At 38.2% G+C, this 72089-nt stretch overlaps 2 protein-coding genes across 2 annotated transcripts; one reads left to right on the top strand and one right to left on the bottom strand.

The window, feature by feature from the left end:
• Positions 1-18537: 18537 nt before the first annotated feature.
• On the top strand, positions 18538-43303 carry pou1f1 (POU class 1 homeobox 1). Its single transcript, XM_088352541.1, has 8 exons — positions 18538-18614; positions 18733-18893; positions 22332-22496; positions 23753-23851; positions 37842-38105; positions 39918-40082; positions 40156-40216; positions 40286-43303. Exons 2-8 carry the CDS (start codon positions 18758-18760, stop codon positions 40518-40520), a joined length of 1125 nt encoding a protein of 374 aa, XP_088208667.1. The 5' UTR covers positions 18538-18614; positions 18733-18757; the 3' UTR covers positions 40521-43303.
• A 1209-nt stretch (positions 43304-44512) lies between these two features.
• On the bottom strand, positions 44513-54345 carry LOC148352664 (charged multivesicular body protein 2b-B-like). The gene is made up of 6 exons (XM_088353232.1): positions 54120-54345; positions 50362-50453; positions 47755-47949; positions 46832-46934; positions 46644-46750; positions 44513-45470 (listed from the first exon to the last, which is right to left on the bottom strand). Exons 1-6 carry the CDS (start codon positions 54151-54153, stop codon positions 45354-45356), a joined length of 648 nt encoding a protein of 215 aa, XP_088209358.1. The 5' UTR covers positions 54154-54345; the 3' UTR covers positions 44513-45353.
• Positions 54346-72089: the final 17744 nt, after the last annotated feature.

Genomic DNA, 72089 nt, shown 5'->3' with positions numbered 1-72089 from the left:
TCAGATCACGATCCGTTTCTGTGAGCGGCTTGCTTACCGCGTCCAGCAAGCACCGGATCGCGGTGCTGCCCTTCCTCTTTATCTCAATAAACTTGTGGTTAACGTTACGCATCTGGGTCCTGATTCCGTTCTGGTCATGACACTGGGGCTGCTTTGTTGCCTCGAGACCAGGACAACTCGCAGTTGTTAAGGAATAATAATTTCGGATTAATATAAAGGCATTGGTTAGTGTGTTGAATGCAAAGCCAAGTTTTTCTGTAAAATAATAAATGGTTTGCATCAGAGGTTCGGGCCAAAGATCTTACCTCTAATTTGGAATAAAGCTAATAGTTTGGTAAGCATGTTCTTTTTGCTGAGTTATTTTACGTCGTTACTGAAATTGGCAGGCACGTCAATCAGGTAACATGTGCCAACAGTACGAACCTATTCAGCCTGCTGCTCTCTTTTGTTTTAAATTGCCTTTCAGAATTTTTGATGATGATAGAGTGGAGAGGTGTTGTAAAAGGATAGTTGGATGTTCGGACGCGTTCCAAGGGATGGGCAGGGCACCTGTATGATGCGGCAGGGGTAAACCAGTGAAAGCTGTCGGGCCCTGCTGTTGAACAGAAGAGTGTGTTGTGTCACCCTGACCCGAGTGTCATGGCTGCTTTCTTGTGTCCCATTTCATCTTGTAGGACGAAAGTTTTACCATCTTAGGTGCCCTAACTTGTTTAGGCATTTGGGTTGGCCATGGTCCAAAAATGTTTGTGTGTGTTTTTTGCTATTTTTTTCCCTTTTTTATTTTCTTTGTTATTGTATGTGTTTGTCTTGCTGGCGGTCACCCCAATTGAGGGATATGACCAAGGTAGATGGATAGATAGCCTTTCAGAATGACATGTATGTTTTTGGTGTTGGGTTTATCAAATGAATTTCCCCCCAAAATTTCCCTTATACTCAACTGTGACTTATATATATTTTTTCCCCTCCTTAATTATGCATTTTAGGGCTGGGGCGACTTATAGTCCCGAGCGACCTATAGTCTGGAAAATATGGTATTTGTTTTGAATTTTGTGACCTACATTTTTGGCAACGGGATTTCTTTGTTTTGCTAGCCTGACAGCAAAAAATCATACTGTAAAATTCTGTTAGGTGCCATCTGCACCGATGCATTTAATTTTTTCCTCTTCAAAGTTGGGAGTACGGCTGCCCCCAGAGATTGTCGACAGGATGCATGGCAGCATCAGAAAAATTGTTTCAAACTTGAGCAAAGTTGGAGAGTGTGAGCGTGGGCGGACTCTAGAGCAGAAAATGGAAAATATATTGGCTAATACCACAAATAGTGTGAAGATCACCTTAAACGTATTATGCATTTGCAACAAAATTAAACACTAATCATTGAATGACCATGAGAGTTGATTGAGTACTGACCCTTTGTATGTGACGACAAATCCCTGGAAGTATGAGCGCCATGACGGAGGGCAGAGGCACCTGAGCAGACAGTTGAATGAGCAGTTGAGGTAAAACAAATATCAATAACTACGACAGAAGGATTGATAGATAGATAGATAGATAGTTAGATACAGTAATCCCTCGGTTATCACGGTTAATGGGGACCAAAACCACACGCAAAAAGTGAAAATCCACAAAGTAGCGACGCCCCTTAAAAAATGCTTAAAAATCAAATTTCTTTATTTATTTATTTTTTGAATTATTTTATTTTATTATTATTATTTTTTTAGACCCGGTTAATAGGGACCAAAACCACCCGCAAAAAGTGAAAATCCGCGAAGTAGCGACGCCCCTTCAAAAATGCTTGAAAAAAATAATTTTAAAAAAAATTATATATATATATCTATATAGATATATAGATATATATATATATATAATTTTATTTTATTAAATTATTATTTCTTAGACCCGCGAACGTGAAATCGCGAAGTAGCGAGGTCCCACTGTAGATAGATAGATAGATAGATACTTTATTCATCCCCGTAGGGAAATTCACACTTCCAGCAGTATCCTTGTGTTGAAAAATAAAATACCGGTAATAAAATAAAGATATAGAATACAAAAATACCCAATATAACGTTTTGCTATTGAGTATTTAGATAGTGCTATGGAAAATACACACTGTAATAAAAATAGGGTGATATGCAAATGTGGGGGTCGGGTTTAATGTGGGCTTTTACTCCCCCGGGTGGAGTTAGAGAGCCTCATGGCATGAGGAAGAAATGATCTCCCCAGTCTGTCCGTGGAACAAGACTATGACCGCAGTCTGTCGCTGAAGCTGCTCTTCTGTTTGGATGATGCTGTGTACTGGATGTAATGAATTGTCCATGATTGACCGCAGCTTTTCCAGTGCCCGCCTCTCAGCTACTGTTGTCAGGCTGTCCATCTCTGTGTCCACAACAAAGCCCGCCTTCCTCAACAGTTTATTAAAACGAGAGGCATCCTTCTTCTTAGCGCTGCCTCCCCAACATACTGCCGTATAGAAGAGGTCGCTTGCCACAGCAGTCTCATAGAACATTTGCAAGAGCTTTTTGCAGATGTTGAAGGACACCAGCCTTCTGAGGAAGTACAGTCGGCTTTGTCCTTTACTGCACAGAATATAGCTTTTTATGATGGTTAGTCCAGTCAATTTGCATTTATTTGTATACCCCTTAATCACAAAATGTCTCAAGGTACTGTACAAGCCTCAATTACATCATCCCTAATCTGAAAACCACAATCGGGCAAGGAAAACCTCAACGGAACAAAAAAACTGCACAAAGACCCTTGCTGGGAAAGTACTGATATGAAAGGATACATTAAGTAAATACTTCATTCAAATATGTGGATGAACATAAGTGAATTTATAACTACTAATTGAGTATGTGTCACGGTTGCCACGGCGCCCAATCGGCCCCGCCCGTGTGGCGCCAGCTGCGACTCGTTGACAGATTGGCTTCCCTTCTTTTTAAGGTCAGTGCTCTCAATCTCCCTTTGTCAGTCCGTCAACGAACATATGCCCCGCAAGTTTTGACTCGGTCCTGTTTCCTGTTGGTATTTCCTGTCCGGTATTGTTCCCGTCTATTTTGTCCTGTTTAATATCGGTTTCCAGTTTCGTTCCAGTCTAGTTTGTCCTGTTTAATTTCGATATCCTGTTTTGATATCAATCCTGTCTGTCCCGTCCTGTCCGGTATTGACCCCATCTGTCCGATATCAATCTCGTCGGCCTCTGGCTTCCTGTCATTCCACGCCTAATGTGCATGACTCCCCTTTTCCCGTAAAATAAAAGGCTTGTGTGAGAAACGTCACGCATTTGGGTCCTGATCCTGTTCCGGTTTATGAAAGTATGTTATTGTTGAAGTAATGCTGTGAACATTAGATGATAAACTGGAAAACTCATGTTACGGTGACAACATACTCAGTGACCTATTTTATTAATCTAACAGTATTATAGAAGTACAGTAGTCCAAATTTGCAAATGGAATTGAGTTATAGACATATGAATGTTTATATCATCGAAACAATGTATAAAGTCTATGGGGACTTACAAAATGAGGCGTTTCAGCGTACAAAAATAGGCCGCCAGAGGGATGATCTTTGACTGGAGTGGGTGTAGTATGGCTGAAGAAAAATAAGACTGGGACGCACTTCAAGTCTCCATCTTTGTATCAAGCCATCATTTTCCCTCTCTATGCAATTATGGCAAACAAAAACCGGAACTTACACTGAGCTTTAAAGTCCATGTTTCACACTTCAAGGACGAATGATGTGTTTTTCATGAATAGAAAGGAGCTGGTTCAACATATCATCACTCTGAATACATACTTAAAACAGAAAGCCAGATAATTTTACTCATTTTTATCATATTTTTCCATATTTCATCATGTATTTTTTACTTGTGTTAATGTCGAAAGGAAAATAATAATTAAAGTGAGCAAAAAAATTCATCGCTCATGTAGTTGACCAGGGTTTAGAGAGGGTTATTTTTAAAAAAAGTAATCTGATATAGTTACTAGTTACCTGTTGAAAAATGTAATCAGTAACGTAATCTCAATTCCATAATATTGCAATAATGTAACTTGATTACTTGTGATTAATTTTGGATTACTCAAATACCAAATATGCTAATAAAAGACCACAAAAGATACATGTATAAATAAAATTACTCAATTTTGTTTAAGATGCAAATGGTCTGCATTTACATCTTTTCAAGTCAATGGATACCTCCCAAAGCACTTTACAATGTGCTCCACACTTACTTATTCTCACACTCTCACATATAACACGGAGGAGCTGGGAATCAATCCTAGGACCTCTTGATCCCAAGACAAGTGCTCTACCTCGAGAGCTACTGCCGCCCTAAAGATAAATGAACAGTGTAACTTGACAAAGAAATAGAGGAGACCAATATCAGGTAGAGACACTTCCCGTCTTACGACCATTCGACTTACGAAAAACGGTAGATACGAGCATTTTTTTCGTAATGTTGAAGAATATCCGGACATTGCTGTAAGTTAGATTTAGTATTGTGTGCACCTTTTTCCGAGTACAGGACATTACTGTTGTCATGATTACTGATGTGACTCACCTGTGCGCGCTCAGGGTTCTGATTGGTGCCCTGTCACTATTTAAACCCAGTCCTGTCAACCCCCTGTTTTCAGTCCGTCTGCGAACCTCAGTGTATACTAGGCAAGCCTTTTTCGACCCTGACCACCACCTGTCCCGTTTTTTCTCCCGTCTGTCTCCGGCTATGACCTGTTTTGATCCTGACCACGTCTACTCTCCCGTTCTGGCTTACGACTCGTTTCCGACCCCGACCACGCTTTGCTCTCCCAGTCTCGGCTACCGACCAGTTTTTCCATCCCTGACACCGCCATCGCACGCAACAGAAGATTCACTTCCGTGTTTGGATCACCGATCCGAGAGCGACTTGCTTCCCGTGTCCAGCGAACACCGGATTGTGAGCGCAGCCCTTCCTCTTTCTTTCAATAAAACTTGTGGTAAACATCACGCAATTGGGTCCTGTTCCCGTTCTGGTCCTGACAACCATAGTGCTTCTTTCCACCGCTACTGGCTTGTGGCGCTGTGAAAGGTCACGCAGCATCCACCTGGAAGAAAAAAAAAATCTGCTTCCTCTTCCTAGTTCGTGTGAAAACATTCTATACTGTCTATAATATGTCTATAATATCTTGTGCATCCATTCAATTTGGATGGTGTAAAGTGTAAAGAAGAGGCAAGCCGTTTCTTTTGAAATTAAAGTGGAATAAGAAAGCTTGATGTAGTTGAGAAAATGGTTGGATCGCTTTTTTTCGGGCAATCTCTAACACAGAGGAGGACCTTCTGAAGCTAGTCTTCCAAAAGTAAGTTAAACTTAACTTTATTTATCTTCACAGAACATATTATTTTATGATATGTTTATTTTTACAGGTTACTATTTGTATATTTTCATGCTTTTTATTATCTTTTCATTAGTTTCAATAATCTTCAATGTTTTCATTCTTTTTTCATAATTGTCAGTATTTTTTCATACATTTTAGTACTTTTTTGTACATTTTAGTACTATTTGTGTATTCTTATGCTATTCTGTATCTACCAGCTCAGTAGCCTAGATGGTAAGGCGCCCGCTTTGAGACTGGGAGGTCGGTGGTTCGCGCCCCGGCCGAGTCATTCCTAAGACTTAAAAAGTGGTCGGCGGCGCCCTCTGTTGGCTGCGGCTGCATCGGCTCGCTACAACGGGTCAGGTGCAATCGACATTTCGTTCTGTGTACATTGTTACACAGAATGACAATACAAGGAAATTATTATTATTATTATTATTATTATTATTATTATTATATTATTATTTGGTTATACTGATTAGTACTTTTCAGTATGTTTTAATACTTTTAGAATGTTTTGAAACTTTTGAGTACTTTTCCTATATCTGTATATTGTCATGCTTTTTAGTACTTTAAAATACATTTGTTTTTGTTTTCATACTTTTAGAACTTTTTCATAATTGTCAGTATTTTTTCATACATACCTCGGACTCTGATTGGTTCCCTGTCACTATTTAAACCCACATCTATCTGTCACCGGTTGTCAGTCCGTCTGTGAACCTCAGTGTACTCTAGGCAAGCTCTTTCGACCCTGACTCCCACCTGCTTTTGCTCCCGTCTGTTTCCCGGCTTCAACCCGTTTTTTATCCCGACCACGTCTACTCTCCTCTCCTGGCTTTCGTCTTGTTTCTTATCCCGACCACGTTTTTTTTGCTCTCCTGCCCCGGTTACTGACCCGTTTTTTCCCATTCCCAACACCGCCATTGCTCGCTACGGAAGTCCCACTTGCGCGTTCAGAGCGACCTGCTTCCCGCGTCCAGCGATCACCGGATCGTGGGTGCAACCCTTTCCATTCTTCTAATAAAAATGAGACAACTTGTCCTGACAACTTGTGTAATTACATGCTAATAAAAGACAAAATAAACTATATAGAAATAAAATCATTGAATTTGGTTCAAGGTAAATGATCAATGTAACCTTGACAGATGAATTGAGGTAACCAAGATCTGGTGGTTGCTTGTACTCCAATGTAAAGTGCTCATATTTTAACTACGTAGTATAGTGTGTTGAGCAATAAGAAAACTTTTTCTTTCATATGGCGGATACGATATACTTTGTTACAGTTCACAATAAAAGAACATCAAGAAACCAATCTTCATTTTCTAAATATCAAACACATTTTAGGACCTCTTATATCTGTTTCTCTGGTGTCAGTAACTTAAATTATAATGAGTGGATTGCGTATGTAAATGTGAAAGAGTGAATGTGAATGAGTGCATGGAGTGAATAAATGGTTGCTGGAAAGGATGCTGTGGAAGAGGGCACATGCTCCCTGGCATTAAATTGCAATCATTTCATTTCATGTTATTTCATTTCTTCATGCTTTTTTTCTTGATGTTGTCTCGTTGGTTGCATTTTAATTACATGGCTGGATACCAGAAGACCCAAACGAGAAAAAGATAAAGTAACTGAGGCCGCAGCAATGGGATGGCTGGCGGTCCTTGCTGGAACACAGAGCCGAAGCAGCCCGGGGGTTCTCCTAGCAGGTTGGGCAGGGAGCCGTAGCGGACGGGGCTCTTCTTGCCGCCGGGGAGGGAGCCGAAGCTGTCGGGGACTCTCCTTGCAGCTGGGTTAGGAAGCCGACGTGGCAGAGGGAGAGGGCCCGAGTGACTCGGGACTCTCCTCAGAGAGGTAGGAATCCAAAGCGGTTGGGGACTGTCTTTGCACCCGGGGCAGGAAACCAAAGCGGCCGGGGACTCTCTTCGCAGCCGGGGCAGGAATGATTCCCGCTGGGTTCTTTCATGGTCGGGTCATTATGTTATGGATTTAGGGGTGAACTCAAACACAGGATGCAGGAAGCAAAGTACTCAAAAACAATGTTATTAAATCAGAAAACAATCAACAAAGTCCTTACTGTCATGTACTTTCTGGACAAATTTCAACAAACTATTGTTTTCTTTTATTGATGTTCTCTATGTTTTGTGTACTGTTATCCATTGCTAAATCTATTGCACCCTGGTCAGCTGGGAAGGGGGTTACCACTTGTAAGGCACCTTCTCAAAGTTTCTTAATCTCCTTTTGCTGAGGTTTTGAGTTTTTCCTTGCTCACATGTTGGTTTAAGATCAGGGGATGGTGTCATTGTAACCTGTGCAGTCCTTTGAGATATTTTGTGATTAAGGGCTATACAAATAAATGTGACTCGACTTGACAACTTAACTATCCAAACCAGAAAACAAAAAACAAACTTCAGACACAAGGATAAAATTGGGAAATATTTTTTCTGTCATGTGTTCTGACGTGTTTTAAATTGGGTAGAATATCATTCAGTACTTCAGTTATACTGGCCAATCCATGACAAATGTGTGTGATACACATAAATATAGTCATCAGCGAAGTAAGCTGCTGCTTAGGGCCCCGCAAGAGTTGCTAACTTATTGGGTGCCAACTTTGACCCCATTGTCACTTTCTTGGGTCTGCAACAAAGATTTTCTACATAAACACAGCAATATTGATTTCTGGGAAAAATAAAACAAGGAATAGCATATGAATAACCTATATTTGTCATGATTACCGATTAGTATCACCTGTGCCCGCTCATTGGCGCCAGCCACTGCGGGCTACCTGATTGGTTCCCTGTACTTTTTTAAGCCCAGTCTTGTCACTCTCCGGTTGTCAGTCCGTCAGCGAACATCTGTTTCTAAAAGGGAAGCATTTTGACTCTGACTCCCGTCGGTCTCGCTTTTTGCACCAGTTTTTCCACCTGTCCGTTCCTGATCTCCCCGTTTGTTTCCTGTTTTTAACCCCGACCACGTTGGCTCTCCCGTCTTGGCCTACGACCCGTTTTTGATCCTGACTGCGTTTTTGCCCTCCTGTCCCGGCTATTGACCTGTTTTTTCCGTCCTTGACACCGCCATCTCCCGCTCGGGACTGATCGTGTGAGCGGCTGGCTTCCCGCGTCCAGTGAGCACCAGATCGCGGGCGCTGCCCTTCCTCTTTCTATCAATAAACTACAAATTTGGGTCCTGATTCAGTTCTGGAGTTGACAATATTTTATGCTGACAATATCTGTGTATTATTTGTTACTGCAACATCCATTGCAGCCGGGTCATCCTGGAAGGGGTATTACCTCATGTGAGGTCCCTTTTCAAGGTTTCTTCATTTTCCTCATGTTGAGGTTTTTGAGTTTTTCCTTGCCCTCATGTAGGTTTTAGATCAGGGAATGGATGGTGTAATAATAATCTGTGGTCTTTTCAGCCCTTTGAGACTGTGATTAAGGGCGTCACAAATAAACACGACTTGACTAGAAAATGAAATAAGTTCTAGTCGATATGCAAACGATCAAGCAATAGGGGGCCCCTCAAATGTCATTTTCCTGAATATAGTGCATACCTGTCAACCTGTACGGTTTTGTCGTACAAAGTAGGTTTATTATGCATTTTAAGACGTGTACGACGTTCGAGAAAATCTGTACGGAAAAACGCAAATTTGTCAATTATGGGTACCATCCGGTATAGACCGACTATCACGAAACGGCAAATCAATCAAGTCAAACGAGTTCGTCGCGGTAGCCTCTATCTTGGTATGTTTTTTTTTCGTTGCAAACGAAGCCAGTGGTTTGATGCTAAGGGGATTTCCCATCATGCATCATTCCGATCACACGCGAACAAAGCGAAAGCAGAGCAGTAGGCCTACATTACAACATAGTTTTGAATTTTCCTTGGATACAATTATCAAGTCGCAATGGCCGAACCTGAATTAAAATGCCATAAGTCATTCTGATCTGAAAACAACAGGCGGGGTTGTGGTCATTGTGTAATGAAAGGAAGTCCGTCTCTTTTTAGATAACCGGCTTTTTCGGCTCAACTCATTAAAGAGAGCCGGCTCTCAAACGGCTCACTTGCTTTGATGCATTATGTTACGAATCATTATTGTTGTATAAAGAAGTCAAGAAAAAAAGGAAGTGTAAAAGGAGAAAATGAAAAAAGACAGGTTTGTGGTTATCCCTTTAATCAGAATATATTACCAACAACAATTTAATGCAGAAAATGAATTCATAATTTGAATAAAAAAATGTATTATCCTACTTAATTATATTTGCATGTATTTTTCCTTCTACAGTGAACGTCCAAGCTACTTAATTTTTGAACTTTTTTTTATAAAAAACGTCATTCATGTCAAGTAACTCAGGATCTCTCAACAAATATATGATATAACGAAACACATGTACAATATAACATGTTAAACTACATAAATAAACACGTTTGAAAAAAAATATGGTGTATGATTATTTTGTATTTTGTAAGTGAAAATATGACAATTTGTTAGGGCATGGAGCCCTGGAGGTTGACAGGTATGATAATGGTTGTTCACTGTGTAACGGGTGTAATAATAACTTCTGTTTTATTGAAATTCCTGCTGAAATATGTGTATAGTTTTTGGGAAGTGTCCTGCAATAAAGAGTCCAACAGTGCCACCTGCTGGTATGGGGTAGGGTTTGTTTTGGCTTTTGACATGTGACCGGAAGGCGGGGTTTTGTTGGCAGTCTACAGAGTGAGCTGCCAACGGTAAGACACATCTTTTGGTGCTCCACAAAAAAAGTTAATTTTAAACACTATAACCACAGCTGACAAATCTCTCAACATGCACAGTAATGTGATTGATGTTTTCAAGCTGTTTGGATTTATTTTCGTTTTTTTTCTGTTGTGCTAAAATGTTAATTCCCCTTATAGAGATGATGATCTGCATTTATATATGAAATGATCCGCATTTATATAGCGCTTTTCAAGTCAATGACTTCCCGAAGCGCTTTACAGTGTGCTTCACATTTCCCAATAGCGGCCTTGTATTGCAGCCATGTAAGACGCTAACCTGCTTATTGGGGGTTTTAGGGGTTCAGTGTCTTACCCAAGGACACTTAGACATGTAACACAGACAAGCCGGGATTCGAACTGGGATCCCAAGACGAGCACTCTACCTCCTGAGCTACTTCCGCCCAAATGATCAAAGAGATCAAAGCCAGCAGAGAAGCTAATGCTGTGACTCATTTCATCTGCAGGTAAATTGTATCCGTTTTTGTACTCATTATTGTTATTATTTCTATTTTCTCATATACTGTATATATAAAAAGGATGATGTTGGTTAGAATTCAGACTAAAGAAAAATATGTTGAATTCATTGTAAACGTTAAAAAACCGCTATACGATCTCTTGTTAAAAGTATCTTGTTAAAATGGATGTAAAAATGTATTGTGATATTCTAAAATGTCTCATCTCATCTCATTAGCTGCACCGCTTATCCTCAGTAGGGTCGCGGGGGTGCTGGAGCCCATCCCAGCAATCATCGGGCAGTGGGCAGGGGACACCCTCAACTGGTTGCCAGCCAATCGCAGGGCACACAGGGACAGACAACTCGCCCGCTCATTCACACCTAGGGACAATTTGGACCGGCCAATCCACCTGAAATGCATGTCTTTGGAATGTGGGAGGAAACCGGAGTGCCTGGAGGAAACCCACGCAAGCACGGGGAGAACATACAAACTCCGCACAGGAAGTCCGGTAGCTGGATTTGAACCCACAAAGGGAGGTTCCCAAGACCTTAGAACTGTGCCTGCACACGCGCTAACCACTGCGCCACCGTGCTGCCTATTCTAAAATGTATTTTATGTAAATTGAAAAGAAGAGATCAAAGCCAGCAGAGAAGCTAATGTTGTGACTCATTTCATCTGCAAAAACTGTAATAAAAACCTCATCATCCAGTCCAGCGTAAATGTGGAACTTTGGTGGGACAGGTACACCGCGGTTACAACTGTGCAACATTCCCAGTCGCCAAAATGAGCGCAGCGCTCTCCAGCAAGTTGAATCATGCCCGCCACCCACAAGCTATGCGTTTTCCACCTGCCGCCTTCTGCCCACCTTCGTCCTCCGTCAACAAAAAGTAAGATCAACGTAAATACAGACACGCTCCTCGGCTTAACCTTTGTCCCCGACGATGGAGTCGCGCTCTTTGAGCCCCGACGTTTTTACGCCACTCCAACAATGGTCACTTCCTCTTCCGCTCACTCCGAAATAATTAGCTCGCTCCAGATCGAGTTGGCTTTTTGTCCGAGCCGCCGTGAAGTCGTGCAAATGGGGGTAAGGAGTAAGTCCCCCGGAGATGAAGACGCTCGCTTAAAAAACCCTACAGCTGCTGAGTACCAGCTGCTTGGCCGATTCACCAGCATACGGGCCGCGGGCTGTATCGGGTCTCCTGAGTGATTGAATCCGGCCCGCGAGAGAAGGCTGAGAGAAGTGTAAAAGAAAACAAGTCGCGGGTTGAAATATGTCCACTTAAGTTTGTCAAAGCCAGGTGTCATCACAAAGGTGCTAGTTGTATTTCTCTCTCTCTCTTTTTGTCTTTTATATCTCTCTTTATCTCTCTTTATCCCTCTGTTTTTCTTTTGTTCTTCTATTTTCTCTCTCTGTCTTTTTTTTCTCTCTCTCCCTTGTTTCTATTTATTTCACTACCTCTCTCTCTCTTTGTTTCTTTGTTTGTTTGTTTGTTTCTTTCTTTCTTCCGTCTTTCTTTTTTACTTTTTCTCTCCTTTTCTCTCCCTCTCTCTCTTTCTCTCTCTCTCTCTCTCTCTCAAACTCTCTCTCTCAGTCGCTCTCTCTCAAACTCTCTCTCCATCCTTCTCTCTCTCTCTCTCTCTCTGTCCCTCTTAGTGTCTCTCTCTCCACCTTTCTCTCATTTCCATCCCTCTCTCTATATCTCCCTCTCTATTTTACTCTCTCACTTTCTTTCTCTGTCACCCTCTCTTTCCCTCTATTTCTTTCTTTCTTTCCTTCTTTCTCCCTTTCTCTCTCTTTCTCTCTCTCTCAATCTTCCTATCTCTCTCAGTCTCTCTCTCTTTCTCTCTCTGCCTCTCTCTCCATCTTTCTCTCTTTCTCTCTCTCTCTCATTTATATCCCTCTCTCTATATCTCAGCATTAGATTTTTGTAGTATTTCTGTAGCATTTCCATAGTAGTATTTTAGAGTATTTTTGTAGAATTTCTGTAGTAGACGTTTGGTAGTATATCAGTAGTATTTTTGTAATATTACTTTAGGTTTCTTTTTGAAGTATTTCTGTCGTAACATTTTTGTAGCAGTATTTTTGTAGAATTTATGTTGTAATATTTATGTTGTGGTTTGTTTGTTTTTTGTATGACTGCAGTGGTATTTTTGAAGTATTTCTGTAGAAGTACTTTTAAAATATTTCCGTAGCGAGTAGTATTTTTGTAATATTTCTCTATTATATTTTGTAGTATTTCCATGGTAATATTTTTGTAGTATTTCTTTCATATTTGTGCCATGTATCTATAGTTGTATTTCTGTTATAATATATTTGTTGTAGTATTTTTGTATTATAGTATTACTGTAGTAGTATTTTTGGAGTTTATCTGTCCCAATATTTCTCTTGTAGTATTTTTAAAAGTATTTCTTGTAGTATTTGAGTAGTATTTCTGGAATGTTTGGTAGTATTTCCATGGTAGTATTTTTGTGGTATTTCTTTCATATTTGTGTAATGTTACTGTAGTTGTATTTTTGTAGTATAGCAGTTGTCATATTTCTGTAATAGTATTTTTGTATTTTAGTACATCTGTAGTCGTATTTTCTGTAGTATTTGAGTAGTATTTGTGGAACGCTTAGTAGTATTTCTTTCATATACGTGAAATGTTACTGTAGTTGTTTTTTTGTTTTTTGTTTTTCTGTCGTAATATTTCTGTAGTAGTATTTTTGTATTCTAGTATTATTGTAGTAGTACAGCTCCTGAGCAATGCCTGAATCACTGATAGACTTTTCCTCATTCGCTGCAGCTAATTAAGCTCTGGCGGCATAATATCCTCCTTGCTGCCAGGAAGAGTTGCTCTAACAAGGATTTTCATGCAATGCAGCATGCACGTTTTTATTTTATTGCATGTACGCTAATAACACAGATTGGTGAGATTGCATCAAACTGAATTATTTTTTGCAGAATTCTTTTGTGTTTTTGTGGAAAAAGACAATCTGAGTGAAGATATAACGGGAGAAAAAGCCGAGCAAGATTTTGGTAAAAAGCATTGATGAAAGTGAGGCGGGGTCGCCATGGCAATGAGAGGCATACTCTATATACTCTATATATTGGAAGTCTTTGGGAGGTTAACACTTTCCAAAAGCTTTTAGCAGGCGAAAGCTGTTATCATTCACACAGTTATCATTGACACAAGGTCAAGATTATGGTTATAATTTATTTGTAACTTAACCACAAGATGGCTCTGTATTGTAGTGCGAACAAACCAGTGCCACAGAGCACAGCATAGCAGCAAGATGCCAGACAAACACAATGGTGACTTCTAGGTAGAGATTCCCCGATGTAAAATGAATAGAAAATTATCAACCTATGTTTTTTTTTAATATAAAAATTAACATTGGTATGATAGGACATGGATATTCGCCTTGTATTAAAATCAATGTTTCTTTTTTGTGCCAGTAGGAGGGACTAAATATTACACACTGTCCTTTTAAAGACGGAAATACATCTTTCAAGAGTTTTCCAATATGAATCTTGGCTTTGAAGCGATTTGGGAGGGGATTTATTTGTGATTTTCTGTTGCCTTTTTGACTGAAATCTAATAAAAATAAAAATGAAAATAAATTTGGGAACACGGCCACTCCTTTTAATACTCACATTGAACCCAATGGCTTCAGCCTCAGTATTTTTATTTAAAAAAGTTTATTTTTCTAACTGAAGTAGTAAAGATTTTTGGCATGTTGTGAGAAAATTGGGAAAAAAAAATATATAAGGGCTATACAAATAAACATGACTCCACTATATACAGAAGTTTTTTAATTTTTTTACAAAACTCCATTAAATTGAGGAAAACGTGTAAAATAATACAAATACTTTCAAATACAGTAAATAGAAAGTATAAAACTATGTATTTAAAATATTTTCCTCATTTTTAAATACTGTATTATTTTTAGGGCTTCTATATTTAAGAAACAAATGGAGAAAATATTTTAATTATTTATTTTTCTTTTTTTTCAAGAAAAACTCAATATAATCATTTTATTATTGTTTTTTGTATTTTTGCTAAAAAAATAAATAAAAAAAAATTAGCTGCCAGTGGAATAAGAAAATTTAGTGTAACAATAAATGTTAAGTAACTTAAAAAAAGTTTTATTATGGCTGTAGAAACCTTTTTTTTGTACTCCAACACTTGCACGAATATTTTAGTTTAAATTAAGAAGAAAAAGAAACAACTAAAATGTTCGTTAGCTTTGAGAAAAACAATGAAAAAAAGGACAACTAGTAACGCAAAAAATAAAATGTAAAAGTATGCTGTAGTAGTTTGTTCGTTTTTTAGGAAAAAATTAAGGGGAAATGAATTCTTATTTCTCTATTTGTTGTTTCATTTACTTATTTATTTAATTCTATACTATTATTTAAATAATTCTGCTACGTGGGTTTTTGACTTTGATAAAAATATAGTAAAAACATTAAGATACTAATTTAGTGCCGTAATGTATAAATAGCAATTATCTTCCACAGTCCTTTGAGACTTTTTGTGATTAAGGGCTATATGAATAAACATGATTTGACTTAATTTGGCAGCATTGCACTGCTGATCAATAAGTATCAAGCCTCTAGGAAGGATTTCAGGATGATAAATCACCACTAAATAGCAAGAATCGCTCTGATCTTTGTCCACACATTCATGTCAAGAACCAGAACAGGATCAGGACCCAATCGCGTGACAGTCTCACATAAGTCTTTATTTTACAGGAAATGGGGAGTCATGCACGTTAGGCAGCCGGTCTGGCGTGGAAAGACAGGAACCCAGAGACCGACGAGATCGATTCCAATTGCCCGAGTTGATACCGGACAGATGGGGTCAATACCGGACAGGACGGGACAGACAAGATAGATAATGAATCAGGATATCGAAAATAAACAGGAGAAACTAGACGGAACAAAAACTGGAGAAAATAACAAACAGGAACAAAAACAGCTGGAAACAAAACTGGAACCTGAAATTAAACAGGACAAAAATAAACGGGAACAATACCGGACTGGAAATACCAACAGGAAAACAGGACCGAGTCAGAACCCACGTCTTGTTGGGCGGAAGTTCGTTGACGGGCTGACAAAGGAAGCAAGAGAGCGCTGTGCTTAATATAGACAGAAAACCAATCTCTCAACGAGCCGCAGCTGGCGCCACACGGGCGGGGCCAATTGGCCACCATGGCAACCATGACAATCGGCCCCCCCACTTACTCGTGTTGCTTTGCATCCTCTATCCAGCAATTGAGAGTGTATGGGCGGCTTCTGAGTGACTTAAATCGTGTGATCACTTCACTGGAAACATCAGGCACTGAAAGGTTCATGCATTGTTCATGCATACATTTAATATTTTTGCAATCAAATGTTAATTTGCAGACAACGTTTCTTTGTGTTTGTGGAGAGCATCATTTAAAAAACTCTGAAAATTTGCTTGAAATACATCTTTTCACAAAAAGCTGTTTTTTTGGAAACGAGTACTTTCAAGAAACTTAGCAATGTTTAACTGTTGTTACTACATTTTTTTCCAAATGGGTTTTAGGTTTCTTTGGATATGTGCTATGCCTATATAGCTACAGAACTAAATTTCCCGTAGGCCTTCAACAATGATTGAAAATGGCAAAAGCTGGCTGCATTTGAGAGAAACGTCTGGGATTAAATGAGTTTAAAACCAGGGTGGATTAATGCATCGAATCATAGCCACTTTTCGTCTTCTTAAATCAATATTCGCTGTGGTGGTCATCATTTCCTTGATCCTCAACCCGACTTGACTCCATTATCACTATTTTTCATGCCTCAAATTCTCATCTCAGCTTTTACAAAGACGTCTGTGTCACAAGGTCAGTTTTGCTCTGCTTAACGCCATGACGCGTCCAGAAGACCTTGTCAGGAGGACGTCTCACGCTGAGAAAACAGCAGAGATTTACAAACGGGCACAAAGTGGCATTTTTTTCCCCACTCGCCCGCTGTCAAGATTTTGGTTCCCCTGGGTTGGGATGAAGATGCAGAGTTGTGCCTGAGCAGATCTCTACTGGGTGGCTTTGCAGTGTGGGGAATCTAAACATGAAATTGAACTCAGGAAAATAAAACATTTTTAGTATTTACGGATTTGCTTTTGGTTCATTTTGTTCCAATTTTCTTCAGTTGTTTATTCAAATGTATCTTTTTTCATTGCTTGTACTGTTGGGCATAGTCTAGTCTAGTCTAGTCTAGTATAGTATAGTCAGGGTTGGGTAGGGTTACTTTAACTTGATTACTTTCAATTACTTTTGGATTACTCCAATAACAAATATGCTAATAAAAGACAAAAGAAACTAAATATGAATAAAATTATGACTCACAACACGTGGTAAGCTTTCTCTCCTGGCTTTGATCTCTTTGATCTCCGGTAAAACTAACATAAAATGCGACAGAAACAAAATGAAAATAAATCCAAACAGCTTGCCAACATCATTTTTGCCGTTCCATGTATTCCGTTACTCCCCAAGCCTGCACAAAATGTAGTCATTTTATACGTTTTTGCTCTCCTGTCCCGGCCCATTTTTCAGTTTACGACACCGCCATCGCTCGTCACGGAAGAACCACTTCCGCGTTCAGAGCGACTTACTTCCCGCGGCCAGGAACCACCGGATCGTGGGTGGAACCCTTTCTCTTTCTTCCGATAAAACTTGTGAGAAACGCAACACAAGTGGGTCCTGTCTCCGTTCTGGTCCTGACACCGGTAATAAAAATTTAAATAATGTGTTAATAATTTTACATATAAGTCACACCCAAATTATGAAAAAATTAGGGCACTCTGAAAAATATGTTAGAAAATTGTAATGAAGGATTTTACACATTTGACAATAAAGGATTTTATACGATTGAATACAAGTTATATTTATTGAGTGCAATGAAGATTTTCACCGAGTAGGCTTAAGTAAAATGAGCAGTGAAAGTTCAGGGCACCCTGGTAGAAAATATTGTTTACAGGAATGGTGGGAACGGGACGTGAGGCTGACAAGAGAGTCGCCACATCCGATGACGCAGAAAGGCCCTGATGACGGAGGACGGCAGGCGTTGTTTGAGAAATGCTCTCCGCTGTTTTGGTTGGTCCAGACATCGCGGCGCTCTTCTCCGAGATGGTGGAGCCCAGGGGGTTTCGTTGGCGCTCCCATGGGAGGAGCGGGGACACCATCTTGCGGAAAGACGTGGGCTGAGAGGAGAAGGCTAGAGAACTTGAAGAGAGGGTTTCACAGAGACTCCAACGACACTAATTTGGCTGCATTCGATGGAGTTCACCTATTTCAATTCTTAATGAAATTAAATCTGCCCCTGAGTGAAAATGTCGGCTTTTCTTGTCCATCTTTTCCATCAAGAGACGAGCGCGCATTGTTGGGTTGTGTTTGGTCAATGGAGTCAGATAACTAATTCGAACAATTTGGTAAACGATACATTTTAATATTAATTCCCAACAGTAACTTTGCAAAACATAATAAGAATAAAACAAGAAAAAAAATCTTTAAAATGAGTAAAATGATCTGCCATAATAGCATTTTATAACAACATGAATGTATCTATTTAATCATTTCAACATTTACTATTGCTACAAAAGCCCAGATCCCCGTTTCAAGAGATTTTGTCAACAACATTTGGGTTTATTTTTTTGCGTTTTGTGTTTTGCGGACACCGCCTCCCCCGAACCCCTTCATTAGCCGAAGCGGACTCGGCACCGTCGAGAAAGCTAGATCGGGTTTCTCAGAGCGCCCTGTACCTTAATCCCGGATTTGGGGACGGGATAACGCAAAAGCAGCTTCGGAAAAAACACAATAACGGCGCTGGCGAGGGATTGGTGGCTGCTGGTGGATGTGAAAGATGCGGCGTGAGGGTGTGTGTGTGTGTGTGTGTGAGGGACAGGGGGCCTGGGGTGGGATTGGTCAGGTGGAGGAGTGGTATAAATACCTGCAGGAGGATGCAAAGTCTCCAGGGGGGATGACGGACTTTCACTCACCTGTTGATAAGATTGAAGAGTGAGGGAATAGATGTCAAACTTTCTTCGATGTTTCATTTGAGGTGAGCGGTTCACCTTCAGAAAGGGGGGAAAAAAGCCAGAACATGTGGCATGTCAAGCAGGGAATATGAAAAATTAGGAAAGGAGAAAAATCATCTGAAAAAGGCCATGACTTGACAGGTTGCGGGCGTGTTTTTGAAGCCAAATGGCGTCCCAGGTGTTTCCTGGCGACACTTTTGCGCCTCTGGCAGGAGATTCCGCCGTGCCAATTTTCATGCACCACAACTCTGCCGGGGACTGCCTGCCAAGCACCTCACACGGACACAGCATGGTCTCTGCAGGTAAGTCTGAAAAATCAGACTCATCTTTTGCCAAAAGTTTGTTTTGATCATACCATAAAAAAATACAGCAATGATGTATTTTCAGTCATGCAAATGGAGTATTTATTAAGTACGTATCAAATAAGTATTTGAACACCTAGCTTTTTTGCTATTTTTCCCACTGAAAAATCACGGAGGGGTCGGAAATAATCATAGGAGGTGCATGTCCACTGTGAGAGATAAACTAAAAAGAAAAATCCAGAAATCACAATACATTAATTTTTAAAGATTTATATATATGTATATATATATATATATATATATATATATATTGATTGGCTGGCAAGCAGTTCGGGGTGTCCCCTGCCCATGTATGTTGTAGAATCTTAGTAGTTTTTCCTCTAGTACGATTTTTAAGGTATTTCCATGGTAGGATTTTGGTAGTATTTCTGTGTTAAGATTTTGGTTGTATTTCTGTTGTAGGATCGTTGTGGGATTTCTGGTGTAGAATTTTTGTGGTATTTCCATAGTAGTATTTTCATAGCATTTTGGGAGTATTGCTCTTGTTGTATTTTTGTAGCATTTCTGTCGTAGTATTTCTGCAGTAGTATTGTAGTATTATAGTATTATTGTAGTAGTGTTTTGGTAGTACTTCTTGAGTATTTTCTTTACTTTCAGAATTAATGCAAAATGATGTATCAGGTCCATGTTTTCAATCACTAAAATGTGATACTTAGTTTGGTAGTAATTTTGTAGTATTTTTGTACATTACTGTAGTAGTTGTTTTTGCAGTAGACATACAAAGGGACAATAAGGAGACAGCTGGCACAAAAATAACATTTTAAATTAGTAGTACTTGATGGACTTTATTTACCTTTATATATTGTGTATTATATTTTGACGATTTTCGTTCAGCGGGCCAGTTTAAAAAGCCTGCTGGGTCGCATGCAGCCTGCGGGCTTTAGTTTTCCCACCCGTGGTGTACTGTATTCTGTAATCCCTTTATAATTTGTACTTTGAAGCCTCAGCAGTGCATTGCAGATCAATCCATTATCCCCAATTGCTTATAGCTGCAAGTGGAGACCAGCAGAGTGCATTTTTTGCCTTTCTTGTCTACTCAAAAGTGAACTGCACTCTTGTGGCCACAATCTATTATCCTCGATCCCATATTGCGGCGAGGAGGGACGGACAGAAGGCACCTACTGTTTATAACATGTATAACAAGGTGTGCCATTCTGGCTCACCCCAAATTAAACGCACAGTTTTGGCCGGGATCATTTATCTCCGGTCGAATATTCCTGAGAGTAGAGCTAATATTTTTTTCTGGTATAGGCCACTTTAGTTTGTCATTGTGGCCTGGCAAAATGAACTGTTTTGTCCACAATCCATTATCCCTAGTCAACTATCGCTGAGAGCTGAGACCGAGAGAGCAAATTTGTGTCAAGTGCGCTGGTTCTTTTTTAATCTGTTCTTTCTGCCTAAAATGAACAGCATCCGTGCAACAGCGATCCATTATCTTGGGTCTGCTCTTTAAAAATTGATTTTAAAGCCCCATAGTGTAATATTTGTCCACTAATGAAACTGTATTGTCTAATTCGAACAAAAAACAGTGCCAAATGAGCACAGCTTAGCAGCAAGATTCTAGACAAACATGACAAAAATTGCTAGGTATGGATTCCACTATATAAAAAAAAATACAAATTTTTCAACCGATTATTTTTTATAAAAATTAATATTGGTATGATAGTTGATTGTTTTTGCCAAGTATTCAAATCGAGTTTTTTTTTGTTTTGGTTTTACTGAATTAAAGTTTTTGTACCAACAGGAGGTACTTAATATCACACGCTGTCCCTTTAAGGATTTTTTTGTAGAATGATAAATTAGATTATACATTGCAAATTTTTACCCCATTTTAATGATTTATTTATAATTTTGTTATTTCATTCTATTTTTTTCTTATTTGCATTAACCTGTTAGCAGGGGTGGGCAAACTATGGCCCGCAGGCCAAATGCGACCCGCCAGGCTTTTTCATCCGGCCCACCAAACGAAAATGGTAAAAAATATTATGGTATTATGTATAGTAGTAAAGTACAACTAATAAACAATATTATTCGTTGCCAACTCTGTCCCAATTGTCCTTCATGTGTCTACAACAAAAATACTACTTCAGAAATACTGCAAAATTACTACAAAAATACTGCACAACATAACATCAATTTTAGTGCTCATAAACAAGAGGGTGATATATTAGTTTTCTTTCATTCTGGGAAGAAAAAATACAATATAAATACTATTATAAAAATACTATTACAGGAATACTATTATACCTCTACAAATACCAAAGAAAACATATATAAATACTAAAAAACTAGTAGTGTGGAAATACTTCAAAAATACTTTTACAGAAATATTACAAAAATACCACCCCAGTAATACTCTTACAAAAAATACTACAGCAAAAATAATGACAGAAATACTACAAAAATATTATTGCAGAAATATTACAATGGAAATACTACAAGAATACTACATAAATACGATTACGGAAATATTACAGCAGAAACACAACGGAAATACAACTATAGTAATACTACAGATATACTAAAAAAATAATTATTATGGAAATACTATGGAATTACTACATAAATACTACTGCAGAAATATTACAATAGAAATATTACAAGAATACTCCAGAAATACTACAAAAATCCTACTACAGAAATATTACAGCAGAAATACTACAGAAATACAACTACTGTACAGTAATACTACAGATATACTAAAAATATTATGGAATACTATGGAATTACTACAAAAATACTACTATGGAAATACTAAAAAAATACCACTAGAGTAATAAGACACTACAATTAAAATATAACCAGAAATACTCAAAAAATACAAATACAGTAATAGTACAAAATACTATAGATATACTACAAAAAAAACTATACAATGGAAATACTATACAAAAATACTATTATGGAATTACTACACAAATACTATAAAAAGAAAACTACAGTAGTACTATAAACATACTACAGAAATACTACAAAATGTCACTGCAGAAATAATACAAATATACTAAAAGTTGCAACTACAGTAATACTACAAAACTAAATATGAAATGCAGTGCTAAAACAGGGAGCTAATATATTATTTAGCTTTAACTGTAAGTGCAATCAATTAAAAACCAATATAAAGAAATGTAATATGTAGATTTTTGCATGTATATTTGTTATAAATTAAATAATTAGATTGGCCCTTCGGCCATTTTTTTTAACCCAATTCTGCCACCCTGGCTCTCGAGGTTCTCACTTGAATTGCATACATACACTATTCACAAATATTAAACTTAAAAGTCTGGTTGTTTTATTCATATACATTTAATTTCCTTTTTATGTGCAAATGATTCAAATTTAGGAATAATTTGTCATTTTACCGTTTTTTCCCTTTAGTGTCATCCGGCCTTTCTGTCGGTCATCCGTCCAAGCGATCCCAAATGCATCTGTCCTCGTCCTCCCTGGGAAGCCCGCTGGCCAACAGCCCTCCTGCACTCCATTATCCCTCCATCACCCCTTGCCATTACAGCAACCAGCAGGCCACTTATGGCATCATGGCAGGTAGGTTGGGATACTGCTTAATACGGGATTAGCAATATTATCAGTGCTAACCTTGTGACATTTCTAAATAAATGTAACCTAAAAATGTTGTTTTTTTAAGAAGTTTAAAGGGACTGTTCTCTTACAAAACCTAAAAAAGTAAACAGTGTGTTTGGTAACATGTTTATAGATGACAATTAATCATTGATTACAATAAAACAATGATAATGATAATAATAATTCAGATTATTGTGATTTACAGGTTTTGTCATTTCCTATAGTAAGAAAAGGACCTAAAAGCAACATGGCAACCTGTTTATAAAAAAAAAAAAAAAAAAAAAAAAAAAAGTATGTATATATATATATATATATATATATACATATATATTGTACTTTGATGTTAAATATTTCACAAAAAATAGGCAGGATTATGTTATTGCTATTTGACTTCCTATTTTATGGATATTAATATATAATTCATCAAAAATCCTAAGAGTAAGAAGAAAATCAAATTATAAATAATAATATAACAATAATAATAATAATATAATCAAATTTATAACAATAAAAGCAATAAAAATACATCAATTGAAATAGAAATACAAACAGAAAAATAATACCAATAAAAATACAAATAATTTCCAGTAGTTTGATGTTGTTAAATAGTCAGTATTATTTTTATTACTTATTTCTACCTATTTTAATAAAACAAATATTAAGATTAAAATATAAATCATTAAAAAATCCCAAAAGTAACAACAAAATGTAAATATCCATATATTCATAATTGTAAGAATGCAATAATACAAATATATGAATACAAAAATAAAAACATGACAAATATAAACAATGATATAATACCAACAAAACAAAAATTATCCAGTAACAATTTAATTAAAATAAAATGAATCATTTACATGCTTATAATAAACCAAAACAAAATATCTGAAACAAAAACTAAAATAACAATACTACGATAGAATTAAAAAAATGAGTAACTACAGAAAAAGAAGACTTAAAAAATTAAAAGATTTGAAGAAAATGAAAAACATAAATAAACACTTAATATTCATTTAAAAAATAGATCCACTGTTTGTTACAAAATACAAACACTTTGAGTGTATTAAACCACCACACATAATTCCTACAATATCGAGAAAAACCAAGTCACAGAATGTCTTTTTGCTTAGCTATAGCTAGAATGATTGGAAACAATGAGTGGGGGGAGAGTTTCCACTGTTCTCCAGGCTATTTTATAGTATGTGTCTATCTTGCAGCTCAGGAGATGCTCTCTGCAAGTATTTCTCAGACTTGCATTCTACAAACTTGTGGCGTGCCCCCGCCCAATATGGTCAGCGCTGCAAACCCGCTGCAAGGTAATCGTCCCGTTCCGTCATTTGTTCTAAAAGAACTTATTTTTTGGACTATGAGTCTCTCCGAAATATAAGTCGCGCCAGCCGACAGTGCATAATTGAGAAGGAAAATACATATAGAGTAAAGAAAATAAGTATTTGAACACCCTGCTATTTTGCTATTTCTCCCTCTTAGAAATCACGCAGAGGTCTGAAATTTTCACCGTAGGTGCATGTTCACTGTGAGAAAGATAAACTAAAAAGAAAACTCCAGAAATCACAATGCATGATTTTTTAACAATTTATTTGTGTGATCCAGACCCACCCATTATTTCTAAGTGGGAGAAATAGAAAAATTGCAAGGTGTTCAAATACTTATTTTCTTCACTGTATAAGTCGAGCCTGTAAATGCTAAAAAGGACCCGCCTCCTTTACCGCCGAAATAACTTTAGCCAATAATGACCGATTCAAATGATGATTGACACATTGTTAATGAAATAAAACACCGTAAAATCTATCCGAGCATATACTGCGGACTATTTCGCCTACCGGGGAAAATCTAGTCGGCGGCTGCTTGCCATAGATGCGAGACATTGCGACTCAATATTGAACCATATATAAGGCGCACGGGAGAGCAGACGTGGTCGAGATCAAACAGATCTTCGCGGGAAACAAACAGGATCAAAAACACAGGACAGGCGAAACAGGGCTTGCCGTGTAAAAACACAGATTCGCAGATGGACCGACAAAAGGGGACTGACAGGACAGAGTTTAAATACTGACAGGGAGCCAATCTGTCAACAAGCTGCAGCTGGTGCCACACAGGCAGGGCCAATTGGGCGCCATGGCAACCGTGACACACACACACACACACGGGTGCGGCTAATTGGGCACCATGGTACCCTTGACACAAAGGAGCTTTTTAAAGTCAAGCCAATGAATGAAGACGTTTAGATACCCTCTTGCTGAACAAGCGAAGGGGAATTACATTTTTGTGCATTTAAAAAGAAAAAAAACATTCATATAACATTGATTTAACAAGTAGAATCACAAATAGCGAAAATATGTGTTTATATTAATGGATTTGCCCACTGAGTTAATACTGAGGGATTCTTTATCAAACGAGGTTCAAATTCATCGGTGACCATTCCCACTACGGCGCAGATCGGACCACTTTGGTCAAACAGAATTACGGCTAGAAGAATTTCTGACCCTTTGCATATAACAAAAGTTGGGAAAGTGATAAAACCTTGCAAGGCCTGAGGGTAAAATGTCAATTTTAGTGTGTTTGAGATCTGAAGACAGTTTTAGGAAATGACTTTTTTTTACGTCTTATATGTGCCTTATAAACAACAGTTTGTTATTGAATTGTCCCCCCGGTGCAAAAGAGTACACCGCTATGTTTAGAAATTTGACGAGAACCAACAAAACATTTTTTTTTGTTCCAAACAATATTTGGAGTCTTTATTTCATTGCCAAACATTGTGTTATTTCCAGTTGCGTGCCTGTGTAGACTGTCGTGGGTGTTGTGAGTCAGCATTGCTCGTTTTGCTTTTACATTAAAAAGGGAAGAAACAGAGAAAATAATAACACTTAGGAACCTGGAGGGATAGCGGTTAAAAAAAAGTGGAATACCTCAATATTCAAAATGTTAAAATCTTAGAAACCTGAATGATAAATAATATAATCTTAGATATAACACCAAATAGGCAGCACAGCGGTGCAGTGGTTAGCGCGTGTGCGGCACAGTTCTAAGGTCTTGGGAACCTCCTGGGTGGGTTCAAATCCAGCTACTGGACTTCCTGTGCGGAGTTTGTATGTTCTCCCCGTGCTTGCGTGGGTTTCCTCCGGGCACTCCGGTTTCCTCCCACATTCCAAAGACATGCATTTCAGGTGGATTGGCCGGTCCAAATTGTCCCCAGTTGTGAACGAGCGAGCGGGTTGTCTGTCCCTGTGTGCCCTGCGATTGGCTGGCAACCAGTTCAGGGTGTCCCTGCCCACTGCCCGATGATTGCTGGGATGGGCTCCAGCACCCCCACGACCCAACTGAGGATAAATGGTGCAGCTGATGAGATGAGATAACACCAAATATTTAAAGCATTCTGCTTTAATGAACTACATTTTATTAGAATGGAATGTTTTTTATTTATCTATTTGTCATGCACCGGAACAGGATCAGGACCCAAATGCGTGACCTTCTCACACAATCTTTTATTTTACGGGAAATGGGGAGTCATGCAAGTTAGGCAGTGGTCTGGCGTGGAAAGACAGGAAGCCAGAGACTGACAACATCGACACCAATTGCTCGAGCAGATATCCGACAGATGGGGTCGCTACCGGACAGGATGGGACAGACAGGATTGATATAGAAACAGGATATCGAAATTAAAAAGGACAAACTAGACAGGAACGAAAACTGCAGAGAATAATAAACAGGCCAAAAATAGACGGGAAAAAAACTGGGAACCGACAAAATAAACGGGAACAATACCGGACAGGAAATACCAAAAGGCAACAGAACCGAGTCAGAACCCACGTCTTGCAGGGCAGAGGTTCGTTGACGGACTGACAAAAGTGGACAGCTAGGAGTGGGTTTAAATAGGGACAGGGAGCCAATCAGAGTCCGAAGCAGTTGGCACCAAAGGAGCGGGCACCAGTGATTCACATCGGTAATCATGATACTATTTAAGTATAAGTAAACACCGATACAAGCTATCCGTATCAGGGCGATACCTGGCCTCGGGTGCCATAATTGTTGTTACATAATCAGTAAAAAATGCCTGTCAAACTTTTGGGAAATTCATCTAGTTGTGTGTTCTGTACTAGAAATAAAATACAAGGCCACATTTTTAGGTGTCAATCCCTCAATAGCGGTAATATCACAAATTGAAGGATGTATCAAGAATACTAAGCCAGAGAGCTAAACCAATAGCAGCTATACCCAGAAACCTGAATAAATAGCTTGTATGGACATAAAGATAGCTTGATACCTAGCATAGCCAGAAAGATAGATTGATAGCGAAGAATGATCGAGAAATCTGAACTTGTCCTACGCGTGTTCGTAGAATGTTGGGTGAGGAGAATGTTGTTAAATGAAGAGGCTAGAAATGAACAGCTTCTTGAGAAGTTTTTATTGGCAGAATATATTCTGGGGACCACCGGAATACAAGTCTTCAATTGGACAATCCTAGCAATATTCTCTCCATGCCATTTTGAAGCAAGATTTTATACCTTTTTTGAGGCGTTGTATAGTTCAACAGGAAACCGTAACTTCAGTTTTCTGCTTGTCATCGTTTGCACATTGTTGTTTTTAGCCAATCCTCAACGTTTCAGTTCAGTTTTTTTCGCACCTTAGTCTTATGGTTTGTTGACATCAGGCTTAACTGTGTTCCTTCGCTTTAAATTCCTGAGATTAGTCTAAACCTGTGACCTGCATTGAAAATATCCAGTTTCGGTAAAAGCTGGTATACTTCATATACAATAGGTCTACAATAGCTTGCATAGCCAGTGAGATAGATAGTATTGCCAGAGATCAAAATATATAACTAACCTAGCTAGCGGGACAGATAGAAGAACAGATAGACAAACAGACAGATAGCACAGCCATAATTAGCTAGATAACTAGCATATCCAATGACTAGATAGATGACGAGCATAACAAAATAGCTAGAAAGATAACTAGCACAGCCAGATAATTTAATACATAACTGGTGTTTGGACTTAATATTAAAACGTACCGTTTACCAAATTGTTCAAATTAGTTATCTGACTCCATTAACCAAACACAACCTGCATTCACCCAACAATTTATGCGCGCTCGTTTCTTGAGGGAAAAGATGAGCAGGAAGCCGACATTATCACACAGGGGCAGATTTAATTTCATTAACAATTTAACTTAATGCACTCCATCGAAAACGGACGGATTAGTGTCATTGGCGTCTGTGGGAAGCCTTTTTCTCATGTCCTTTAGCTCTCTCCTATTGGCCATTTCCTCCCCGCATAATGGCGTGCCGACTACTCCCACGGGCGTGCCAAGGAAGCCCCCCCTGGGCTTCACCACCTCGTCGAAAAGCGTCGCGATGTCTGGAATAACACACTGAGCGTTTCTACGCCATCAGGGCCTTTCTGCGTCTGTATGTGCTGATTATCTTATCAGACTTACGTCCCGTTACCGCCGTTCCTGTAAACAACATTTTCCATCAGGGTGCCCTAACATCGCACCACAGCCCAGCCAGGGAATATCTTTTACATTAAATGTAATTTGTATTCGATCGTATAAAATCCTTTATAGTCAAATGTACAAAACCCTTCACTGGCATAGCCAGAGAATTACAAAGATAACTAGCAAGGCCAGAAAAGTAAATAGATAACTGTTAAGCTAGCCAAAAAAAATCCCCTTTTCGTTTTAAATGGAATTCAGATGATATAACCACGCGGAGCAGGTGGCATGGCGACCAAAGATAGAGGTCGCGCGCAATTAACATTTGCCGAAGAGGTAATAACATTGATTCTCGTGGCAGAGACGTGTAAATATTAACTGAAGCGGCCGAATGAAAACGAGGGTGGAATAACCCTATGAATTGTTACGCTCCCTGTAGCCAAAGCCTGAATACGAATAATACATCGTACACCATCATCAAAAACAAATATGCAACAAATGAATTTGTTTGGAGCTTTTCAGGGGGATAATAAGAATATTAAGAATTTGATGGGCGTAGCAATTGAAGGACTGCATTTGAAAGAAGTCTAAGGTCAGAAACACATTCAAATTCGGGTTTACGTAACAAATTGACCCTGATGCGTCCTACAAATTGAAGTTGCAGGCTTCAAATGTTTTGTTGTTGTTGTTGCTGGCGACCTTGATGCAAAAGAGGACTTCAAACATCATCACTCTTTATTTATTAGCATTTCTTTTTAATGGATTATGAATAATTTAATCTTGACTGGTTCACGTCTACAAGATGAACAACACTCAGCAAAAGCCAACATTACTTTTTTTCTCACTTCCAAAAGATGGAAGTGGAGGGTCGAGCTTCAAAATTGAGACGACCTTTGTCTCCAAAGGGAGTTAATGGAAACTAGTGCAAAGTTGAAAAAAAATGTTTGAATTCAGATACTCGGGAGAACACAGATTTGTGCTTTTGAAGTAATGATGATGCAGTATTTTGGCCTATTTTGATATCTGTAAAGTAAGCTTTCTAAAATTGTGCTTTTGGGAATAGAATAAATTGTTTTCATTGCAATAAATCTATTTTTGCACTGAATTTCCAGCAAATAGTTGAATTTTAAATAACTCATTCAAAAGAGAAAATGTAAAGTAATATTTTTGGGATTGATGGTTCTATTTTGTTTTCTGTAAAGGATGTAACTGCCACGACCAGCACACAGGGTGGACCCAATCGCGTAATGTTTTTTCACAATTTTATTGAAAGTAAGAGGAAGGGCAGCGCCCGTGATCCGATGCTCACTGGACGCGGGAAGCAAGTCGTTCTGGCACTCGGATTGTGATCCGAATACGGAAGTGGATCTTCCGTTGCGAGCGATGACGGAAAAACATGTCGGTAGCCGGGAAAGGGAGAGCAAAAGCATGGCCGGAGTCGGAAACGAGTCGTGAGCCAGGACGGGTGAGCAGACGTGGTTGGGATTCAAAACAGGTCGTAGCCGGAGACAAACGGGAGCAAAAACAGGACAGGCGGGAGTCAGGGTCAAAAAAGGCTTGCCTTGTATAAACAGAGGTTCGCAGATGGACTGACCACAGGGGATTGACAGGACTGGGTTAAAGTAGGGACAGGGAGCCAATCAGAGCCCGCAGCGTTTGGTGCCAAATGAGCAGGCACAGGAGAATCACATCGGTAATCATGACAGTATCAATATCTAAAAATCACAATAAAATACTATCCAAATATCGATATATTATAATTATCCCAATATCACAAAGGTGGCCTCTATTGTCGGAAATACCCAAAGAGAGAGTTGAGAGGCTTTACATAAGACATTTGCAAAATGTGCCAACATTTCTGAAATTTAGCCACTAACTAGATAAAAGGACAGTACGCTAACTAGCAGAAAAGCTAATAGGTGGCTTGAGAGCAAAAAGTTAGGTAGATAACAATATTTGTAACAAACTACATGCTTAGCTATATAGAATGCTTCCAGTAGCTCACGAGCGATCTCTATAACTAGCTAGCAGACAGACAGACAGATCAAAGTCAAAACAAAATATTTTATAAATTAAAAGTGTTATAAATGAATGTGAAAAAACCTTAGTAATATCCTTTTTTTAGACATAAATTCAATACGATGTCTATATTGCAATGACGACCTACGATATCATAACTATCACGATATTGTGGGTTGAAGGTATAAAAACACAAAAAAAGAACTGAAGGGCTTAATGATAGATATTGGGAAAACAAGAAACACGAACACACGCAAACACGAAGGCAAGCTTTTTATACTTTTTTCCTGAGGCGTTATAAAACTTCTTTTGAAGCTCTGGGTTATGAAAATATGAAAACATTTATCGTAGCTCACACGGTTCACACACAGATTATATATATATATATATATATATATATATATATATATAACACTTGTTTGTATAGTACCGTCTTCAATATTGAACTTGCGAGGTAATTAGCAATATAGAAAGTTCTCTGAAGTATAGACAGAGCTAGTTATAGAGATAGAGATAGAGAGACAGAGAGATAAAGAGAGAGAGATAGATACTGAAGGCAGATAGATATAGAGGGAGAGAGATACTGTAAGTAGATAGATAGATGGATAGATACTGTAAATCGATAGATAGATGGATGGATACAGTAAATAGATACATAGATAGATGGATGGATACAGTAAATAGATACATAGATAGATGGATAGATATAGTAAATACATACATAGATGGATAGATACTGTAAGTAGATAGATGATAGATACTCTAGATACACTAGATACTCTAGATAGATAGACAGATACAGTAAATAGATACTGTAAGTAGATAGATAGATACTCTAGATACACTAGATAGACAGAGATAGATAGATCGGTTGATGTATAGATACAGTAAATAGATACAGTAAATAGATAGATACTGTAAGTAGATATACACTAGATCGATAGATAGATAGAGATAGATAGATCGATAGATAGATAGAGATAGATAGACAGATAAGATGAGATTTGAAATAAAACACAATACCCAATCCTCTCCCCAAAAAAGAAGACGATCGATGACATGATCAAAAGATCCCAAATTCACTTTCTTCACGGCGCCGACGTTATGTCTTACAAGCCTTCGGCATCGCAGGAAGCCAAGTGAAGAAAAAGGAAAAAGATCAAAGAAAAGAGGACATATTGAGTACACGCTTATCGTTCCATTTCAGGGCTCAGAGGAGGAGCGGTAGCCTCAGTAAAGAGAAAAAAGTAATAAAAAAGATTTCAGGTTTAATGCGCTGAGAGAGAAAAAATATTAAATTATTAAGGCGATGCACATACTGTATATTGTTGCCGTGTATAGTTAATATCAGTTAGGTTGAATAGTCAATACTTGAGTGATACTTTCTACATTGTTGCATTATCTAATGCATGTTTACTATTTTTTTCTGGGATTGTTGTTGCTGCCTTTCAGTCAACAACAAAAACAACCATTTACAGGGATGTGATTTGACCAAAGTGAAATTATCTGAAAATTAGCCGGGGGTCTGGGGGCCGCGGGCACCCAGCTAGGTCCAGGGCAGTGCCCTGGTGGAGGGACAAGTGGGGCGAAGCCCCCCGGAGCTCATGGGTTTTCCGTGTTTTTAAGTACTTTCAATGCACTCAGATGACAAAGAAATAGACAAAACAACAGCATAAATTTTCAATGTATTTTCAATAAAAACTATCCCATATAAAATTACAGTGTAAGTCAACTCAAAATCAGTCACATTAAAAAACATTGGACTGCCTTTGCTTTTAAAAACTATCACTGAGAATATAATCATATCTAACTAATGTGATTACTAAGTTAACACATAAATCATGTTGAAGAGTTCAAATTTCATGAACAAATAATTGTATCATGACCAAATGAAAAGTAACTCATATTAGAACATACCACAAATGTCTTTGTTATAGCAGAAGATGTTATCTGTCGGAGTCATGTGCATACACAATGAACTACTAAATCACTGGCCATGCAGAAACATGAAATTCATTCAAAGTTCTGAAATTTATATTTTCTGTCACATTCTAGATGAATTATAACATCACTTAATATCACAAATATTGTTTTCTATGTTCTACTCATTAAAACATTCAACATATTTACAGGAATATACAAGTGTTCATTCTTGAGCACAATCCATTCACATGACACAAACACTACTTCCTCCTAGACTTCATTGCTTTGGAATGGGTCTTTCTAGCCTGCTTCTGTGCAGCTTTGATGGTTCTTCTTGAGGCAGCCTTGCTCATTTGGGTGTCCTGTTTCACAGCAAGTTCTGTTCCTTTTGCAGACAACATAGCTGCTTCTGCATCCTTCTCCTCCCTGTACCTTTTGGAGGATGTCCTCAGATTTAGGCACAGTTTGGACTGCACAGGATCCATCAGAATGTCTTTCCTTCCAAAATGGCTGACAGAGGTGGTCTTTCTTGCTCTTAGGGCATATTTCACAGTCTGGATAGAACTGTATGTGGCTATGTCCATTCTGCATGCTTTGGGGTTCATGCTAGAATATCATACAAGTACTTAATTTAAAAAATATAAATACTGACAATAATTTTTATTACTTATAGGCTTAATAATATTTTTAAATTTCCTAAATCATATTTTAAATGTTATAATTAATTCTTTTTAATAGCAGCGTATCCGAATATTTGATAAATGAAAATACAATAATTATAGGCCCTACAGTAAAGTGTTGGTGTAATGTACACATGAAAATCTATGAAATATTTATGGCCATTTTTATTACGTTATAATATTTTCGAAAAAAAGGGGAAAACTGTCAAATAAATTTGAAAAGTTTACCACCTACCTCAAAATTCACAACTCTATCAGCAACTGGTACAGGTTGTTGGGGTGGATCACGTCTCTCTAATACCGCTTCCGATTGTGATGTCAATAAGGGATGGAGGCCGTAAAGTTTTGGAGTTTTCGTTTGGGCACCGAAACTTCCAGCGATGGAATAATTTGTTGCTCTTGACTGGAGTTCTTTCACGTGTTTTTTTGCTCTTTGCGTGACTTTCAAGAGCTTTGAAACCTCTCCCACCATAGTCAATGGTATCATGGCACCAAATGCAAAGCGCTTTCCCGGCACGATCGATCTTCCGAATAAAGTCACTGAACAAATTCGTCACAGTCTTCTTTCCAACATTTGTAGATAAGTCCTCCTCTAACCAGTCCCATCGAAACTTGTTTTTTACGATCTTATCAATTTCTTTAACTCGCGGAGCATCTTTGCGTTCGATCACAGACATCTTTCTTTAAACACCCGGCAAAAACGTGTGAGAAATGAACAATGGCATACTCCTATGCCTTTACAACAAGCGCGTTTATTGGTCAACACGGAGACTTCAACCAATCAGTTACGGAAACACTAAAATGGAATGCTGTAGAGACGAAATCGGATTTTTTACCACTTAAAAAAATCGGAAATTTTTAATTTTTATTTTTGGAGATAAAAAAAAGCGGAATTCCGCGAATTAGCGGTAAAATCACATCCCTGTATTTAGGAAGTGTCAGTGTTAAGCAATTAAATAAGTAATATAATAATAATAATGTACGCTAGCTAACTGGATAGCTCATAGCTAGATTCCTAGTTAAAACATAGCTTGATAGTGTAAGGTTTTAACATTTCCTAAACTGAAATCTGACTCCGAAGACACTTCACATGTCTTGTCCAAACCCTTACAGTTGAAGCATGCCCAAAAGTAGGAGAAGTTATCGAGCCGAGTATTGCCCACATATTAATTCATTTGCCGAATCAAAGAGTTAAACACATCTTTCTTCCTTGCCAATTACAATCGTGTGTAGAAAGACGAGGGGGTTTCCGGGTGTTCCTCTGTTGTAATTCCTGCCGATGAAATGTTCACGCCCCATGACCAAGCCTCTGGCTGATTGGTCCGCGCCATCGTCAATGCAAATTTCTCAACCATGGTATAAGAATGGGAGGAGGGTGATAAGTCATTGTTATCACCTCGCCTTGGGGGTAGGGTGATGACCTATCTGCACAGACGGAAATCAAAGACACATTCCAAAGCAAAGGGGTTTGGACACCTTCCTTAAGAAACACACTCAAGGCTGAGGTCAAACTTATGACAAGTATTTTTGAGTATAAGTGGAATAAAACAGCGTATAAAAAAAGTATATAACTTCACTAGCTAGCTGGGTAGTGAACAGGCTTGTGAACAATCCATACAGAAATCTGTATTAAGCTTGCTAGCTAACTCTGTACAAATCTCGACAGAGAGCTTGCTGGATATACATTAGCTAGATTGCTAATGAAAAACATTGCTGGCTAGCTATCTGGGTAGCAAACTAGCTAGTCAACTAGACATACAAAAAGCTCACTAAAACTTGCTAACTAGCTCTCTACTAATCGCGATAACAAGATAGCTAGATAATTATTACGTAGATGGTTATCTAAAGCAGTGTTTATCAACCCTTTTTGAACGAAGGTACAATTTTATTTATAAAAAAAAGTTCTGAGGCACACGGTGCGTCGAAAATGTTTGAAATTGAAGTTATGTCAAATATCTCACTTTACTATCTCATAAGCAGATATTTAGTATATAAAAAGAAGAAAATAATACTTAAAATAAAAAGAATGATGTGCTTTATTTATCTTTTTAGTTTTTGTAGTGCAATCTTAAACCGCTTTGTTAAACAAATTATTATATGCACTGTGCTACCTGATGAGCAGATAATTAGTATATAAAAACCTACTGCCACCTACTGATTTGGATGACTATTACAGTTCGTCTGAAGATAGCAAAAATAAAGAATAATGGCCTGATTTTTTGTAAGATAATCGCTAGATTGCTGTATAGCTATAGCTAGCAGTCTAGCTAGTTTAGCTCACAAGCTTATCTTACAATCTATGTATCTAGATAGCGTATGTTTTAGCTAGCAATCTATGTGTCATTTATCCATCTCGTGGACATACTGTCCCGATAGCTAACTACTAAAAAACACTATTTATGGACCCCATCTATAGCTTTACAGAGCTTTCCAGATATGTATGTGCCTCACTGGCTAGTTCACTAGCTAACTAACTATGCTTTAGATCAGTGTTTATCACTAGTGTGACCTTGTCTAGTGTGCAGCTGGAATTTGCCCAATTTTATTTTTATAATCGCTAGATTTCTGGATAGCTATAGCTAGCAGTCTAGCTAGTTAACCATAGAAATCACTCTAAAATGTAGATAGCTGGAGAATAGATGGAAACAGCTAGATAATAAATGGACAAGCAGACAGAAAGACATAAATAAATGGAAACAGAGAGTTTAATAGATGAAAAAATTAATTAATGTTCGAGGAGAGAATATACTCGTTTAACGGCCTTGACCTGATGACTTCAGAAACCTTTCTTTACTACAAACAAGGCACCAAAGCACTCTTGTGACTTTAGTCTGAGCTTTTTAGTTAAAGATTTTAAACATTGAACTTAAAACAAATAAAGATTCAGTGTAATGTTTATAATGAGAGAAATTAAGTGCTAAATAATAAATATAATGAGCAGCACAGCAGGGCAGTGGTTAGCGCATGTGTGGCACAGTTCTGAGGTCATAAGATCAAACTTTCCTGTGTGGAGTTTGCATGTTCTCCCCGTGCTTGTGTGGTTTTCTTCCCACATTCCAAAAACATGCATGTCAGGTTTATTGGCCGGTTCAAATTGTCCCTTGGTGTGAATGAGCGAGCGAATTGTCTGTCCCTGTGTGCCCTGCGACAAGCTGGCAACCAGGTCAGAGTGTCCCCTGCCCACTGCCCGAAGACAACTGAAATGGGCTCCAGCAGCCCCGCGACCCTACTGAGGATAAGCGGTGCAGATAATGGATGGACAATAAATATACTGTATGTTGTTAGCGGTTGATTTTAACCAACCAAACTTGACTTAAATACAGGAAAAAATGCGTCATGTTGCGATATGAAAATTGTAACGGCCGAACTATTGCTCCCGATTGCAAACAATGTGAACGATTGTGCTCATACAATATTTCATCATTCCGGCCATCTATGATGCAGGGTCAGACAAGACATGAAAAATGTGACTAGTGGGAGTCAAATGTCTTGTCGGATGCTTGTCAATGGACGGCTCCCCGACACTGATGCAATACTGATCAAATATTGATCACCTTTGGAAGGTGTCTGTGCTCAAAAAACTCTTGAAGAATTCTTGAAGGTGGAGCTGTAGTAAAATGTTATCAAAATGAGTGTGCTAGAAATGTATATCAATGTCCCTACCGATGAATGGAGTATGACACCTGTTTAACTGGCAATGCATTTTCAATAGATTATTAATAGAAACATACAGTTGCCCCCTCTCAATGAGACGTTTTTGCAACAAAAAGCTGAAGTTAGAATTCAACAGAATAATATTATGGTAGGATAAAGAAAGTCAAGTCATGTTTATTTGTATAGCCCTTAATCACAAGGAGTCTCAACGGGCTGCAGAGACCACAGACTCTTACAAACTACAGACAATTATAACACCATCCCCTGATCTAAAATCTACACGAGGGCAAGGAAATACCCAAAAACCTCAACATGAGGAAAAGGAAGAAACCTTGAGAAGGGACCGCACATGAGGTATTCCAGCTTCCAGGATATCAAAACAAATTTCAAGTGATATTTGTTCACTCCTTCAGCAAATAATGTTGCTTTGGTTAGGCATTATTTTACTCATTTTTATTTTTTGAAATACAGAAAAGAAATTTTATATTTGTATATGCTAAAAAAATTCTTAATATCACTTGATAATCCTTTAAAAACTTCACATTTTTTTTATGAAATATAAAACACATTGCAAATCAAATATGTTCATATTGTTATCTAAAGTTAAAATAGTAATATTAATAAATATCAATATTGAGGGAATTCTGCATTGCATTGGTACATTTTTTGAAAAGTTATAGCGATGATCTCCTGGTCTTAAACATATTTCTTATTTCTCCCCCTTATTTTGAATAGGACTTTTTTGCTGTGAAAACACGAAAGCATTGAGAGGGGAAAAAATGAAGACAAATATTAAAATACAAGATAGAATGAGAAAATATGGATTTAAAAACTACATTACGTCATAAAATACATACAGTATAGTAATACAAATGATCGTTAATAACAAAATGATTATATATAATATTATAGTCATAACTCATAATAAACAATAGTATAAATAAAAGTATTAATATTTAAGATATATTAAGAAATATTATTATTGTTGATTCCTAATGTTATTATTTTTGTGTGCAATTCAGTTATTAATGTATTTTTTCTTGTATTTGTGATATTTTACTAGATTTTACCTCCCCCTCAATGCGGAGGGGGCGGGGATAATAATAATTAATAAAAAGGATGATCTATAGGACTTTTTAAAATATTAATACCAACACAATGCTGAGCTCTATCAAAAATGATATCTGGGATTGATATTTGTAGCACATAAAATCCCTTTATTCCAAAAAAAGAAAATGAAAGGCACAAAAGGGCACCAATACATGGTACTGATATTCACCCCGGTTTTTTTTCTCTTTAAAAAAAGATCAAAAACTAAGGGCAAAAAGTGGAGTAATTTCACTGCTCGGAAGTGCCTCATGAACTTTTACAGCTGGCCCCTATAAAAAGTAAGCGTTCGGCAGGTTAAATTCAAAAGTTCAAACTTTTACTTTGTAGGAGACAAAGTTATCGTTTTCGCTGAGATGCAAGAGGACAGTGTTGGACTTAATTCTTTAAAACTTATTCATTCATTGAAATTGGCTAAAATAAGCATGCTGCTTTCCCCACTTTTATCTTTATCTTGTCTCCCCATGTCCAGGTTCCCTGACGCCGTGCTTATACAAGTTCCCGGATCCGGGGTTGAGTGGCAGCTCGTGCGCTTTGAGTCACGGTTTCTCCACGCTGCCCTCGGCCCTCCTGCTAACCGACGAGGCCCCGGGGGGCCTCGCCGTGGGCGACATGAAAGTCAACATCCAGAAAAAGAGCATCCGGGAGATGGAGGACACCCCCGCCATGGACTCCCCGCAGATACAAGAGCTGGAAATGTTTGCCAACGACTTTAAGATAAGGAGGATCAAGCTCGGTGAGGGTTATCTGATAGACTGTCACACGCCCACTTTCAAATTGCACATTTCATTTAAAAATAAATAACTAAATAAAAATCAAATTTGCATTAAAATGAAAGGGAGCAAACAAAAATTAATAGAAATCCATGAAGTTATGTCAAATATTTCACTGTACTACCTCATAAGCAGATAATTACTATATAAAAAGAAAATAAATATTTAAAATTAAAAAAAAGGTGTGCTTTATGTTTTTATTTTTTACAGTGCAATCTTAGACCGCTTTGTTAAACAAATTGAGTTTTTAAATGTAGTGTGCTACCTCATGAGCAGATAATTAGTATATAAAAAGTAAATAAAAATCTACTGCCACCTACTGATAAGGATGACTATTACAGTTCCTCGTCTGAAGAAAGCAAAAATACTGAATAATGGCCTGATTTTTTTGGGAAAGATAAAATTGGGCAAATTCCAGCGGCACATTAGTGTGCCCCAGCACCAATGTTTCCTCTAATTTTCCACCGGTCTGAGCGTTCACACAAAGTCGGTGAGCAACGCTTGAAACAACAGTGAGCAACCATAATCCCAAGTGTGGCAAGATAATTAATTATCAAACATGTCCAAATCTTGACATCAAGTTACATTTTGCTGAGATTCCGGCAATGCAAAATTATTTTTACGGCCTACAAACGTCGGTTGTTCTTACAATTCTTTCACAAGATATCCATTTCTTTTTATTCCCTTTGTTGCATAATATTAACATTTTAGGGGGCTTATTTAGTCGGTTGTAAGATACAGAACTGTACTTAATCACATTTTTTAGTGGAAGTACAATGTTGGCAACAAGACTCACTTGATAAAATTGGAAATTATTTGAATGCAACACAAACTTTTTATTCTTTTTTTCCGTGTTTTTTTTTAAATCCCTTTAAAAAAAAATCTCATTGTGTTTATTTTTCCGAGCTGTTACTTTTTTCCTACATTTCTTTCTTTTCTTTTTTTCTGTCTTTTTTCCTCTTCCTTTTGTTTCTTTTTTTCTCAGCTTTTCACTACTTTTTCATTTGTCTTTTTTGTTCTATTCCCCCCTTCCTTTAAGTCATTGTGTGCATAATTTTACATAAAATTTGGTCATGTTGGGATTAAAGAAGCAAAAACAACCTGAAGAGCCGTTTAGGACCCGAAATAGCCGGTTCCTTTTAGTGAGCCGAGCCGAAGAAGCCAGTTCTCTACTAACTTTACTCAACTTCGTTCCACTTCGACTCGACTTCAAAATACCGCATTTAGGACACAACGTCAGGGGAACCCGTGTATTCTTACCTTCATGCACTGTAACTTTGACTTAAATCGCTTCTTAATTAGTAATTTTGAGCCCTCATTTTTGTGCGCTGGCAAGACCAGCTCAGTAGCCTAGATGGTAAGGCGCCCGCTTTGAGACTGGGAGGTCGGTGGTTCGCGCCCCGGCCGAGTCATTCCTAAGACTTAAAAAGTGGTCGGCGGCGCCCTCTGTTGGCTGCGGCTGCATCGGCTCGCTACAACGGGTCAGGTGTAATCGACATTTCGTTCTGTGTACATTGTTACACAGAATGACAATACAAGGAAATTATTATTATTATTATTATTATTATGATTTTCTTGTGCGCTGAGAATGTGCGAGCAGTGCGCAATTGCGCACGCGCGCAGCTTAGAGGGAACCCTGCCCGGCGCACTGGTTGAAAAACACTGTTCTAGTCAAATATTACACACTGCGGCTATGAATTCCCGGTTCACTCCGCAAAATTTCTCAGCAGAGCTTATTTTCAATGGTTCCGTTCTTCTCTGTGCGCCCTGGCCAGGCTACACACAGACCAACGTGGGCGAGGCCCTGGCCGCCGTGCACGGTTCCGAGTTCAGCCAGACGACCATCTGCCGCTTTGAAAACCTGCAGCTCAGCTTCAAAAACGCCTGCAAACTCAAAGCCATTCTCGCCAAGTGGTTGGACGAGGCCGAGCTCGCCCGAGGTGAGGCCCGACGCCGATTCCTCCCGTTCCCGGTGCAATCTTTTTAAAAACCCTGCGAACGTCTCCCCCCTAGCTCTGAACAACGATAAAATCGGACTTAACGAACGGAAGAGGAAAAGGAGAACGACTATCAGGTGAGGTGTTTTTTTTCTTTAACAGACTTGTGTGACTGCAGTTTTTAAAGTGTTCTTTACCTGTTGCAGCCTGGGCGCCAAGGAGGCATTAGAGCATAGCTTTGCAGAAAAGAGCAAGCCATCTTCTCAGGAAATAGCCCGGATTGCGAAAGGCCTTCACCTGGAGAAGGAGGTGGTCAGAGTGTGGTTCTGTAACAGGCGGCAGAGGGAAAAAAGGGTCAAGACCAGCCTCAGTTCCTGCTTGGCCAAACTTAGCACAAACTGCATGAGCCAGATGAGTAAAAGTCATCGGCCGATTATATAAGTTATGGACAGGGTTGGGTAGGGTTATTTTAACTGGATTACTTTCAATTACTTTTGAATTACTCCAATACCAAATATGCTAATAAAAGACAAAAGAAACTAAATATGAACAAAATGACTAAATTTTGTGCAGGCTTGGGGAGTAACAGAACACATGGAACGGCAAAAATGATGTTGGCAAGCTGTTTGGATTTATTTTCATTTTGTTTCTGTCGCATTTTATGTTAGTTTTTCCGGAGATAAAAGAGATCAAAGCCAGAAGAGAAAGCTTACCACGTGTTGTGAGTCATAATTTTATTCATATTTCGTTTCTTTTGTATTTTATTAACATATTTGGTATTGGAGTTATCCAAAAGTAATTGAAAGTAATCAAGTTAAAGTAACCCTACCCAATCCTGGTTATGGATGATCGTTTTTCGCTTTTTTCTTAAGCTTGCTCCATCTGTCATTTGAAAAAAAAAAATGTTTTATCCCGATTCAAATTGAATAGTTGTAGATGTTTGCTGAACTTGTGTCTGTATTTGTGCATGTGTGTGCAGTTCCTTTATTTATTTATTTTTGAGATATACAGTGCCTTGCGAAACTGTTTGGCCCCCTTGAACTTTGTGACCTTTTGCCACATTTCAGACTTCAAACAAAAAGATATAAAATCGTAATTTCTTGTGAGGCACCAACAATAAGTGGGACAAAATCATGAATTGGAACACACTTTATTGGATATTTTAAACGTTTTAACAAATAAAAAAACAAAAGGTGGGTGTGCAAAAATTATTCAGCCCCTGTACTTTCAGTGCAGCAAACTGTCCAGAAGTTCAGTGAGGATCTCTGGATGATTCAATGTTGATCTAAATGACGAACGGTGATAAATGGAATCCACCGGGGTGTAATCAAGTCTTTGATTAAATGCACCTGCACTGTGATGGTTTCAGAGGTCTGTTTAAAGCGCAGAGAGTATCATGAGGAACAAGGAACACACCAGGAAGGTCCGAGATACTGGATTTAAAGCATTCCAAGGAGCACTGTGCAAACAATAATATTGAAATGGGAGGAGTATCAGACCACTGCAAATCTACAAAGATTGGGCCGTCCCCCTAAACTTTCAGCTCATACAAGGAAAACAATGATGCAGCCAAGAGGCCCATGATCACTCTGGATGAACTGCAGAGGTCTACAGCTGAGGTGGGAGAATCTGTCGATTGGACAACATTCAGTCGTATAGTGCACAAATCTGGCCTTTATGGAAGAGTGGCATATAGGAAGCCATTTCTTAAAGATATCCATAAAAATTCCAGTTTAATGTTTGCCACAAGCCACCTGGGAGACTCACCAAACAGGTGGAAGAGGGTGCTCTGGTAGTTTGAGACCAAAATCGAACTTTTTGGCAACAATGCAAGACGTTATGTTTGGCTTAAAAGCAGCACAGCTCATCACCCTCAACACACCATCCGCACAGTCAAACATGGTGGTGCCAGCATCATGGTTACGGCCTGCTTTTCTTCAGCAGGGACAGGGAAGATGGGTAAAATTGATGGGAAGATGGATGGAGCCAAATGCAGGACCATTCGGGATAGAGTCCGCAAAAGACCCGAGACTGGGACGGTGAGTTGTCCTCCAACAAGACAATGATCAGAAACATAAAGCAAAAGCTACAATGGAATGGTTCACCCAAAAACATATCAAGGTGTTAGAATGGCCAAGTAAAAGTCCAGACCTCAATTCAATTGAGAATCTGTGGAAAGAAATGAAAACTCCTGTTCACAAACGCTTTCTATCCAACCTCACTGAGCTCGGGCTGTTATCCAAGGAGGAATGGGCAAAAATATCAGTTTCTCGATGTGCAAAACTGATAGAGACATACCCCGAGCGACTTGCAGCTGTAATCCCAGCAAAAGGTGGCGCTACAAAGTATTAACTCAATGGAGCTGAATAATTTTGCACACCCACTTTTTAGTTTTTAATTTGATGAAAAAAGTTTAAAATATCCAATAAAGTGTGTTCCACTTCATGATTGTGTCCCACTTATTGTTGATTCTTCTCAATAAATTAGTTTTATATCTTTATGTTTGAAGTCTGAAATGTGGCCAAAGTTTTGCAAGCCACTGCATTTGTGACTAGAACTCAAATGGAAACTGTGTAATCTAACCACTAGATGTCACTGTATTGTGTAGTTCTACCAAATACAAGTTCTACAAAGCACAAGAAAGAATACAAAGTACTACTAACACACCGCACCATTTTCTTGTTTTTTTTTGCCCAGCCTTCCACAAGATTTTTAGTTTTGGGGCTAGCTTTGGGAGCAAGATGGCTAACACTCATGTCAGCTCCCTCTCGGTGAGCCTCATCTTATGTAAAATAAACACATATTTCTCGATTTGAGAGTATTTCTTTTCTTTTTCTTTTTTAAACATATTCGTATGATATAGTCTAATTTTTTAAAATTGAATTAATTTTCTTTTTTTTTAAATAATACACAATGTCCCGTGAAATTAACCACGCTCTCCTTTCACCTGTTTAACTTGTGTTGTCCTATGATGTATTTATTTAGATGTAGTGTAAATTCCTATAAGACTGATTTTATTTACGGGGTGAAATTTAATATAATTGAAGTTTTCTTGTCCGAAGCAATTTGGTACCAAATTGACATTACGTTAATTTATTTTTAAATGCCGTCTAACCAAACATTTGCTTTTCTATTTCATGTTTTGTGAAGAATAAAAACATGTCGAACATATCGAAAATGTTTGGTTATTTTCGATCTATTCTTGCCTTTTCTATTTTCTAAACTGAGCAGATTAAATACTCACCAATATAGGACCAAACGATAGGAGTGGACGTGGTTATTAGCACCGGTCAAGTGGGACAAGAGCGCCACCTCCTGTTTTCCAAAGTCATACACGGCCGCAAAAATATGCTTGCCCTAGTACAGATAATGTATCTGAGGGGTCCCTCACCTTTTTAAAACGAGTACTCCTTTCTTTTTCTGATAAGCGCAAAGGGCTGCCAGTTTGATGCACATTTTTTGAAAGCGCTTATGTTTTAACCATTACTAGGAAGTCATTATTAAACGTAGGGTTCGAATAGGCTCAGTCATCTACTAAAAACCTGACGCCAGTTAGAAACAACATTTCCTAGAAAGTCACCATGACCATTCACTGGTGAGCTATTTTAGGAAGGTGTCCACAAGGCAACCCAAGTGTTTTACCACAATGGTGACAACTGATTTAGCCAAAAAATGTTATAGAACCATTGTTCCTACATAAGAATGTTGACCTTTTTTGTAGTGTGCTATATTTAGTATGTTTAAGCTTTATATAATTATGTTTAGGGCTTGTATAAGTAACCTGTATTGTTTTGTACAAAAAAATAAACATTTCATAAAATAATATTGTCTATAAAGGATAAAAAAGGTTAGGTTGAACTTACTTTAGGAAGATGGGCTTCAAAAGTTAGGCGACTTCCTCTTCTGTGGTAAAAAGTGGCTGAAAAAAAGCATTCCAACCATTTTCTCAACCGCATCATGGTTTCTTATTCCACTTTCGTTTCAAATGAAACGCCACCCCTCTTCTTTACGCTTTACACCAACCATATTGAATGGATGAACGAGATATTAAACAATAAAAATGTCAAATGTTCTTAGCGCGCTGGAGATACAGTATAGAATGTTCACACACAAACTAGTAAGAGGAAGCGGGATTTCTTCTTCAGGGTGGATGCTGGGTGACTTCTCACAGCGCTACCACATTCCGGTAGCAGCGGAAAGAAGCCCTGCAGTAATGTCCTGTAATCGGAAAAAGGTCCACACAATACAAAATCGAACTTACAGCAATGTCGGGATATTTTTCGACATCCTGAAAGAAATGTTGGTATCTACCGTTTTTCGTAAGTAAGGGAGCGTCTGTATCTTTGAGTGAAACACTTTATGATCTGTATCTTTCAATATAACCTGTCTACCTTGATGTATCAAAAATGCCGACAAGACCCAAGTTATTCAAGAAGATTTTTTTTATTCCTTATAAAATCCCATTTGCAACAGTCCAGTAATTAAGAAGTCAAGTGCACATACAGACAAGATAAAACAGAATTTCCCGAGCAATCGCGTTATCAATGATGTCATTCACTTTCCTTAAAAGGATTTTACAAATGTATTTGACTGGATACATTAACAAGTTTGTTGTGCTTGTATGCAAAAACATCCAAAAAGGGTGTTCAACCGCTTGGACACTTCTGCATCACAGCGACAATCTCATTGCAGTGTTTGTCCACAAATCAAACGAAAAACACCAGAAAAATAAAAACAATAAACAACTGCACAGCAGCTGAAAGAGAAGAAGAGCGACAGTACAAGTGCTGTCTTGAAATCACTGAAGAAGTCGTGTGGGGGCGTATGCAAGTAGAGAAAGCGCAACTCACAGTGATATTCCTTGGTTAGTAACAGATGTGTTAAAAAAACAACAGATGAATGTTCATTTCTTTTACCATGAAGCTCAAGCCCAACATGCGAGGCTTCGCTCCTTGATTGTGTGCACTTGATTTTACTAAAGAGGAATAAAGCCGATCGGAAGCAAAAAAAAGAAGGTACTTAAAGTTCACCCAAAGTGAGAGATGATTTGCATATGCGCTGGCTCTTTCCAGTCAACCGTGAACTGTGCATCCACTTCTCGCCGGGAGCCTCATTTAGGTTGTCATAAATATTTTAGCAGTAATTGACATAATAGTTGCATCTGTGGCTGCATGTCGCTGACCCTCGATGTGTGTGCGTGTGTGTAGAACCTTTAAACCTGCGACAGTCGCTGTTGTCAGTGAATAAAAAGTTCAAAAGACGGCTCCGAAGGCGCTAATCAACACCCAGGGCACGCAGTTGTCTCTCGATCTCGTCGTCGGATATGCCGCCTTTTTTGGCCTGGGCGGCAGCGCCCGGGACGTTCCTGCCTGCAGCTGGGGCACGAGTCATCTGCCACACGGAGACAGAAAAATTGAAAACGTGCATACGGGCAGATTTTCTAGTCCGGTGGGTACTATGGAAGACAAAATCCAGGTCATCATGTCTTATTGAACTAGCAATTAGGAGGCTGCCTCGTGTCTGTTCCTCAGCTGTGCCCTTGCTTATTGGATACTTTTAATATAGGTGCAATGATTTTTCAAAGCCGCTAGAGGGAGACCCGCTCATGTCAAATCGGTCTGTTCTTAAGGGCTCATGCACAGTTTTTGCCTACTTAATCTTTCATGCGTTTAACTGACCAGAGCACATTATAGACACATTTGGAAACGTATTTTTTCATTCCACTTCTATTCTTGCACCTTTCTATACAGTCAAAAGGTTTCAATAAGGACCTTAACACATCTATTCATTTTCCTAATCAGGGAAATTATTATGCTTGTGACAATTATCTTAATAATTAGGCCAGTAAGACCCAGCGTTGTTAAATTACAACAGTTTTATTATTATTTTATTTTATTTTTTCAAAAAAGTGGTCAAAATGTTTGTTGTTGACTTTCTTCAAATAAACATAGTAATTAGGTGTTCCTGTTCAGACTTGCAACGATTCTGGGTGAGACAATTGTATATAAGCTCGGCCCACAGGTGTACAACTTTCACAATTTGTAAAACGTTGGCTAAGAACCAACAATTTAGGAATTATTATTTGTGTTATTTACCGTATTAAGCAATCAATCATGCAAGTTTGTCTTTCACTGAGTGACAAACATTCTGACATTTAAAACTTACCTGACAGGAAAATTTGCTATTCCATTGACCCAGATTTGTAATATTAGAACATTCTCAGAAAAAGTAACAGAAAAAATATATATTTTTTGCAAAAATCTCATTTTTATCCATAACACTTTCTAAAAATGTTTCTTTATTGTTCTTCTATATCTGGGTCATACGGGGTTAAACCCAGATTATGAAACTTTTCAATTGTAACTCCCCCTTTTTCCCCAGTTAATTTGCATGGAAATTCCCCCAAAAAACTCCTCTGTTAAACTTCTGAGTGAAGGGTGAGGGAAGAACCACCCAGATCATGATTTAATTGTACATCAATGCATGAATTGGTTTCTTCACGTACATTTTTTAACGAAAATATGTTTTTTCCACTAAGATGCTCTCCCATTTGGATCTTCTTACCTTTCCTGAAATCTCGATACCAATTTCATCTAGAACTTGGTTGACAATGTCCTGAGACTCCTCTTCATCTCCAGATTCGTCCAAGAATTCATCCAAAGTATCGTTGACTAAAATGAGAAGATGTGAAGAAAAACAAGCTCGAGACAAAAAACAGTGAAAGACGTTTTTTTTAACTGCGAGCATCTTACTCATTTCTTCCGTCATGCCGAGCTTCATGTTTTCCTTCTGGAAGACTTGCATAGTCTGCAACGTCTTCTGAGGATCCATCTTTTTGTTTACTGCGTGCATTGTCTGCGAATGAGTTGCAGTAAAGGCTTAATATTCCTGATCATGTTAATGATGAAAAGTGAAAACATGTGAAATCGCTAATAAACGGTGACTGAAGAAGACCCAACATTTTAATGTAATTCAATATTGCGCCTAATTAACTCGGGGCTTAATTATTGCTGACCTGTGTGTTTACACAGGTTTGACTCGGAAATGAGTGTATGGCTTCTAGGCTTTTCGTTCCCCACCACACTTCATTAGCGAAGCTGAAAGTCAGCCTGGCACTAGGAGATAATTCATACTTTCTTTACACACTAAAATATGGGTATGGCACGGAAACTAGTTTAACCTATGCACATGTGGCAATCCAAACCTTTTTTTTCAGCTTTGATCATTACGAGGATAAAAGGCACTTTTGTTTGACAGGGGGAGGAGCTACTGGAAATCTTATTCTCTACTTTTCAAAGGCAAAATCTAATGTTGAATGAGTTCTTCACACAATATTTTTGCTCATTTTGTAGCTCACATACAGAATTATACTCAGTCAGAATTGGTTGCTCCCTTTTTTATAGCGGTACAGGCATGCCAGGTAGAGAAATAAGCAACTTTAAATGCCATTTATGTCACGATAATTCATAAAATATCTGGAAATTCATGGTTTCAGTCGGCCGCTATTAAAGAAAATTGTGTTACTATTTTTGCCAAAACTTCTTTTCAATCATTTAGAACTTGTGTATTGCTTTGTGTTATTTTGTTGCATCTGAGAATACTTTCTAAAAGTTGGTTACATCAATGAGCCATCGAAACATATCAATAGAAGAGGAGCATTTTATTAAGAACATACCTTGGCTGTGGAGGCCATTGCCCCGGCCATCTTGGTTTGGGAGTTCATAAGCTTAGTTTGCGTATTCATGGAGGTGACTTTGGAGCTGACGGCGTATGTGCGGGTCTTTTGCTTTCTCACTTGGACCAACTGTTTGGCAAGTATCCTGCATGCTTCCCTGTTACCAGTCTTGGCCATTTTCTTGATCTCCGCTTCCTGTAGAGGAGAATTAATTGTTACAGGACCCTTTCCTAGGGAATTAAAGTTGCCTGACATCATCTGTACCAATACAATCAGTTTTTAGTCTGAGGACTCCATCCAATAACCAGATTGTCTTTTACATCAAACCATGTATTGATAAACCAACATACATACCCAGAAAACTCCCAAGTGAATCACTGCATGTACAAATATAGACATTAAAAACCACGGCCCATATGGTTGAGGCCACATTTAGTGGAACACAAATGAATGCTTATAGCTTTGGTAAACACCAGATTATAATTTAAAGACCACAAGCACTATGTTTGTGAGTACAATTCCCAAGAGAAACTAGATAAGCTTTAGGTTATAGGAACCCAGCAAGGCTTTTGAGCCACCTTGTTTATTTCATGTATGAGCTGCAAGCATCTTTATCGGAATTCATTCATTATTGATGCTTGCTGAATCTCTATTCACATACTCTCTAGATTGTGAGACAGACGAGTCGAACCCACTGAGTGAAACTACAATGAGTAAATACAATTGGCGAGAAGAGTAGCTTGACGGTGATTTTCACAATGTTGGCTGCGACACTCTAAAGAAAAAAGGAATTATGAGAAAAACACATAAATTTGCCTCAAGTGGTTTTCTCAAAATGGGGCTGTAGCAATAATAATCCAACAGTTGCTCGTAGCCCTAAAGCCAAACAGAAGGTTAAATAATATTTGGACAATATGCTTCTAGACTAAAATGAATGCATGGCACTTTTGAGTTAATAAATAAACAATAAAACGTCGCTTTGGAATACAGATGCTTGAACAATATTATCAAAAAAAGTTCAACACTACTTTTTATTTCCACAAATAACACTAGGGGGATTTGCACTTCAGTACTTACTAATAACAACTATTGAAACATCTAGTACTTGTAATACACATACATATACACATAACATAATTACGGACAAAGACTGTTGTGTATTTCTGATGCACATAATAAATACCGGCACACACCAGTAAAAACAAAAACAAAGGTAACGAAAAGTAAATAATATTCTGCAGATTTCAAATAGTGAATTATGCAGCTGAAAAGCAGAAAAAAAGTTTGTGAACGTGTAGGCCCGGAAAGTGAGGTGCGTCATAATAGGGTGGGCGGGGCTTCCAGTGTCATAAGAGTTCGCGCGCGAGAGCGTGAGTTAAAAGTTTGAGTAATTGTGTGTTTAATGAACTGATGCCGACTGTATCGCTCTCAAAGGAAGCCGTACTTGTTCTATGTGTATTTTTCTACATTGAGGAGTCATAAAAACCCTCCCCAAAACAACACGCCAACTGCGGGAAGCGGAAATGAGGTCTTGACGTAAGCGACATAGAGGCAGAGAGAGGAATTGATGCATCATCAACCCTAATACCAAGGATGGAATTTTCTTGGATTAAGTGATTCAAACTGATAGTTTGGTAAGCATGTTCTTTATGCTAGCTATCTAAATAATGTTACGTCATTACTGATATTAACAGGCATGTCAATCATGTAATGTTATGTTCGTATACCATACGAACTTATTCAGCCTGTTGCTCTCATTTATTTTAAATCCCGTTTCAAGATGACATATGTTTTTGGTGTTTGGTTTCATCAAATAAATTACCCCCAAAAATGTGATTTATATTCCGGCACGAATTTATACATTTTTTACCCTCCTTAATAATCTATGTTTTTGCCTGGAGCAACTTGTACTCCGGAACGACTTATGGTCCGTAAAATACAGTAAACATACAAAGAATTCACTTTTTGAATCAAGCGAAATAAAGCAAAGTAAAGTTCTGCAAAAATTCTCTACCTATATGCAACTCAATGAAAAAAGTGTTCGTCATGTACTTAAATTCACGGGGGAAATGCAATTTGTGCAAAAAGTGCAAAAGTGTGGAAGCACTTGGGGTAAAACTGCAAAACTAGGTCAATTCAAACCTCTCAGCACTACGTTTCTTCAATTCAAAATGTGCAGAGCAGTGTTTAAAACCTCGACTAATTAGCGCAAATGTGAAATTAAACCCTTGTCCCTCGGGGAAGTAATTATGTCCTGTATGATATTTACTTAATACAATGGAGGCGAAAGGACATGTCTTAGTTTTTTTATCTGACAGCAAGAGGAAATATTGTGTGGTTTTGTGCAATCAGCTTTATCGTGGATGTGTATTGCATGTGTATGTGCACACGGGATAAAGAGAAATGCTAACATGTTTTGCCTGCAGCAAAGCCACCACAACAGATCCATCATGCCTATTAATTGAGACCCATTAGTACAACAGAAATAATCCCTGCAGTAGGAAGTGGAAACGGCACTGAACTGTCTCTGTATGTCTAAAACGCAAGGACGTCATAACGATTTGAGCAATTAAAGGTATTTGTCTAATTTGCATGTCAAGGTCTCACCAATTGCTTCTCTTGTTTCTCCAACCCCAGTCTGTCTCTTGTGATCTGTCTTTGGGTGCCACGCAACTCTCTCGACTGTTCTTTGATGATGTCTTGGGAAACACAATAGGAAAAAAAAATTAAAGCAGAAATGAGCTAGTCTGTTTTAAATGCAAAGTTTGGTGAACACACTAAACCAGGAGTGGCATACTCATGTAAGCTGAGGGGCCCCATTGCCAAAAAAACACTGACCGGGGCTGGACTGGTAGATTAATGGCATAAAATATTTTTTTTGTCACAAAGATTTAATTTATTTTAGTGTTTATCAACAGTGGATTTGTAAAAATAAAGAAAGAAAGAATTAGTTTGTTTGACAATTTTTTTTAAAAAAATTTTTACTCAGGGAAATTTGTGCAAAATGGAATGTGACAAAAAATAGCACACAAACACTCATCCAAGTGCAAATTATATAAATTATTGATTTAATGATTTAAAAGCCTTTTTCAGTTCTTCTACTGAAAATGTTTACCGGAATTTGGGGACATTTTTGTTGGATTTGATATTTACTCAAAAAAAAAAGGATTTTCTTTAAACTTCTGCACCCAAGTGCTAATTTTTAACTTTGTATTGCATTAAACAGAGCGCCCATGATGGGTGTTTCCTGAAATGTTCTTTGGTTGATAAATGTCAAAAAATTAAGCTCCAGTTGGAAAGAAAGGTAAGACCTTGGGCCCGGGCAAGAAGAGAAATTTGGGCCAGGTTCGGGCTTAACATGTCAATCACTAAGACGGGCCGGGCCAGGGTTCTCTCTGGCAGGTTTTTTTTTTCCTTCGTGGAGGATCTGCACAGCATCCTTTTACCTTTATTCATGTAATTAGTCAATTACTTCTCTTTATTTCTACTTCAGTAAAGTACGTACGCCGTAGAAGTAAATCTTCGGGTTTACCTCGGCGGTGAAGTAAAGCTTCAAGTTATTTTGGTTTATTGTACAGTTTGAGTGTACTATTTACGCAACATTGTAATATTTTGCATGTTAATGTATATGCGTTTGTTCAATAAAGTATCTCATCTCATTAGCTACACCGCTTATCCTCAGTAGGGTCGCGGGGGTGCTGGAGCCCATCCCAGCAATCATCGGGCAGTGGGCAGGGGACACCCTGAACTGGTTGCCAGCCAATCGCAGGGCACACAGGGACAGACAACTCACTCGCTCATTCACACCTAGGGACAAAATAATAAATTAAAAAAAGCTTTGGGTTTACTTCAAGTTAATCGGTCGAGTTCGGGCTTAAATACCCGCGGGCTGAGTTGGGCTGCGCTGGACTTTTTTTGGCCCGATTTTATCTCTAGCTGGTAGTTTACCTTGCAAGTAGCACCTGGCTTTGGCAACATCCTGTGGACATACAACGTGATGCGATTCTTTCTTCTTTTTTTTTTAAGCTTCTCTCAGCGTTGTACCGTGGGCTGGATTAAATCAGTTGGTGGGGCCTGATCTGGCCCACAAGCTCTCTGTTTGACAGCCCTGCACTTAACGGACTGGGTTGAATGGATGGATGAGAGACACCTTCCAATGGTAAGACAGTAAAACAACCAAATTTCTTTCAATTAGGTTCAATATTTGTTTTTTTAGTCTGATTTGGTAAAATCACATTCATATGAAAATTGTAAATCTATTGTAAACTTCTTAAATCCACTGTTTCTAACAACAAATAATTAAAAGAGAGCCATCCCCATGCATCCTTCCATCATTTCATGTGACCAAGTTGTTCTAATAGATAAAAAAAAAAGTAATGTGTCTGGGCAACACATTCCCACAGTACAGCAGCGCTGCAGACATCTCACATTGCTACTGAGTCAGCTTTCTACCTCGCACACTAAGTGGCATTATGCGAGACAATGCATGTCTATAAATCTATAAGACACCCAAACACTAATATTGTAGAGGAAAAACTCAAGAAAAAAAACATACGTCAATTTATTTATTCACTCAATCTAAAAACATTGTAATAATGATAAGTTGATGTACAATATTCATATATAAAAAATAAGTAGAAATGATTTCTTTAAAAAGAAAAAAGAACTGTAGATAATTTAGTAAAAAAATGAAATAAAGTAAAAGGAATCAGGTCCATAAATGGAAAAGAAATGGATCCAAAATGCTAACCAGTTCCCATTATATAAACATTATTTGTGACATTAGTTGTCAAAGTTGTTCCACTTATTTTGACTCATAAAGCATTGGGTAATATCCACAAAGTATTCATATATTTCAAAAGTCAGTAATAAAGTTGAATATTCAAAGAAATCAATAAATAAATAGGATAAATTCAATAACAAATGTACAATCCAAACCACTCTTTGTTGAAAGTCACTTTTGAAAAAAAAAAGGCAAAAAAGATTAGGCTATTTGCGACCCTGCACAATGAGAAACTTTCCAAAATCGAGAAAAAAATATCTACAGAGCAAATAGTTGCCATGAAGTCGAGAAACCCACGTCACGTCAAGTTGGACCACTCACAAGAGCGAAACAAAATACGTAAAAGTGACGCTACAACAGCGTCTTCGAGTGGGAGGGATATCGCTCCTACAAATACATTTGATCACCACACAACCCCCATTTACCAATCACCTAATAAACACAAAGCATTTCCGACCTCAGGTCGTGATCAATACGACGGCACAAGAGTACGAAGGGCGTTTGGTGAGATCTTTTGCCTGAGAGGAACCTCAGAACATCTGATATTGGCTTGGCAGCACCAATGCATCGGTAAGAACCAACCACTTCGAGTGAAGGATGACAATGTTGGAAGGAGGAGGTAAGTGCTGGAATGACGATAACTAGAAATGCACTGGTTAGTTTCCTTATAGGTTTAACCTGAAAACAAGGTTTACAAATGTTATCTTCTGAGAATCCATCCTTTATATAATCACAATTAACTTTGGATTTAATTAATAATTCAGTGCAGTCGGGTTGGATTAGTATGTTTTTATGCTTGATAATCAGTTTGGAGGGGGGAAAGAAAACGCAGAATTTTGATAACATGCGCTATAATATAATTTTTACGAACATTTTTGCATGGATGGAGATAGATGGATAGTAAATTCAAGTAAAATGTCGATGAGAAAATGTTACACTTTGGTGCTCATATGTAATCAAATTATTGTATTCAAACATTTATGGAGATGGATATAAAAAGATACATGAATAGATATCATAGATGAAAAAAGAAAATGTTGAAATATTAATGACAAAATGTTTCTTTTCTGGTGGTGAATTTTTTCAAAGAAACCAAATATCGCGAGAAAATGTAAATGACTAAGTTAAAAAAAATGACACTGCGAGAACATGTTCATAAATATTATACTTTTAAGAGCTCAATCTAAAAAGGAAAACTAATGTCATGGAAAGATAGTATATGATCGCACGCTTATGTTATAATTGAATGATTTTCCCGAAGATTTTGGTGAGGTGTCTAGCCTTTTATCTGACCGTACCAAATGTAAAGAAATATACATAGTTTGAATCGGATACACCTTACAGGCAACTATTTGACCTCCATTACCATTTTAAACTGTATTTTTCAAATCTAAACCGAATAGAAACTATCATGGCCACAATGTTAATTCAAACAATGAGTACAGTGACTCATGGAACGTCAAAGACAAGTCAAACGGGTTCGCGTGTAAGAAGAACTTCGAGTTACGGACGAAAAAAGACCGAAACTGTCTCGGGCTAAGAGCACAACTTAGCTTAGCTTGTGGCACAAAAACAAACTTACCGTCGACAGTCTTCTTCTTGAAAAGGGAAGCCATCTTGTTTGTATCAAAATAAAACACTTATAAAAAGTGACGGATATAACTAAAGCCACTCACGGCGTAACTAAGCGCCGTGTGTGGTGACCTGAGCGACCGGTAGACGAATTTAGAAGCGTCGCTGTCTTCCTGGTTGATTTTCCGTAGTCGGGTTTGTCCCTACCTCAGCTGACTGGCTCTACCGCTCTGCGTGACGTCATGAAATCACTCCGGATGCCGCCTTCATGAATACTCGTGAAGTGAGATAAATAGTAAAGGAATGGCACACACAACTGATTAAAATAGACACAGAAGCGGTGGTTTTCCACAAACATGAAAATAAATAGAATTTATCATGACATACACCGCGTAATGGTTGCTGAAGGGGGACGTTGTTGCTAGTATGTGAAGCATATAAGTTAATTGTAGATGGTTTTGCTTGGTGACATACTATCTTGAAGGTAGCACTAAAATGGAGTGTTCCCTCGTAAAAAGAGGTGCACTTATCGCGGATTTTTAAGCCAAGTCATGTTTATTTTTATACCATACCTGTCAACCTCCAGGGCTCCATGCCCTTACAAACTGTCGTATTTTCCCTTACAAAATACAAAATAATCTTACACCATATTTTTTTTTCAAACGTGTTTATTTATGTAGTTCAACAAGTTATATTGTACATGTTTTTCGTTATATCATATATATTGTTAATGAACATTTTGTTGTGAGATACCGAGTTGCTCAACATGAATAAGGTTTATTATAAAAAAGTTCAAAAATGAAGTTTCTTGTACGTTCAATGTAGAAGGAAAAAATACATTCAAATATAATTAAGTAGAATAATACATTATCTTATTCAAATTATTAATTCATTTTCTGCATTAAATCATTGTTGGTAGTATACTGATTATAAGGATAACCACAAACCTGTATTTTTTCATTTTCTCCTTTTATACTTCCTTTTTTTCTTAACTTCTTTATACAACATAATAATTCGTAATATAATGCATCAAAGCAAGTGAGCCGTTTGAGAGCCGGCTCTCTTTAATGAGTTGAGCCGAAAAAGCCGGTTCTCTAAAAAGAGACGGACCTCCTTTCACCACATCAAACCGCTGGCTTCGTTTGCAAGGAAAAAAAACGATACAGAGATAGAGGCGAACTCGTTTGACTTGATTGATTTGCCGTTTGGTGATAGTCGGTGTAAACCGAATGGTACCCATAATTGACAAATTTGCGTTTTTCCGTACAGATTTTCTCGTATGTCGTACACGTCCTAAAATGCATAATAAACGTACTTTTTACAAAACGTACCGGTTGACAGGTATTGTATAGCCCTTAACCACAAAGAGTCTCAAAGGGCTGCACAGATCAAAGATTATTGCAAACTATTATTACAGACTCTTATGACACCATCCCCTCATCTAAAACCTACATGAGGGCAAATAATACACATATTATCAACATAAAATATTGATTATTCATATGCTATAGAGTAGAGGACAATACTGAACTTAGAAAAACAAAAACTATGTTGTTCCGCATAACTCACCTACATTTTAGATTCTGACTGCTACTTTTTTTGTTGCAAATTAGTGTGAAGGGCTACGAGTTTGATATGCATACATAAAATAACAGTGCATCATGTTATTCCCAAGAGCCAAGAAGAGATCCGCAGGTTCGAGAGCGTTCTCCATTCAGGCCTCAGTCCTGTGGAAGGCTCTTTCCCCTGAGATTCGATCTGCAACCTCCGTGGAATGGTTTAAATCTAGGCTTAAAACATACTTCTATTCTATAGCATATGATTAACCTATATTTTTTGTTGACATTATCTGTGTATGGTTTGTTATTGCAACATCCGTTGCAGCTTGGTCCTCGTGGAAGGTTGGATTATCTCATGTGCGGTCTCTTCTCAAGGTTTCTTCATTTTCCTCATGTTGAGGTTTTTGAGTTTTTCCTTGCCCTCATGTAGGTTTTGGATCAGGGGATGGTGTAATGGTAGTCTGCGGTTTGCAATGATCTGTGGTCTGTGCAGCCCTTTGAAACTCTTTGTGATTAAGGGCTTTACAAATAAACATGACTTGACTTATTAAACTGTGTTCTTACTGGGTTGTGTTTATAAGAAGTAGAGTTAAAATAGGTTCAGTCACTCCCAAAATATTTCCCTTTTATATGGTCACTAAGTGATTAGTATATATAAATTATAGGCTCGTTCTAAAACACATTTTAGAAGACTTTATTATGTATTTTAGGACACTTGCCGTGTCAACAGTTTATCATGGCAGTTAGAAATACAATTTTGGTTTACAGATTCTGTAACACAGTCCTCTACATTTTTAAAACTAAATTTGAAATCATCTGCCCCCGTTGAGGGCTTTATACGTCAAAGTTCTGTTTAAATGCAATTGTGAATGAGTTCATCTTCACACAATTGGCTAAACAACGGCTTCATTTATTGTCACGACCAGAACAGAATCAGGACCCAATTGCGTAACGTTTACCATAATTTTTATTGAAAGAAAGAGGAAGGGCTGCACCCACGATCCGGTGCTCGCTGGATGCGGGAAGCAAGTCGCTCTCGCAATCGGATTGTGATCTGAATATGGAAGTGCGATCAAAACGGGATCAAAAACGGGTCGTAGGCCGGGACGGGACAGCAGCTGTGGTCGGGAACAAAACAGGTCGTAGCCGGAGAAAAACAGGAAGATCAGGAAAGCAGGTGGAAAAACGGATGCAAAAAACGGAACAGGCGGGAGTCAGGGTAAAAAAGGCTTGCCTTGTATCAACAGAGATTCGCAGACGGACTGACCACAGGAGAGTGACAGGACTGGGTTTAAATAGCGACAGGGAGCCAATCAGATATCCCGCAGTGGCACAGGTGATTCAAATTGGTAATCATGACATTTATAAATGAGCTTATGAAGAGGAAATGTACTATAAAATCAGCCTTGTAAAATATCTTAATGTTCTAATTTCAATAAAATATTCTTATTCTGCTTGTAAGCTTGTCACAAAAAAAACTTTTTGATGTCCCTCTATTTTAGGAACACTTGTTAGTAACCCGTTTCGTTGTTTCACAGAAGCTAATCTTACAATTATTGGTAACATATTTGTTTACTTCCTCTATGGTAATCATGCATGACACATGACTCAAGACAAGTGGATCTGGTAGCAAAAACAACCAAGATCACATTGTATGCCTCAGTCGAAACAAAATACAACCCAATGAACAATAACAACAAAAGCTCATTGCATGTTCTCTCAATTTCCTCCTATAACTCATCCTCCCAAGGGATAAGGGCTTCCCCCCTCCTCTGTTGTGTATTCATATTGTCTTATTTCATATTGATGCTGAGGGCCACTTTATGTGGCGAAGTGGGAGTCGTGAACCATATCCAAGTCAATTTACAGTCGGAGTGATGCTGGGTGGCAGAAATTGTGGGAGCGATGCCCAGTAATGGCTGGAGGAGAGGGGAGAAGGAGAGTGGGGTGACTTTGTAGAGGAGAAAGAGGGAGGGGAGGACGGTTAGCCTCAAGTGCTTCTATCTCCGAGGAGGTGTGTGCAAACGCCGTGTCGTCCTGAGGCGTTGTTCTTGTTAAGGTTATTAGGGAAGATGTTCGCCACTAATCACTGGAGGACTATGGGGACCCCCCCGCACTAAATGGGTTTATCATCACCAGCCTCCGTGATAAATATGGCCTTCAGCTTTTAGAGCTCCTTCAGGTATACCAAATATGCAATTGATAGTGAATTGTAGTCCATTTTTAGGGAAGCTCTGTTGAAAATATTGTTTAAAAATGTATAAATGACAGGGTTTATGTGTATTTTGTTGGGTTTCATTGCTGGTAAATAAAGCTTTTACTACAATGTTGTAAGTTAGGGATTTATGAGCAAATCAAATGTAGTGGTGTGATTTATTTTCTTTAGGTTTTTCTATTTCATGTTTCCCTTGGAGTGCCGCGTCTAATCTCATTATCAACAATATCCACTACTGTAAGCAATGACTCTACTCTACTCTACTCTACTCTACTCTACTCTACTCTACTCTACTCTACTCCGTTCTATTCAAAATCATGTCAACAAATTTAATTTATCAAGCAGATAATGACATATTCAATATTTTGCCCCTGATACAATCGTGATTAAGGGCATTAAATAAGACACTAAAGGACGCATCATTACCCTGAAAACATGGATGTCACAATCAAGATATAATATATGTCACGACCAGGGCAAACCCAATTGCGTAACATTTTCTCAGAATTTTATTGAAAGAAAGAGGACGTAGATGTAGTTGGGATCAAAAATGGTCCGTAAGCCGGGACGGGAGAGCAGACGTAGTTGGGATCAAAAATGGTTCGTAAGCCGAGACGGGAGAGCAGACGTGGTCAGGATCAAAACAGGTCGTAGCTGGAGACAAATGGGAGCAAAAACGGGACAGGCGGGAATCAGGGTCAAAAAAGGCTTGCCTTGTATCAACAGAGGTTCGCAGATGGACTGACAACAGGGGATTGACAGGACTAGGCTTGAGTAGGGACAGGAAGCCAATCAGAACCCTGGGCGGTTGGCGCCAAATGAGTGAGCATAGGTGACTCACATCGGTAATCATGACCATGTAAATATATTAATTTGTTTAAAATTAAATAAAATAACAACAAAGTACAATAACCTTTCAGTAAAAAATAATCAACAGATGAAGAATTTCGCTTGATATTATTCAATTGTATCATAGTTATTATCTCTTCAAATATATATATATATATACATATATACATATATATATATTTTTTTTAACATACATTTAAGGCACACTCTGTAATATTTGACCACTAGAGGTTGCTACATTTTGTAGTGCGACTGAAAACAAGTGCTATAAATTACAAGGGAGGATACAAACTATGGGGACCCAAACACACCATTTTTATTCTCACTTTCTTTGCACAGCCAAGGTTTTTGGCGTTTGCTGGTACCCGTAGCAGCAAAAGGCGGCAATTTTGTCAGTTCTCCCTAGGAGAGCCTCACCTTCTGTAAAATGCAAATTTCTCGGACTAGGAGCATTCAAAAATTACTCTCTTACAGTACATGAAGTTCATGTAATTTGCTTACTTTTCAAATCAATATTGTTTTTTTTTTAAGAAATACGTTTTTTACCCATGGGGAAACTGAATAATCTGAATAATGCACAATGTCCCTTTAAACATTACATTGATAAATTACTGACGATATGGTACTGATCCAAGGAATAAGTATTAGGCCTGTTAGGATCTGGAGCTCAGTGTCCTCCAAGGAGGGCACCAAACTGCGGGGAGTGGCTGGAGAACGCCCACCTGTGCCCATCGTGGAAAATGTTTCAATCGAAAAGGGAGGGCTAACTAAGATATTGGTAATGATTTAATGAGTCTTTTTATTTGTAAAAGGAAATAATGTGACGAAACGAATGAATTACAAGAAGCAACGTCCAACGAAGCATAAATGTTTAAGATTTTTTTAATTTATCTGTCTTCATTATCGTGTGTTTTGGAATAAATATTTTACAAGGTTGGATTCTATGGGTTTCCCTTGATGTAACAAAGCCATTTTCGCGGACATTCAGAAGTTGAAAACAGCGGTTACGCCGACTTAAAAATTATCGGGTATCTTGTTTCAAACTGATTGTAATGTTTCCCCTAAATTTTGAAATAGTCATCATATCTTGGATTCCAAGAGTTTAAGCTTTCCAACGATACGTGGCATGACGTATTTCACAGTACAGACACTTATTTGTCTATCAAATACCCTTAAACGTTCCAGCCGATGGGCCGTTGTAACGTCAACGGGTTAAGGTGCCGTATAGCATTATAACTATTTATTTCTTAGTGAATATCTCACGTTTCAATGTGGGCACATGCGGCTTATAGTCAGGTGCGGCTTATGTATGTACAAAATATATATTCCTTTGTACTGGGTGTGGCTTATAATCAGGTGCAGTTTTTTTTCCAAATTTCATGGTAGATACATTGGTTTGAAAAAATCCAGGAAAGAAGAAAGAACAATGTATTTTGAGGTTCTGTGGGAAGTCAGTGTCCTTTACTATGGAAATTGGTTTCCATGACTGAAAAAACAAAACAGCAGTTTAATTTGTTCCATTATCTTTTATCGGTCAAAAGCTTCATTCTCAATTTTGCGTCTATTAACTCTTATCTGGTATCACTTTCTTCCTCCACTTGTTCTTATGTCGAACATCCAGCCTAAGGCAATTTGTAATGTGAAAAGCACCACACACAGTGTACGTGGGGGTCGCTTGCACTTCCATGTGTGAAATGAGGACAATCCGCGGGAGTCGCGGCCATAAAGTGCACAAAGCTATTTGGATTTGAGGTGTTATTGAAGAAATGGCTGGGAACTTGATGTCTGTGAAGTTGCTGAAGGCTGATAACAACAATCTTTTCCCCTCTTCTGTGCAGATGGACAACTGATACTGTGACGGGTACTGCTTCAAGGAACTGAAACAAAGGAGATAAATCCCCTCCCCGAAACAACTAAATTTAAAATTATTCCTAATGGTCTGACATTGTTTTCTGTTTTCACTGCATGTGCTGTTAGTTCATACAAGTGAAAAAATACATAAATAAATAATCAAATTTGGATTATTGTATTGTTTTTTTAAGACACTCCACATTCATAAAACAGGGTAACAAAATATTCTACTCTAATAAAAATGCTGGTAAAAAGTAAGCTTTGCGAAGCTTCATGAAGCACTTGTATGAAAATCAAGCTTTATGAAGTTTTGTGAACAACTTGCATTATTGTATCTTCCTGCAGATGGTTCTTTATCTTAAAACAAAGGCGCTAAGGCAATGGAAATTGAACACATTTCATGTTCATCTATAATTTCTAATGTAGCCAGATCCCAATTATAATATGATTCTCAAGCATTCCTGGTGAGTATTCACTCATATTCCCCCTATTTTTGCAAAAACACATGCTGAGGTACAGATTAACTATGTAAGGAAAAAAAACACTTAAAGGACGGTCATCTGTACTTACATACAGTATGACAGTGGTATGTGAAAACAATAAAACAAGTGTTTCTTGAAATTTCCTTAGTTCATTTTTATACTGCAAATAATACATCTGTTCTTCTCTGATAGAGTTTGCCTCTTTTCAAGTATTATTACTATTTTTATATTTTAGAATGATTTCATAAGGTTGTTTGGCTCATTTTAAATATTTTTTTAAATTTTTTACCAACAGTAATACATAAAATGATTCTTAAATAGTAATACTAATAATAATCTTAAAACATTTGCTTATTAAACTCTCATGATTACTCCTTCACCTGTGCCCACTTGTTTGGCCTCAGCTGCTGCTTGTTACCTGATTAGTTCCCCTCCTATTTCAACTCAGTACTCCATTCACTCCTTGTCAGTCCGTCAGCGAACCTCCGCATACGCAAAGCAAGCACTATTTTGGCCCTGGCTCCCACCTGTATCCTGCTCCTCTATCCCTGACTTCCTGATCGTCTGCGACTACTTGACCCGTTCTGTCCACCGACCACGCTCCGATCTCCCATTTCGGCTACTTGACCCGTTTTGGGACATCGACCATGCTCCGATAGCTCATTCCGGAAACTCCACTCGTTTCCGGCCACGCTTCGATCCCGTGAGCTCCTTGCTCCTCCTGCCCAACGAGCACCGGAGCACTGTCGTTTGTTTCCCTGCACCTGACTTCCTCAACTCTACAATAAAGCTTTGTGTGAAACGTTCTGCGTTTGGGTCTACCATCTGTTCTGGCCCTGACATAAACAATATTTTTTTATATGTGTTAAAAATGTTAATTGTCTTTTTTCCCTCATATTTTTAACTGTACGATGTTGGTGCAATAGAATAAGTGACATACAGTCAAGGGAGGCAGTTGAGGCAATGCCTCACCTGTCATCATGAAAATATAAAATCAAAACTAGATCAAATGTTTAGATTTATTGTACAGTGTTCAAGTTACCTTCACAATTTTTTGATTTTTTTTTTAAATATTTGAAGTTTAACTTAATATTATGAATATTATCAATATGAAAAAAAATGATCTGCATTTATATAGCGCTTTTCAAGCTTTTCAAAGCGCTTTACAATGTGCTCCACATTTCCCAATAGCGGCCTTGTATTGCAGCCATGTAAGACGCTAACCTGCTTATAAGGGGTATTAGGGGTTCAGTGTCTTACCCAAGGACACTTCGACATGTAACACGGACGAGCCGGGATTCGAACTGGGATCCCTTGACCCCAAGACGAGCGCTCTACCTCCTGAGCTACTGCCGCCCCATTACAATCAATACAATTAAAATGTAATGTTTCACTGTGATGAGCATCTGTATATGAGGAGTGAGGCACGTAATTTCTTTGCCTCATGGCAGAGGGCGATGGTGAGACCAAGAAATGAGATTTTGCGGACTCCTGAGCATTAAACCATCAAAACTATTGATGGTATTAGCAAGCTAACACTAGGTTATGCCATCCAGTCATGTTTTTCTCGTTATATTCACAATGGAGGACCACTTATCTTTTGATGCCCCAATTCAAACGGAGCAACACCTATTCTTTATTTATCAGTTAAGGCAAGGTAATAAAATATTTGTTTTCTATGGTACAGTTATATTTTACTTACTCGCTTTGCCGATCAAATGATAAATAAGAAAGTAGGTTTGTTTATTTCTTACCATTCGCAAAACTCAGGGCACCTCATCGAATTCAATAATTAAAATGTAATATAATGTAATTTATTTGTTTTTGAGCCGACTAGAACGAATAAAACTTCACAGATAAAATGAATAAAAACAGTAGTTATTGCCGTTGTTTTTGCAAATTTGCACAATCACAGCTTCTTGTAAAACATTGTTGCTCTCAAATTAATCACCCCATAAAAACAAAATCTATTATATCCATAAATAATTTGACCTCATTGCATTGCAAATTTGCCTAATGTTACATCCAGTGAGTTCATTTGTCCAACTAAAACAACAAAACATTCCTTTTATTTTCCTGGTGTCACACAATAGAATTTCAACTAGACGCTCTCCGGGGGCCTCTGGGTATGGCATAAATCCCAAATTATAATAAAATCCTGTGTGCTTCTCCTGAAATACGTCTGTATGCAAAAACAAGACAGCTGAGATGGGAGGCTGGGGATTTTTTCAATAGTGATGTGTTGTTCGTGAACCGAATGGCTCTCTTTCTCTCACTTTTTCTTTATTTCTCTGTCTCTCTCTCTTTCTTTTTTCTCTCTCTCTCTCTCTCTCGCTCTCTCTCTCTTTCTCTCTCCCCCTCCGTTAGTTGAAGGCGCTTGTTCCTGGTCAATAAAAGCAGTGTCATCTCTGTGTTGTTTTTTTTTTTTTAGTCTAAACAATTCAAAATCTTAAATTAGTCATTTAAGTCATGTTCATTTGTACAGCCCTTTCATGATTGCCCTATTTGGAACACCTGTGGCAGCTTGATTGGCGCCAACAGCCCGGACAAGCTGATTGGTGGCCACACCCTTCTTAAGCCCCGACTTCAGTTCAAACTTTGTCAGATCGTTGCAAGCTGTTGTGTTTCACTCAGTGAGCGTTCCCGTCCGACTTCATCCCTGTTAAAACCTGTTTCCTGCCTGATTCCCGTTTTTCGGCCCGTTTCCGAACCTGACTACGCCTGTTTTGCCTGCCGCCTGCCTACGAACTCGACATCGCCTCTGATCTCCAGCCCTGGTCAAACGATGTGCCATTGGAAGTGTCACCCCCGCCTTGCTCGATCCTGCTCTCCGCCAGTCTTCGGATCAAGCAATCAAGCAAGCCTTACTCTCACTCTCTTTCAATAAAATCTGAGAAACACATGCAATTGAGTCCTGTGTCCGTTCTGGTCTGTGACAAGCCCTGCATCACAAAAAGGCTCAAAGGGGTGCACAGACCTCCATCCCTTGCTCGGTAACCTTTTCTATTGTAAAAAAAAATGCCATCCCTAAAAAAAAAAAAAAAAAAACAAAATTAGTTAATCTTAATGGTGGTTGAATATTTAGCTATAAATGATCTTATTCATCGTTAAAACAGGTTAAATATCTTGAAATCTGACCTTTTTACTGCCATACCATCCTGAGAACGCCTGATTTCGAGAAGCTAAGCAGGGTCGGGCCTGGTTAATAATTCAAATGGGAGACCAGGTGCTGTAAATTGGTCATTTGGCACACGCTCTGCTGTGACAGCACTGACTGTACCTCTTGGTACGGAAAATGAATTTTCCTAGCTAACAAAAAATCACTGTATATTGAAACAATAAAGGCTATTACAATGTAGTACCAAAATACATTTTCAAAACCAATTCATTTGATGGGTAATATTTCATTACGTAGTTAAGACCAAAAAATCTGAAAAACCCTTTGGTAGCCAAAAGAGCTGTCTCTTTTCAATGAGCCGAGCCAAAAGGACTGGTTTGCTAAAAAAAGCCCGAATTCCTATCACTATTTTACAAAACTTTCTGATGGATACATAGAAATCAATTTACATAGGGACCAGGTGAAGGAAAGACTGCAACTTGGGGCTCAGCACATCTGGAAATCAGCGGGTGACCAAGACAAAAATGATGAGAAGCTGGCGAAGGCAACAGGAAGGTTGCGCCAATAAATCGACTGAGTGCCTCCACTTCACCCCCGGGACAACTCCTCACGCTCACTCGTACGTAACAACGTTGGGGGATTGCGAGTAATAAGAGCTGATTCCCCCTGTAGTGCTTGCTCATCATCACTTGCCTCCCCCTCCTCCACCATCCTGAACTCATTGAAAATGTGCAGGTGCGCTCGGACCGCGCATCACGGTAAGGTCGCAGCCGACATGTGTTATTCCTGCCGGCGCCAATTTCGGACGTCCAATGATGTTGACTTTTATCCACAGGTCGGTTTTAGCCCAAGGATGCGAATCTGTGCGGATAGACCCGACATGCATGAGAACATCTCCCCCTAAGGCTGGAAGGGAGAGTAGGCATCTTCATCCAGAAGCCGGGCCGTGACTACAAGATGTTGGCGGGTGGTCCCGGCAGGGGATCGTGCCATCAGCGTAAGGGAATTAAAGTCATTATGACTGGAAGGGCGATGGAGGACGAGTTGTTTGCTCTAAATGTGGAAGTTTAGAAAGGAGTTTAGCCTGGAAATTGAGCATGTTATCGGTGAAACATTAACTTTTCCTCCAAGTTTATATAGTAATCCCTCTATCTTCGCAGTTAATCCTTCCGGTTACCACCTGTATTCTGTGAAGTAAGAAAAAGTAGGAGCGGTATATGCAGTATTTTCCAGACTATAAGGCGCACATAAAACCCCCAAATTTTCCAGAAATTTGAAAGAGCATCTCATAATCCAATGCACCTTACATACTAGAAAAACCGGTGGATAAAATTGAATATGCATAGTTACAATTAAATTATATTGCTTACGGTAACTGTTCAGACTTTGAGAAAAATAGAGAGTGGTCTTCTGTTCCTTATTTCGCATTTGTCTCTGGCTTTTGACCCTTTATTATCCTTCGACCTCACGCTGATCTCCCACTCCGGCTGTTGACCCGTTTTTGCCCACCAACCACGCTCTGATCTCCCGCTCCGGCTAACGACCCGTTTTTGACCACCGACCACGCTCTGATCTCCCGCTCCGGCTAACGACCCGTTTTGCCCATTTGACCACGCTCCGATCTCACGCCCCGGCAAATTCACACACTTCCGCATTCCAATCACGCCCCGATCCCCTGTCCAGCGAGCACTGGATCGCCGGCGTTTTTTTCCTCGATATCCCAATAGTTTTGTGTGAAATGTTACGCGTTTGGGTCTACCATTTGTTCTGGTTCTGACACTAGCTGCTAACCGCACAAGTACCTTTTACTTTAAAATATGATTTTTCTTGTTTCATGTATATATATATATATATATATATATATATATATATATATATATATATATATATATATATATATGCATACATACAGTGGGACTTCGCGGTTCCATGTTCTCGGGTTCAGAGCTTTGCGGGACTAAAAAAATAATAATAAAATAAAATAATAAAAAAAAAATATGTATATATATGTATTTTTTTTTAAGCATTTTTGAAGGGGCGTCGCTTTTTCGAGGGTGGTTTTAGTCCCCATTTACCGCGATAACCGAGGGATTACTGTATATTATGGTTTCCAGATTTTTTTTTACTTCAAATTAGGCATTGTATTATAATTTGGTTAGAAGCTAAACACCATCATGTTTATGTATTTTTTAATACGCTGAGTTTAATACATTATTTTTTTTTGGATTAGTAACGCACAAACCGATCCAGTGCATTTATAATGTATAATTTAAACTATTTCTCAATCAGTTCGGGGTAAACGTGATTGAGTTTATTCAAATCCCATTTTGTTTAATTTGTTCTTACTTCTGCAGGAGTATGTTTTGTGCTCACTTAACTGGATTTTATGCTTTAATTTTACGCCTATCCAAAAGACAGACGAAAACATTTGCCACAAATGTGTCAGAATTTTGTTTCCCGTTACGATGCGGAGAACTTAATTCATGTCAATGTCATGTTTAACCCTCCCGAGTCTGTCATTGGATTGCTTCCCCCGTGTCAAAACGACCTCACATTTTGAGTCTTCATCATCTCATTAACTTTTAGCCAGGCGCCAGGGCAGCGTCATTATCTTCACACATGCAGAATATGTAGCAAAAAGCGCATGATAGACTAAGTAATTATATGCTTTTCATGTCAGGGTGGCGGCAGGGGAATTTCCAGTATTCTCCGGTCACTTTAGTAAGAAACATATACATGAGGGTCCACTGGCTAAGAGGAACCCTCGGTTGTCTTTGCAATCAAAACTCTCATTACCATCGCTGAGATTTCCATTAATGACAAGGACGATTAAAAGTAAGTGTTCAAGGAACTGATAATGAAAAAAGGGTGCGTTTGTTTTTTAAAAAAAGTCTAGGATTATTTTGCTTCTTGCTCTTGCAACTCAATTTCCACTAATGTCCAATTTCTCATTAAGTTGATACTTGAATGCAAATAAGCTTAATGTGTCTGTTAAGGTTTCACACTAATTTTGTTGTAAATTAAACAAAGCAGTACATCTTGATTGAACGTCTCACGGAGCAGGGCAGCCAAAAACAATACGGAGACACAGAGGAATAAAGACATGCATTTGTGTGTCTGTTAACAGTGGCCATTAATGCATTTCAAAAATAAAAACTCGTAACACATTATTACTATGTTGTTACAAATTTGTTGTCTTGTTATTACTACGTCGTAATCAGCGGGATTGTTGCTAATATGGGCTCAGTCACTGACAAAAATATAAGGGAAATTATATTTTGATTATAGCTTGAATGTGCCTTTGTATGATTTTATCCTCAAAAGTGCCTTAACGAAGCCAAAGATTATATCCAGGTGCTGTTTGTATTCTTGCAACAACTGCATCCTCTTGGGGCCTGCTAATTATTAATCAACATTGCATTCGCTTTGGTGCTGGGAAGTCCGGGGAAGAGCTTACAATTGTATCCTCTTGGGGCCCGCTAGTTATTAATCAACATGGCCTTTGCTTTGGTGCTGTGAAGTGCAGGGAAGAACTTTCCTCCCTACACTTCTTTTACAGTGACACATTGTACCTTTTGTGTTACAAAGTTTCACTTTGTTTATTAAAGGGGCGGAATACAGAAGTTAGTAAAATATTCCTCATTGCACAAGCTTCAAACCAGCCTTTTGTCCGGACTGAATGCTGGAGATGGCTTAATAAAACTAAAGGCTTTCTTCTCCACAGTAAATTAGAACACCAGTAAAAACAACGTAGATACTGCATACAGACTAAATGGGTGTATTGTGGTAGTAAATAGAGGACATAAATACATAAATAAGTACATTTGAACCTACAACCCCTAGCAAAATGTATGGAATCATCAGTCCCGAACAAGTACTCACTCCGACACTTTATTCTGGAGAACAAACTCAGATTGAAGCATGGAAAAATAAAAAAGTATTTTAAAAGTGCAACTCCTTGGAATTCAGAAACACTAAAAGAAAAGATTTTAGTGCCAATATGTTGCACTTTGGAATGACCTAAAGATGGTTTCATGTTTGTGATCTGAGTTTTTTTCTACAGAATAAAATGACCAACTTGATCAAAATATTGATGTGATCATTTAAAATAATGAAAAGGATATACCTGTAACTGGAAAACTCACACAAATATGACTTTATGCAGCAACACACTTCAATATTCGAGCAAGCCCTAATATTAATATACTAGAAACAAATACATTGTATTAATTTAATTGGTACTACATCATGCATATACCGTATTTGAGCTTCTCATTCATTAATAAAAGCCTGCCGTCCTCAACAGAAAAAGCTCTAGCAGGTGTGTTCTTATTGATTTTCCCAAGAGAAAGAATGATAGCAATTATATAGCTTTAATATTCCTGATTCTGCATTCTGCTTAATGTGACATTTAGGAAACAACAGTCAGCATCATCTTACACCTGCTTCATCAGGATTTCAGGATAGACTTTTTTAATGAAACATCTTAATTAAGCACAAAATTGCGCCAACAAATTCCAGTTTGTTCAGTTCGACATTCCGCTTCAAGGGCATCCACCGACTCAAAACATCTTCACAACAAAATACGCCTCTGAAATGTGTCCCGATGATTAAACGTCTGAAGATCTAAAGCACAGACGGTCCTTCCTCTATATCTTGAGGGCTTATAGGATTTGGGGAAAAGCAAACAATTCCAAAACTTCACAGCAATTTCTTTGCCTTTCCTCCCTCCATGTTAAAACCTTCTCAAATAATCATCAGTGTGCCTCATTAAGAAGCAAAGGAGCGGAGGCACGAGCTGCTCCAGATGTTTTGTGGAACCCCCCAAGGTCTGGTGTCTAACACCAGGAATTCAAGTACACACACGTGTGTGCAATGATATATGCAAGAGTGTGTCCCCCAAAGGCAATTGGGGTGCCCTACTGCCCCATTTCTATACTAAGGGAAATGTACAGTGCAAGACTACACCACTAGATGGGGATAGAGATTAACTGCCAGGCTTTACATGAAAGTAAACCCCTTTTAAAGCGACAGTGTGCGTTGTTTCACCAATAGATGTAACTGAACTGTGTATTGCGACCGAAAAGAAGTGAGTACAAAAGAGAATACAAACTTCAGGCACTCAAAGGGACCAAACGCAGCTTTTTATTCTCATTTTATTGCCTGGCATTTTGGTTATTTTTGGTGTTCCAGTAGGAGTCAAGATGGCGGACAATTATGTCAGCTATACTGTATATACATATATATATATATATATATATATATATATATATATATATATATATATATATATATATATATATATATATATATATATATACACACAAATCATCAACTTTTTTCATTTTAAAGCCCCAGTGTGTAATCTTTGACCACTAGATGGCACTGTATCATCTAATGCGAGCAAAAACAGGCTCCACAGAGAACAGCGTAGCAGCATATTACCAAACTTGCCAGCAACCTTAGGTAGGGATCCCACTATGTAAAATACATAGAAATCTTTTGACCTATGCTTTTTTAATGAAAATTAACTTTGGTATAATTTAGGTATTTTTGCCCAGTATTCAAATCAATGTTTTCAATGTTATTATTTTTTTTGCAGAATGGAAAGCTTTTTTTTTGTACCACTAGGGGTGACCTAAATATTACATCTCATCTCATCAGCCGTACCGCTTATCCTCATTAGGATCGCGGGGGGGCTGGAGCCCATCCCAGCCATCTCCGGGCAGTGGGCAGGGGACACCCTGAACTGGTTGCCAGCCAATCGCAGGGCACACAGGGACAGACAACTCATTCGCTCATTCACACCTAGGGACAATTTGGACCGGCCAATTCACCTGAAATGCATGTTTTTGGAACATGGGAGGAAACCGGAGTGCCCGGAGGAAACCCACGCAAGCACGGGGAGAACGTACAAACTCCACACAGGAAGTCTGGAGCTGGATTTGAACCCACGACAGGTTCCCATGACATGAACTGTGCCGCACAAGCGCTAACCACTGCGCTGCCGTGCTGCCCTAAATATTATATTCTAAGTTTTATTGTATTGAATTTTCCTGATTAATATTAAATTTTCATTTAAAAATCAAACTTTGCATTGCTATTGAGAAACATGTAATTTTTTAAGTCTAAAATTGCACAAAATTGACTATTAACCCTCTATTATTTATTAGAGTTTTAAAATGTATTTTAAATAGTTCAATTCATTAATTTGATTGTATTGGAAACAAAACAAAATAAAATCATTAATTAAACCAAATACAAATCTTATTTTCTCCAAGAGAATACAGTACACCGGAATCCAACTTAACTACACACAAACTCAATTTAAATTTCGATTAATTATTCAACATTACACCATCGTCACCCACAGCGACATTAATAAGACAACAAGGTGATTTATTATAAATCCCGGATCGACCCAGCTTGTTGTCGCTCTCGATGAATTTCTTATCAGAGGATTGATGAGGCCTGGGGGTTGATGAAGTCAAATGGTTAACAGCCGTCATTTTTTTCACCTTGATCTGATTTATAGATACGAAAGACTTTATAAATTATACAGAACCCTTGTTTGTAAACATTATGACGTATCTGATGGGCGGGGCTTAGCCTGGAGGCAAATAGCCAGAGCGGGACGATATGTCAACAAGCGTACACACTAAAAGTTTAGCTTTGTATCATCATAATGGGATGGCTTTGATGCTACGGCTTAATAACCTATGCCACAAGATGCGAAACAAGACTTGTGCTGGTCAGAAGACGGAGGAAAAGAAAGCTGTCGTTGATACTAGTTGTCATCATGTTGTGTGTTTGTGTGCCAAAATCTTATAAAAAAATTAGTGATCGTAAATCGAAGTGTTACAGGAACTCAGCGGGCACTCCGAATTAAAGAAAAAAGAAGGGAGTTATGGTTAAATGTAAGTAGAAAGATTGGACCGAGGCCCTCATCTGCTTGGGTTTGCAGCACAAACTTCATATTAGGTAAGAAAAATTAAATGTCTATGAATGTTGCGATCAAGTCCATATTACTTGTTATACTGGTAAAATATTAGCAAGCATGCATTGAAAAAAAATGTTGGGCACACAATTCAAGTCATTTATTAGATACAATTAATTTCTCGTGTATTTATTGTTTTCTATTTTCTTTTTCTTAATGGCGTTTACTTACACGCCAACAGTTAGCTGATGCTAAGAAAATAATAAGATACTATGCTGATCTAATAAGTAATATGGACTTGAATGCAACAATCATGAACGTTTAATTTCTCCTACCTGATATGTGTGCGCTGCAGCATTTTTATGAGTGCCTCGGTCCAATCTTTTTGCTTTAATATAATTAACTACAACTCACTCTTTTTTCTTTGATCAGAATTGTCCACTGGGACCCTGGATCCTACATTGGCGATCACTAACATTTTTCTCCGATTTTAGCACCCGAACACACAACATGACGACATTTCAATACCGAACGAGCAGAAAGGAAAACCTTGTTTACTCGGTCTTTTGACCAGCGCGGAGTATTGTTTTGCCTCTAGCTTTAACTATGACGTCACATGTGACGTAGGCATCTAAGTGTCTATCCTGTATCTTTGAAATTAAAAACATTTTTTATAAGCTTTTTATAAGCTTGGAAGAAAACTATATGAAAAATAATTTGTTCAATTTAATTCTCCATAGTTTGTATTCTTCGATGTGCTTTGGATCACTCGTTTTTGGTTGCACGACACAGTACTGTGACATCTCGTGGTCAAATATTACACAGTGTCTCTTTAACTTCTGCTCCCTTTTATCATATTCATTTAACAGCTTTATTTTCTTGTATCAATTATTCTTCTAGCCATTCAATTTTAAACTGCTTGCCCACACAAGGTTCACATCATTTACTTGTTTTTTTTTTTTTTATCTA

Source organism: Urocampus carinirostris, chromosome 14 (assembly GCF_059441175.1).
Source record: "Urocampus carinirostris isolate Australia breed hairy pipefish chromosome 14, RoL_Ucar_1.0, whole genome shotgun sequence".
Lineage (NCBI taxonomy): Eukaryota > Metazoa > Chordata > Actinopteri > Syngnathiformes > Syngnathidae > Urocampus > Urocampus carinirostris.
Note: the sequence above shows the minus strand (reverse complement) of the source record. Positions and strands in the feature narration are given on the sequence as shown.

Coding starts and splice junctions, on each gene's coding strand:
- pou1f1 (XM_088352541.1), top strand. CDS start 18,758: ATGGCGTCCCAGGTGTTTCCTGGCGACACTTTTGCGCCTCTGGCAGGA. Junction 22,497..23,752: donor CACTTATGGCATCATGGCAG/GTAGGTTGGGAT, acceptor TCTATCTTGCAG/CTCAGGAGATGCTCTCTGCA. Junction 23,852..37,841: donor CGCTGCAAACCCGCTGCAAG/GTAATCGTCCCG, acceptor CCCCATGTCCAG/GTTCCCTGACGCCGTGCTTA.
- LOC148352664 (XM_088353232.1), bottom strand. CDS start 54,153: ATGGCTTCCCTTTTCAAGAAGAAGACTGTCGACG. Junction 46,751..46,831: donor CGGCATGACGGAAGAAATGA/GTAAGATGCTCG, acceptor TTCTCATTTTAG/TCAACGATACTTTGGATGAA. Junction 45,471..46,643: donor GTATCGAGATTTCAGGAAAG/GTAAGAAGATCC, acceptor TCCGTGTGGCAG/ATGACTCGTGCCCCAGCTGC.